Source organism: Thunnus maccoyii, chromosome 11, assembly GCF_910596095.1.
Source record: "Thunnus maccoyii chromosome 11, fThuMac1.1, whole genome shotgun sequence".
Lineage (NCBI taxonomy): Eukaryota > Metazoa > Chordata > Actinopteri > Scombriformes > Scombridae > Thunnus > Thunnus maccoyii.
The window spans coordinates 31,314,574-31,386,662 of NC_056543.1; the positions used below are offsets into that span (position 1 = coordinate 31,314,574).

At 40.6% G+C, this 72,089-nt stretch overlaps 4 protein-coding genes and 1 long non-coding RNA gene across 8 annotated transcripts in view; 3 read left to right on the forward strand and 2 right to left on the reverse strand.

Moving 5' to 3' along the window:
- The first annotated feature begins 215 nt into the window (after positions 1–215).
- On the forward strand, positions 216–2,040 carry LOC121906997. Its single transcript, XR_006098780.1, has 3 exons — positions 216–301; positions 1,424–1,571; positions 1,888–2,040. It is a non-coding gene; the product is annotated as an uncharacterized LOC121906997 (long non-coding RNA).
- A 20,740-nt stretch (positions 2,041–22,780) lies between these two features.
- On the forward strand, positions 22,781–32,889 carry creb1b (cAMP responsive element binding protein 1b). The gene is made up of 8 exons (XM_042426268.1): positions 22,781–23,072; positions 25,545–25,657; positions 25,810–25,956; positions 26,057–26,157; positions 26,493–26,647; positions 27,147–27,332; positions 27,692–27,845; positions 28,218–32,889. Exons 2-8 carry the CDS (start codon positions 25,553–25,555, stop codon positions 28,360–28,362), a joined length of 993 nt encoding a protein of 330 aa, XP_042282202.1. The 5' UTR covers positions 22,781–23,072; positions 25,545–25,552; the 3' UTR covers positions 28,363–32,889.
- A 732-nt stretch (positions 32,890–33,621) lies between these two features.
- Positions 33,622–46,342, forward strand: ccnyl1 (cyclin Y-like 1). The gene is made up of 10 exons (XM_042426266.1): positions 33,622–34,647; positions 37,447–37,521; positions 38,027–38,070; positions 38,938–39,038; positions 39,397–39,432; positions 39,530–39,581; positions 40,546–40,665; positions 41,400–41,566; positions 43,941–44,103; positions 44,620–46,342. Exons 1-10 carry the CDS (start codon positions 34,485–34,487, stop codon positions 44,734–44,736), a joined length of 1,038 nt encoding a protein of 345 aa, XP_042282200.1. The 5' UTR covers positions 33,622–34,484; the 3' UTR covers positions 44,737–46,342.
- A 5,221-nt stretch (positions 46,343–51,563) lies between these two features.
- On the reverse strand, positions 51,564–55,626 carry fzd5 (frizzled class receptor 5). Its single transcript, XM_042426253.1, has one exon. The coding sequence runs from the start codon at positions 54,959–54,961 to the stop codon at positions 53,210–53,212; it is 1,752 nt and encodes a 583-aa protein (XP_042282187.1). The 5' UTR covers positions 54,962–55,626; the 3' UTR covers positions 51,564–53,209.
- Positions 55,627–68,414: 12,788 nt separating this feature from the next.
- Positions 68,415–72,089, reverse strand: part of plekhm3 (pleckstrin homology domain containing, family M, member 3) — a 45,150-nt gene continuing 41,475 nt past the window's right edge. For all 4 annotated transcript variants that reach the window (XM_042426244.1, XM_042426246.1, XM_042426247.1 and 1 more), the window contains exon 8: positions 68,415–68,801. In XM_042426244.1, coding sequence (XP_042282178.1) covers positions 68,639–68,801 — 163 coding nt within the window. In that variant the 3' untranslated portion in view covers positions 68,415–68,638. The remainder of the gene's footprint in view (positions 68,802–72,089) is intronic.

Genomic DNA, 72,089 nt, shown 5'->3' on the forward strand with positions numbered 1-72,089 from the left:
TTCTATAGTAAAACAAATAAAGTCTGTCCTTTGTTTATTCTAATGACAGCCTGGAGTATATTTAATACCTTTGCATAACATAAGAAGGCAGATCTATTTATACCACAACCCCTTGCTGAACCTTACTGCCATGTGACTTATAAGACTTTAGTGTGTAACATAAAGCTGTTGTGATTCTTGAAGCTCCATCGTGAGGAAACATGATATTCCTGCCAATTTGAAAGAAGGAGTGGTGGGCAGAAAACTGTGCACAGACGGTTTTACTGAGCGTGACACGATCCTCTGAAGGTCACCCATCCATGTAAATAATATGGCATCCATGAACACAAACACACACTCACAAACACACACAGTGCAGGGCAATAATACATACAGAGTATCAGATAAGAGCATGAATAAATCCATAAACATGCTGTGAAATATGAGATGAATATATGACCCAAGAGAGACAGTTCATGGTCATAAACACATATTGAAATCTGGATGACGTATACACACACACACACACACACACACACACACACACACACACATGAGTGGGACGTAACAAAGCCTTACTGGTCAGCAGTGGTGGAAAGTAACTAAGTACATTTACTCAAGTATTATACTTAAGTACAATTTTGAGGTACTTGTACTTTACTTGAGTATTTCCATTTGATGCTACTTTATACTTCCACTCCACTACATTTCAGAGGGAAATATTGTACTTTCTACTCCACTACATTTATTTGACAGCTTTAATTACTTTTCAGTTGGAAGTAGCATTAGCTGCTAATGCTAGCATGCTGAAGCTCCTTTCGGTAACTTTTCTGCACACATCACCTTCATAAGGCTGAGTATCCATATAGCATTTTTTCACCAGTGTCCTCAATTGTTCCCAATGAGGAGAGAGTGTATACAGCCGCATGCAGCTGCCTAGAGAAAAAACACTGCACCCAGTGTCTTTTTTCAGACTTGTAGGGCCTCACCAGGCCAGACCACATGTTTCTCTCATTCTAGGGAACAAAGAGTCATCAAGAGACTCAATCTCCCATGATGCCTCAGTGGTTCGCACCTAAGTGTGAAACTCTGGCCTTGGACCCAATGTCCAGCTAACAACTGGTCATTGTGACCTGTGGCCCATGACATCACTTTATCAATATAAGGGTTCATCACACATTTCCTCTTTCTCTCTGTGCTGCACTCCCGCAAGGCTGACAAAGATACCCTTCTGATCAGACAAGAACAAAGGAACAAAGACACCAGGTTTTTCTTATCCTGACCACTTGTTCATGTATAGTGTAAGATTAACTTACACTAACTAACATTACTAGCTTATAACCAGTTAACTACTGTAAGCCACGCTGCTTTTTTGAGAAGTAAGAGACAATCAAATCCCTTTTATCTCCCTGATCTGTGCTTCCTGCTCCACCGCTACACATAGGATCGGACAGAGATGTGATCCAGACCCAGCTAACTGGCCATGACAACAGGATCACACACACTCTGCCGCACCACAGGACCCGCTCAATGTAATCCAGTGGAAAAGACGGCCAAACACACATCTGATCGTTTACTAAGACGATCATCAAGTAAGGCTGACTTCTGGGCCGACTTGGTTATAAGACTGTGTGTTATTTTGATGCTAAATGATGTTTGATGTTACATGCTTATGTTTGATGCTACATGATATGCTTGAATGCAACATGCTTCTGCTGTGTTGTTAGATATTTTGTGAGAGCTCCGCTTGTTAAGCTGTGTTGTTTCAGTTGATATGACTCAGCTCTACTTTCGTGGTGGTTTCACCCAGTTAGACTTTGCATGACCCAGACTTTGCATGTTTCTCTCTCTCTCTCTCTCTCTCTCTCTCTCTCTCTCTCTCTTCCTTACTAACATTCACACACACAGAGTGAGCACCCGCAGTTCCTACTCAACTCAGGCCTGTGTAGGTACCAGATTGGCTCGGCCTGCCAGATCCGCTCAGGGTTCTGTGTTTACAGAAGACGTCCCACACAACAATTGGCTGTACGTCAGAGAGTGCACATATGCCATGACTGCCATTTAAATGAGCAGAGTTTGATTGTGCGATTGTTTATGTAGAGGTCCACGACTAATAAAATGTAAAGCAAAACTCTACATGTCATTTTTTCATATCTGTTTATACAGAGGACAAATTAAAGGAAAAAACAGCATAAAGTGTCTTAGTAAGGTGTTGGGCCATCATGTGGCATTGATTCTACAGTCTCTGAACTCTTCTGGAGGGATGAACACCATTCTTCAAAAAGATATTCCCTCATCTGGTGTTTTGATGGTGGTGGAGAGCACTGTCTAACACATCAGTCCAAAATCTCCCATAGGTGTTTAATTGGGTTGAGATCTGGTGACTGTGAAGGTCATAGCAGATGATTCACATCATTTTCATACTGATCAAACCATTCAGTGACCCCTCATGTCCTGTGAATTGGGGAATTCTGGAAGAGATCACTCCCATCAGGATAGAAATGTTTCATCATAGGATAAAGGTGATGACTCAGAACTACTTTGTATTGATTTGCAGTGACCCTTCCTTCTAATTCAGACTTATACTGGTTTTCCTTTTATTTCTCACTCATTCATCTAGTCCTCAATTTCTCTATATATGTGTGCGTGTGTGTGTGTGTGTGTGTGTGTGTGTGTGTTTTGTGCATAAATGTCTTGCTGCAGTGTGGGACTAATATTTACTAGAACAAATATCAATGCCAATATTTAGATCTAAAAACACATCTTTCTATAGATATTTTAAAAATACAATTCCAGATAAATATTTTTAATGTAGATTGTTAATATGTTTAGTATATTTAATGTGGACAATGACCCATCTGTACACAAGATTTTTTGTTTTTTTAATTCTTTATTTAATTCTGTGCTGGGCGTAAATGTACTGCTGCAGTCTGGGACATGGGCTGCTCCATTATTTATTAGGAAAAGTACAACAAATTCCATGTACAACCCACAAATGGAATTCAGTAAAGCAAAAATGCTGCAAAACTGTGACAAACCAGTAGTTTGCCCTGTCTTGACAGCGGAAACCTCAGTTGTGTCTCCAGCATTCAAATCTCCCACCAACTGTCTCCTAATACAGTATCCAGTATTAAGAGTCTCTCCTAGAATCCATGTATTCACCCCAAACCGTCATGGTACGGACCTGATGGTTTGGTGCATGCAGTTTTACAAAGAGTACTCTATGACCCAAACAATTACTGTCAAAATAGTTCAATAATCCACTCACTCCAACACATCCAACAATAATTCTAGAGCATGAGTCCCACCCGCAACATTTTGGCAGCACACCACTTAGCTGTAGCATGTATGCTAGAACCTGAAAAATGAATAAATTCTCCCCAGCAAGACGAGAGCTAACTCCACACAAACAAACACAACTCATGGCATTTTGTAAAGGACAATACTCGTCACTCATGTCAGGCAGCAGTGAACACAGCGGTACTGACATTTCTTTCAGTATGAGAATGTGGAATATGTAAATATAAGTCAAGGTTCTGCATTCAAACAAAAGTAAAGGTTAAGGTATCATCAGAAAAAAATATATGGTATATCAAAAATAAAAGTTCTAAGAGGGGAGACTTCAATATTTTCAGCCTATACTTTCTGATAAAGTGAAGAAGGAAAAAAAATAAAGAAATGAGCACAGAATGGCCAAAATAGGGAGAGGGAACAAAGAGAAAGAGAAATTAAATATCTGAGTATCAGTTTGAGTTTTACACTGAAAGTGAGGACGTTTCTGAAAAGTAAATACATTTTTTTTTTTGGCTTGAGGGTTCATTCTTGTCTTTGAAAACAGCAGTTTGACAAAACATTAACTCAAGGTCAACTTGTCCAAGATTTCATTTAGAGCTTTCAGCTGCATCTCAAGTGTGTTTAGTTGTCATGGAGATGGTTCAGTTATCATGTGAAGTAAGTATAGCACTTTGTCTATGTGAGACATGTGGTCATACAGGGAGGAGAGATTGCAAAAAATTTGTCTGGTCCTCTCTTTTTCAAAGGGCTATATGCGTGTAGTTGTGAGTCCTGGACAGACAGACAAGAACAGACATCTCTTACTCTCTCTTCCTCGCTGCCACCTCCTGCTAGTGTTAATAAGTGACACCTTACAGCTCTTCCTGACCACACACTTCTGGTCAGCCACAAAAACAACATTACTGAATAGACACTCTCCACTAACATATTCTGCAGTATGACGGATTAGTTGTAAAGAAACAGGCTCACATTTCTCACCAAGTGGTGAATTACATTTCTTGTGTGCCGTAATTGTGCCGTAAAACCAAAACAATGAGCTGAGAGAGACTAAAAAGCTCTGTAGAGCTGTAGAATTCTCTGTGGCTTTGTCACTGTGAGTGACCCCTTTAACATTACACATGTGATTTATTGTTAGCATACAGTAGGATTAGTGGAGCTTTAATGTGTAAAAATCAGACAAATTCCCCTTTAGGTTTACTGGCAGGGGAGAATATTATATTAATGAGCGTCCTCATAAGTATAGAAGTACAAACCTGTGTGTTTAGGCTGTGAAAGGCATCCCAGCCGCCGTCCATGCTCCTCCTCTGGGGCCATGAATAATGCAGAACTCACATTTTCATACCACTTCCTCTTCCCTCCTTCCAACTCTCTTTCTCCTCCTTCTCCACCTCCTCCTCATCCTCCCCCTGTGCTGTAGTAAAAATAGAACCTCAGACTTGCAAGCTTTCGCTCTGGTGTTTACACCATCATGACCCTCCCCACCGCTCTCTCTCTCTCTCCTGACAGTAGGGTTATTACTCTCATTCATCTCAGCCTGTTCTCTCTGTCCTCCATGGGGGCCAGAGCACAGAAACAAGAGAAGACGATGTCGGGCCAGACTGGGAGCAGAGAGGAGGTCCTCAGGTAGCATATAGATGCTTCATCTCCATATCTTTATGTGTCTCATAAAAATAGCCACTCGCCTCCTCTTGCCTCCCACTCCTCCTCAGCGTGCACTCTGTCTCTGCTCAGGGGAAACTAGGAGCTGCTCTGCCCAGACATTAAATGTAGAAACTAGATTGCACAGACAGAAAAATGAGATTCCTGCTCCATCTCTGTGGATGCAAAGCAGTAATAAAGTTCTTTGTCAGTGACTGCATACAGTCATCAGGGATGTAAGAGAGGGAAAACCAACAGAAAATTACTTTATCTAGGTTTTTATTCCGGAAAGTGAATGGGCCCACCTTTTTAGATCAGAAATATTCATCACATTGTAAAAGCTCATACTCAAATTTAGTGAAATCAAGTGATTTTTTTCTTAAATCATTAACTTAAAATAAATGAATAAGTATGTCAGTTTGAAGTTGAGAGCTTATTATGTCTTATTTTGGGTGCTTATATCTTATTTCCAGTTTTGTCCATTGTTTCCATTATGATTACATTTTTCTCTTCCATCTAAGTATAAATAACCCGGGGGTCTAATCATGTTTTTTGACCCCGTGTTTCCAGAACTCAGTAGTAAACATAGTGAGTACATTTGTTTCCAGATTGACCACAATCCCTTTTGCAATTTTTAATCAAATTTATTTGTGTTACATTTTCTGGCTGGTTAAATTCCAAATGAAATTAAATAGCATTTTCTCTCTACAACAGCCTCCATATCTGCTCTGTAAATCCTGTGCTCTCCTTGAGAAAAAAATCAGAAACCAAAAGCAAACCCCTGACAGGGACATTTATATTTTAAAGTCTGTGTAAAGGAAAATCAGAGATTTCTTTTTAAACACATTATACATGGTAAAAATAATTGCTAAAAACATGTGAAAAGACTGTGAACTATGTAGTTCTGAATTGCGGAGTTAGAGCGTTAAACTGTTTTTCACCATTTCTGTGTTCAGGATTTTTTCAGGCATAGAGGGGTTACTAGCATATAGCTATTACTGGTGAATGGGGCCATTTTCAGTCAATGTTAGTACTCAAAGAATTATTTTGAACCCAGCTGAGGCATCTGTTGACAGGTGGAGCAGTCAGCAGCTTCAGCTTCAGCACCAGCTGTGCGGCTGGGAGGTCCCCAGCCAGAGGGAGAGCATTTGCCGGGCAGCACTTCACCAAAAAGTACGACGTGAGAGGCTTTTGCTCCAAGGGTGATGGCCACAATGAAGCTGCTAAGGACTTTTCAGCAGAGAACTGAATAACATTAAGTGCACCGAACTCCATTGAAAAAAACGACAATTTAACATAACAATAATTGGTGATGGATCGCTTGTTAACTAGTCATTTAAGTTACATTTTTACTGAAACAAGTCCACATTTACCTACAAAATAGGTGCTGAATTAAACAGCGGCTCCTAACTTTATTTTTAAAATATCATCCATGATGCTTGCCTTACACCTACAAACACGGCCTATTTTCAATTGTGTATTTTTATGAAGGAGTTTGGTATGAACATTGTTAACTGTTCAGTTGGGTCGTGCTTTCAGTGCCTTTAGTGGACACGCCCCCAGTGTTTCAGAGCAGAGATTTTGAAACCTAATTTTATATACTTTGATGTTTTTTTTTGGGGGGGTGATTTTTTTTAATCATTGAAATTTGACTGTGTGGTTAATTACACATTTTTATTATTGCTTTACACTGACTTTAATTCTTTGGTTTCATGATGTCGTCCCCTTGTTTTGCATTAATTCAATGAAGTACCGTTATGTTACCCATCTATGTAGATGGAGTCCTTATTTCAATGCAGCATATTAAATCTTGAATAAAGTGATAACATGGTGTTCTATCATAGACAGAGCAGACGGTCACACTGAGCCTGATTGCATCCTGCTACATAACACAAGAGCCACAGATTCTGAACAACAACCCACATTACCTTTCTGCTAAAGTCTCCTTCTTATCTAACTTAGAATGAGCACATGTCTTGTCCTGCAGCTTGTTGAACAAGCCACCACACTAATATTTACTGGGGAAATGTGCAGCACTAACGCAGGCTAAGTAGTTAATTAGCTGCTCAGCTGTAGCACATTAAACAGCATATAAACGTGCTTGCAAATGTCACTTCAGACCAGTTAGATGCTGGTTTGGTTGTTGCTCTTCAATACGACTTGTAGCTGCAGCAGTTTGTTTACTTGGTCTCTGTTCTGTATGGTATAACACCAGCAGCCTGCCAGTTAATGTCAATCAAAAAAGACATCCAAAGGCCCCCCCCCCACCCCCTCCGCCAGATGAGACAAAAAGTGTTTCTGATATTTCTCCAATGACAGGCTACATTGAAAATCATGTTGACATTATTTTTGACAGCAAAAAGAGATGACTAAATGTGAATTCAGTTGGAGTTCAATACCTTTTCACAGCTGAATAATTTGAAGTGAGGAGCAGTCTGGTCCTTCTATTACAATAAACATTTTTCATTTTAAACTTTGGAGAGATGAAAATTTCAGGCATATTAAAGTTTTTTATTTTATTATCATTTTGCTTTTACTTTAATAGCTGAGAGTAGAGACAGACTGTCCCAATAATGTGTATATTCATCTGAAAAATTGGAACTTCAATCAGTTGAGAACAGTTTTCATTCAAATATGAAATGTATATTATTTATTGTGTCTTTAATGCTTCATTCATTAACACATAAAACTCCTTCATGGATCATTTACTGCACATCTTTGGACTTATTTAACATTTGATATCATAAATAAGCTATTTAAACTATGAAAGGGTTATAACAGCTTCTACACAGCAGAGATCAGTCTAGTTTGTGAATACTCATATAAGGTTTTAAGTGAGACAAAGTGGAAATTATAAGATATGGATACACTCCATCGAGAAAGGTCTCTGCTGTCTTCTTTTCATGTCTCCTCCCTCACTCTTTTAAAGGTCACAGTGGGAACATGGAGAAGCTAGATGAAGCAGACATAATGAGTGTATTTGAATGTCCTCCTATGATCCATATTGAAGAGGTGTTGAAGCGAGGCTCCTGCCGCAGGATTCCCTTGACACAAACACGTCATAAAGCAGACTTGTGCCTGAGAAAGACATAATGTTGAACTGTGACTTCAGGTATGTTGGCACAACTCTAGACGAGTGTGTTTGTGTGCTGTGCTGCAGACAGAGGAGCGTAAACTGTAAAACCTCTGACAGTCTGCCACTGTTTATACCCATAAATCAGTGCAGAAAAAGAAAAGAGGGAGAGGCATGGTAGACATGAAAGAGAGAGAGGGTGAAAATAAAGTAACAAATAGGGCCAGAGACCCAAATCTCTTTCAAGGTGACAATATTTTTGAAAAAGTGTAGGCTATGTCATACAAAATATGATAATAGATTGGTGTGACAGGTGTTGCTGAGTCACAGCTTTGTCACAGCTCATGAAGTGCTCAGCTCAGTTAGATGTGTAGATGATCTTTGATATCATTTCAAGGCTACTTTCTTGGCTTTTGTTCTGTCCCAGTTTTGTATCTGTCTGATGAATAAAGAGGACCCTCGAGCTCTTCGAGTTGCCCAATATCTTTGTCCAGTAGTCTCCATTTTAGCACAGTGACAGGTAGGAACATGATGGACACAACACTACAAGGGCAAATTATGGGATGTGAATTTCGTCAGCTGTTCATGTCAGTGACTGTATGCACCTATAAGCAGGCAGTAGAGCTGTCATTTTTACAAAAACCCAGTTCAAAAGAATAAGAACTAGCATGTAATTCATTTGAATTAAGTCGTGTGCAACATAGGCTGATCCTAAGTTACTGTCAGAGTTTGATCTGTTTTTGATTTGTTGTCATGGTAACATTGCTATAGGGCAGCAACAAAGCCTTTACTTTATTAATGATTTTTCCATCTATGGTGTAGAGCCCAAAATGCAGGTTTGGTGTCCTGCTATCCATTGAGCACAAGTTCAATTTTTCATCAATGAAGAGTACAATAGTCCTTTTCACTAATATGGCAATAGGGCATTCAGCTCAGAATGACAGTACCTTTTACAAATATCTCCCAATGGAGAACATGACATGGCCTGTTTGCCAAATCGTTACAGATTGATCATTACATTTTGGGTTTTTTTGGAACAATAGCTCGACAGAAAAAAGTGATAGCCTGGCCTTATGTGTACCACTGTTTTAGTATACATGCTACTTAGCTAGAGTAGTATGTAAAAAAAAAAAACTGGCTTTTCTGCTGTTTGTGTCTGTTTTGGAGTAGTTCAAGGGTCTAATGCCATGGATGCATGGATGTGGACATTCTCACAGACATGAGCTGATAATGAAAGTCTTCCAAATTAAATGACAAAATACATTGTTTGACACTCCAGAACAACACATAGGAGCGTTTACTAATCTGGCACCCCTGACAGGAGTAATTGTAATACAACCTAATGAATAATGTAAGTTCCCTTACACATCCTCACCTGACATAACGCTGGGCAGCAGGTTCGTGCTAAAACTTCCTGCATATTTGATTTGACTTTCTGGTGTGACGTACTAATGGGTTCCGCCTCAATGGCACTCGCTCTTGAGCTGCAAATTTCAAAATTTTAAATAACTTAAAAAGACAGAGGAGATAGAAATTAGTAATTTTACAGCACAGGAGGGCCCACCATCACCTTAATCCACCCAAAAGCTGATTTTTCTCTGTTTTCCACAATACCAGCCCTTTAAAAAACAATGATGTTTTATGATGTGATAATGCTGTGGTTAAAGTCTGGTTAGGTTTAGGGAAAATTCAGGGTTTGAGTTACAATAATCACTTTGTTAAGGTTAGAGAAACACGTGGTGTGGGTTAAAGTTACTACTTCCTTAAAGTTAAGCAACCCTCGTCATCATTGCTACAATAATAACCACAATGATCACTTTGTTAAGGTTAGAGAAACACGTGGTGTGGGTTAAAGTTACTACTTCTTGAAAGTTAAGCAATCCTCATCATCATGGCTACAATAATAACCACATGGTTAAGGTTAGGGGACTTTCGTAGTCATGGTTTTTAAAAAACTGTCCTGACCCTCTGTTGGAAATGTGACACTGGTACACTGTCAGGTTATAACATGGATGTATAGTATTAAGGAGAACTGGCATCCATTCATTCCTATGAAAATTGCTCAGTGCCACATGAAGCCAGAAAAAGTCTGCCGTGTCTCTGCCACTCTTCCGCTGGCTTCCTCATGTTTCCACATTTTTGGGCCCATAGAGCATGGCACCAGAGTACTTCTCCAGCACATCCAAGCCTAACTAACTTCCAGCTAACTTCCGGTTTACTTGAATGGGGATAATATAATTTCTTCATTCAGCTCTTTTAGACTCTCTAAATGTTGTTGGACCAAATGGATCACATTCTGTCAATGAAACACCGCTCCTTTTCAAATTATTGTGTATGAGGAAAATGCTTTTTGGGCCGGTGTGCATTGCTGGTGTGACAGAAATGTAATTACACCGTTATGTTAATTTGGCTTCACAGCCTCGGCACTGTTCCTAGGGACTTGGGTTATAACCACCATTTACCCCACCTCCTCCAAATGACGAAATTTGTCAGCTTATATAGACATCATCTCATTACAGTCTTGGAAAGTGAGAGGATGCCTGAGGAGTGGAGAAGAAGTGTACCGGTACCACTTTTCAAGAATAAGGATGATGTGCAGAGCTGAAATATCAACTCATGGTTTGGGTTACAATGAGCAACAGTATGGTTTCATGCCAGGAAAGAGCACTACAGATGCAATGTTTCCTTTGAGAATGTTGATGGAGAAGTATAGAGAAGGTCAGAGGGAGTTGCATTGTGTCTTTGTGGATCTAGAGAAAACATATGACAGGGTGCCGAGAGAGGGGGCGTGGTATTGTTGGGAGTGGCAGAGAGGAATAGACGGATGACAAATCAAAGGAAAAACCGGTAGAGGCATGAATGCTTGACCCCTACAGTGAGGGGATCTGGTGGCTCTGTTTTGCTGTGGGGGATGGCATGGTTTGGGTCCACTTCTCCCCTTTGAAGGAAGGGTCATTGGAAATCAATACAAAGTTGTTCTGGGTGATCATCTTTATTCTATGATGAAACATCTCTATCCTGGTGGTCTCTTCCAGGATGACAATGCCCCCACCCATAGGGTACGAGGGGTCACTGAATGGTTTGATGAGTATGAAAATGATGTGAATCATATGCTATGGCCTTTGCAGACACCAGATCTCAACCAAATTAAACACCTATGGGAGGTTTTGGACCAATGTTTTAGACAGCGCTCTCCACCATCATCAAAACATCAAATGAGGAAATATCTTTTGAAAGAATGGTGTTCAACCCTCCAGAAGAGTTCCAGAGACTTGTAGAATTAATACCAAGGTGCATTGAAGCTGTTCTGGCAGAACATGGCGGCCCAAAATCTTACTAAGAGACTTTATGTTGGTTTTTCCTTTAATTTGTCACCGTCTATATGTAAGACTGCTGCAGGATATGTATGAGGGCAGTGTGACAGCAGTGAGGTGTGTGGTTGGAGTGACAGATGGGTTCAAGGTGGAGGTGGGTTTACATCAAGAATCAGCTCTGAGCACTTTCTTGTTTGCAATGGTGATGGACAGCTTGATGAAATCAGGCAGGAGTCTCCGTGGTCTATGATGTTCGCTGATGACATTGTGATCTCTACCGAGAGTAGGGAGCAGTTTGAAGAAAAGGAGATGTGGAGGTATGCACTGGAGAGAAGTCGAATGAAAGTCAATAGGAGCTAGATGGAATACATGTGCATGAATGGGAGGGAGGACAGCTGAATGGCGAGGATGCAAGGAGTAGAGGTGGCAAAGGTGGATGAGCTTAAATACTTGGGGTCAACTGCTCAAAGTAACAGGGAGTGCAAAAGAGAGGTGAAGAACAGAGAGTGCAAGCAGGGTGGAGTGTGTGGAGAATGTGATCTGCAACAGTGTCAGGAGTGATCTGCAACAGAAGGGTACCAGCAAGCATGAAAGCGAAGGTTTACAAGAGGGTAACATGACCCACTATGTTGTATGGTTTGGAGGCAGTGGCACTGACGAAAAGACAGGATGCAGAACTGGAGGTTTCAGAGTTGAAGATGCTTAGATTTCCATTGGGAGTGACCAGGATGGACAGGATTAGGAATGAGTATATTAGAGGGACAGCTCAGGTCGGATGGCTTGGAGACAAAGCAAGAGAGGCGAGATTGAGATGGTTTGGATATGTGTGGAGGAGAGATGCTGGTTACATTGGGAGAAAGATGCTGAAGATGGAGCTGCCAGGCAAGAGGAAAAGAGGAAGGCCAAAGAGGAGGTTTATGGATATGGTGAGGTGAGACATGCAGGTGGTCGGCACGACAGAGGAAGATGTTGAGGACAGGGAGAGATGGAAATGGATGATCTATGCTCTGGCGACCCCTAACAGGAGCAGCCAAAAGAAGAGGATATAGACATCATCTCCATGACATTACACCACTGCTCCAGGTCATAATTACAACAGCCAGTAAATGGCATCTGTCTCTCAAACATAACTACATGTTTTTTTGGGCATCTGACATTATGACTTATTGTGTAATTTTCCTTGGGGGGACAGTCTCATTTAAACAGATTTCACTTTCTGATGAATATCACTTTCCACAATGTTTTTTGTTTTATGAACACAATCTGCTGTCTGGCAATTTCCTCTCATGCAGTTGCAGAATGTATGCACATGTCAGAGAATGGCTCTTTTTTAATTAACTTACTTGTTTAAACACTGTATGTTATACTATCAAGCTTTTACAATGTTGTTAGATAATACTGTATGACTGGATGGTCGCTATCAAAACAGAATAAAAATTTGATCACAGAAGAAAAAAAAACAGACAACATGATAGAAAGTGCTTATCAGTCAGCTTTTGTTCTTGGTCAAGCCCCTTGAAATGCAATACATGTCATCTGTAATGATTTTTAAGGTTTGCCAGTAACTGATTGTGACTGGTTCAATGGTTTCAATGTTGTTCCCCTTTTCTCTGTAAAAAAAAAATGCTACTCACATCCCTTTTGCTCTGAACCATGTTATTTTTGAGAGTAGATGAGAGTGCCAGAGTGGAAGAGATTCAAATAGGCCACTCAGGTGCACTTCAACCAGTGAATAAGAAACTGTGATGCAGCAAATACATTGTGGAGACTCCAAATCCATGGCTTTATTTGAAAGGGAAACAGAACAAAACCAAATCATGTGAAAGAAAACACACATTATAACAGACTGAAACATGCTGATACAAGTGTTATTGTGTTATACTCTCAACAACAAGTGTTGTTCAGAGTATCAAAGTGCTGTTTTCGGACCCTTTGTGAATATGAAGCATATCGCAGACAGACTGTCACAGCTTCTCTTTGACCGTTCCCCGTGGCAGGTTTTTTAAATTACCCCCTGGACATTCTGCCGTCTCCAAAGCTTTTCAAAGAGCTTTAAGTTTGGCATTTGATTCCCTGATCTCCTTTTCTTTAGACGTGTCTGTGTTTCTTTCTTTTTTTTCTCTCCTCTTTCATGCAGAGCACCTTGGCTGCTGAAAGAGAGTCCACAGTTATTCAATGTGAAGGGAGATGGCATGCTGGCAGAGGAGGAGGAGAGAACAGAGGAAGAGAGGAGAGGAAAAATAAGTGGAGGAGAAAGGAAAGGAGGAGAGGAGACAAGGGGACAATTATAAAAGAAATGAGATAGAAGGAAGGGAGGAGAGGAGAGAAGAGGAAAGAAGGTGGGGTGGTAAAAGAGGAGAGGAGAGGAGAAAGTGAGGGAGGAGAGGAAAGAAGGAGAAAAAAAAAGAATAGATGAGCACATGAAAGGAGAGGAAAGTATATAAAAGCAGGGGAGAAAAAAGAAATGCATAGAAGAAGAAAGAAGAAGAAGAGAGAGGACAGGAGGAGGATGAGAAGCCAGTCGTTCTTTACCCAGGGGGGAGGCACAGCGGGGGGCGAGGGGAGGAGGGGGGCTGTTCATCCCTCTCTCCTCCAACTGAGCCTCCTTCCTCAAGGTCAATCACACACACACTCAGGCAGGCAGGTTGGCAGACATGGTACACACCAACACACACACACACACACACACACACACACACACGCACACACACAGGCAGGCAGGTTGGCAGACATGGTACACACACACACACACACACATTCAGTCGAGCTCAAGTAGAAAAGACGCCTTCTGCCTGCTTTTCTCTCTGATTCTCTGTACCAACCAGCCAAGTCTCAGTCAACCATCTGGAGATAGAAACACCATTCTTCCCACACACACACACACACACACACACACACACACACACACACACACACACACACACACACACGCACACACGCACATTGTGTATTTATGATAATAGACCAAATGCCTCTATTGATTCTTTCTCTTTCTGTGTCTGTGAGTGTGTCTGCATGTAGGATCAGTTTTATTTCTACATAGAGAACAATCTTCCCTCCCCCTCTAACATATTCCTCCTCTCCAATATTGGTCCAAATCTCACTATTTCTCCATTTTAGTGTGTAATATACGGTCTGTTATTGAGATCTAAAAATCTTACCCTCATAGCCTTCCCTACTCTGCCCTTGTTTTGAAACAAACACCTAAAAAATACCCCAAATAAAATGCTTATACCTCCAGAACCACTCTAATTATACACACAAACAAGATCTTGCCAGAAAGGTAGCTTTCACAGTTTCTTGTGAAAGTGTCAAAAACACACCGAGTGTTATTGAAACTGAGCAGCAGGGGTCTGAATCTGGTGAAAATGGGGAAAAAAAAAACTTGCCTGCCTAAAATGCAGAACACAAACACAGAGGTACTATTGTTCATGAAAAATATAAAACTTGAACATGTTGTGAAATATTAGGTTTGCAGTAGAATACTCACCTGTTTGCCCTTGTGTTAGTTCCCTGCCTAGTTTTGAAAGCAATATTCAATTTTATATATTTGCAACTTTATAACAACAAGTATGGAGATGTTGAAGGACTGCACTCTGAATACTCAACAGTCACAACAATTTTAGACACTATTTCCTCATTCACACCTGTAACTAACATGATCTGAATCTGGATATCTTACTGAGATATGTGTAGCACTCGTTGCATTGTTCTACATTTTTCTGCGGTCAATAGAGATTCAGTCGTAATTATTGTTGTGATTATTATTGTGTTGGTTGTAGTTGTCCTTGTGGTGACGACACATCTACTTGACCAATCACGATCAACGGCACTGCCAGCAAACCCCTGAAAGTACCTGGAACTTGTATTTACTATAGTCTTTGGAGCAGTGCTCAAATTAAGTTAAGTGTAGAACCCGAGACAATGGCTACTTCTTGTTACGTTCCTTCAGTAGAAAAGGGTTTTTAGAAAGTGCATCCAGAACATCCAGTGTCAGTACTCTTTGTCATACAGTAGATTCACCAAATCTCCAGACCTACACTGGAGGGATGAACTGTTTCTCCAATCATAGTGTTGATGATGTAGTGGATTACTGTCTAACATAGTTAGTCAGTTGGGTTGAGATGTGATGACTGTGAGGGCCACTGTATATTCACATTATTCTCACACTCGTCAAACCATTCAGTGAGCCCTTATGTAAGCATGTCTCATGTTTCTCCACTCATTTATTCTGTTTTTTCCATTAATTTGTCACCTGTTAGTCTATTTTTATCTGTAACTTTCTTCAGCTTTCTATGACTGCAGTATTCCTACAGCTTACGGTGATTCAGAATTTTCAAATTATAATATAGCATTTAAGCAGTGGCAGAAAAAACTGCTTCAGTGGTGTTTTATGTAATTAAGTGAATGTCGAATGGTTGATGACTATACTGTAAAAACAGGAAACAAGCAAAAATCAGCATTGTTGAAACCTCTAATGGGACATAAAGAACAGCCCCTCCACCCCCCTGTAAAATATTCCTCCTCTCCTCTTCGGGTTAAAATTGTCTCTCCCCTCAACCCCCTGTCTCTCCTGGGTTTTTTTTATATCTGGCTGCAAATTCATTGCTGTTCATTACCCAGGCAGGGTCAATTCCCCAAACAATGTGTTTGGTGTCACAATAAAAAGGGTGTTTTTTATGGCATGTAGCAGTAAAATGCTATTAAACAGATAAAACACCAGCAACGAGCATCAGGAGGATTATAAAAGGAATTGCCTTGATAAACTCCACATATCTGCGCGATGACACACTAGCAGCTCTCTTCTCTCTGTCGCTGGGGAGGGGGGGTGGGGGGTGGGGGGGGGCAGACACTAAGGACCGCATGGTCAGAGGCTTTACACAGCTCTACAGCGCCACTATGGGGGGAAGTTAAAGACAGGCTGCCTTTCTGTTCTGTGTCAAGCTCTGGGTCCATGAAAGAAATAGGAAAATATTATCAGATTATATGTGATGTTTTCCAGTCTGAGGCTTGAAAGGAGAAGCAGATGGACTTTAAAAAAAAAAAAAAAATGTTACTTCAGAGGGAAACATTTTGCATCTCAGTTGTAAAAGCTGCTACATTTTCAGGTCTTAATGAATTGATTTCTCAGTATCAGTGCAGGCTCTTTGTAGAAATCCTTTCATAATTAGCCAGTTGCTGCAGTTTTAGTTTGCGTTGCATTTTTTGGATTGCTGTTTCTTGTACTTCTGTGTACATTATGGTAAATTGTCACATTTCAATGAGAGAGTTTCGTACTATGGTCAGAAAGACCATTGGCTATTTTTGAACATATCTATCTACATGCACATTAGTATATATTTTTAAAATGTATTGATCTCATCATTAGTTTATAGTGCAATTTAAAGACCCCCCCCCCCCTAAACTCATATTTTCAATGTGCACAGAGAACAGCTTTTCAGTGTAAAACTCTGCACGTACAACATTCTGCACGTGAAGCTCAAACATCCAACTGTAGGAACAGGAAGAAAAACATATTTCTGAGTGAAGTCTTCTTATCATTGCAGTTGAGCGATGGGGAGTATTGCACTAAGGTTTCAACCTTATCATTATCACAAAGCAAAAGACAAGCATCAGTGAGTTCATCCTAAAAAGATCTTCGAGGTCCCTATAAATGAGACACTTCAGCAGCTGCATCTTTGGGTTTAATGCTTACTGTATTTGTGTTTGTTATTGATGGTATGTATTCCAGTGCACAGAATATTCTGTACACCTGCAGATCTCATTAGTCATGTGTGCATTAAATTGGTGTTATACTGCCTCCTGGTGGTTACAGTGAGACTGATATCACATGTATTTGTCCATAAAACAACTTAAACAAATGTATGTGTTCACAGACACTGTGGTGCACATGGACAGATGAATAGTGTTGAGTATAGTGATCTCCTTAAACCTCCATCTCTAGCTCTCAGAGTACAGGGCTGCTGTGTGTCCCCAGAGTTGAAAAAAGGTCAGCAGGCAGCAGAGCCTTTGCTTTTTATGGAATAATCTCCCTGCTGACATCAGACAATCTGACTCCATTGAATCATAATGAATTTATCAAGCTTTCATTTTAAAAACCTTGTCTGTCCTGCTGACCAGACTATCAATTATTGCAACTGTTATGACAACGATTGCATCTCTGAAACCTTCTGTTTGTTTGCTGTCCACAAGCACATGAGCAGCTGTGTGCCCCTCTCTCTCTTTCTCTTTTCTCCCTATTTTCTCCTCCTTGTCCTCTCTTTTATCTCAGGTGTCTGCTCACTGGACCATTGGCCGTCTGGGAGAGGGATCTCTCCTCTGTTGCCCCTAATGAGGTTTCTTCCATTTTTTCCCTGTTAAAGGTTTTTTAGGGAGTTTGTCCTCATTCAAATCGAGGGTCTAAAGACAGAGGATGTTATGTTGCCGTACAGATTGTAAAGCCCCCCTGAGGCAAATTCATGATTTGTGATATTGGGCTATACAGACAAAAACTTGATTTGACTTGACCAGAGCTGGTTAATGATCTCTCTCTGCATTTCCTGTTGGAAACTCTACTATATCTACCAAATAAAGACTATATATATATATATATATATATATAAATATATTGAAATAACTCTATATTAGTGCATGAGCCAGATGGTGTCACGGTGGTGTAGCGGTTAGCACTGTCACCTCACACACAGTAAAATGGTCCTGGGTTCTAACCTGCTGAGCATGTACTACCCGTGTCTGCATAGGTTTCCTCCAGGTGTTCCAATTTCCTCTCACAGTTCAACCACATGACTAGATTCCCCATGCATATAGGTGTGAATGAGTGTCTGGCAACCTGTCCGGGGTGTACTCCACCTCTCCCCCAACATGAGCCAGGATGTCTGCAGCCTCTAAACCATGAACATGAGCACGTAGAGCATTCCAATAAGAACTCTACACATTGAGAGTATCCCTCTGCAATCTCCCTGAATGATGGGCTGTGCTTCCTACTGAAATCAAAGCTTGTTCCTGTATGATTGAGCCTGTAAACTGTAAATCAAGAGAAGATTCTTCATTGAACACTCAAAGGGCATTCTACTTTAAATTCCTATTTATAGTGTAGTAGCCGGTACACTGTATTCAGGGTCAGAACAAAATAAATAAATACATAAGTAAATTTTGTTCAAAATATTACTTAAAAAGGTCAAAGTCAAGTATTATCAACAACATGTATATTTATATCTCTTCAAGGTGGAGATCACTTTAACTTTCTATTTACTGCAGGACTGTTTGATGTAACTCCCCTCATTGAGACCTGCTGATAGACGTAACAGCGGAGCAGATGAGAGAGACTGAGATAGCGACTATAACTGACCTGCTCGCTGGTATTTGACATGTTTTGTTTTTTTCTTCCCAAAAACAAATAATTTTAAAAATATTTTTATGAAACAAATATTCGTAAAAAAAACCCCACTGTTTGTGCTTTGCCGAATAATTTGTATTCGGGCAGACACCCCTAGCATACAGGTGCAAAAGAAATAGAAATATTTGAGTTAAGTACAAGTTAAGCTTAATTAAGCATAACACTTGTGTAACTGTACTTAGCTACATTTGACCACTGATAAGGAAGCTGGTGATTGCCATGCAACTTCTCTGACATGAACTGCTCACTGGACCAGCCAGTGAGGAGTAACTACATTCATTTACTCAAGTGAGGTGAGATTTTCATTTCTACTCCACTAAATTTGCAAATCAAAATTACAGATACAGAATATTTCAACTGATTCAATATGATGCATTATTATATAAACAGTGAAGCAGTGCCAGGTTGTTCAAATTATAATTAATCAATTTAAAAAATTATTAAAATTAACATTACATATCAATGCATCTGTAATAATAATAGTACAAGTAATAATTTAAAAAATAATATAATGAGTAAAACTATGCAGTTCTTTGACTTGTAAGGGAGTATTTTCATTTATATCTGAATATATTATATCTGATTTGAATACTTCCATCACTGGGTCTCTTTCAGTCAATTGTGTCCTCATGCGACCAACCCAAGAACTTCTCTCAAAACACCTGGCAAGGCCAATGAGAGTGTCGCAGAGTGTCACTCTATTTGCACTTCACCTCACTCAACCTGACTATTGCAAGACCCTTGCTAGTGATTTAATTGTCTAACTGGAGGTGAGCTTGCTGCCTACCCAGAGCATTGCTATCAAGATTTGTCCCTGTGCTGTGCTTGTTTAGCTTGGCAACTAGCCGAGCAGTCTTCCACCTCTCCGGGGAATAGTGAGAGAGATGAATGGGCCAGGGCCACTGTTTTGTTAACCCTGTTAAAGGGAAGGCATTTCCAAAACAACATCTTGCTCATTGGGTTGCATCCTTACACCTTTAGGGGAGCACGGACGCCCAGTGAGATGCAGGCACACTCCACAAGGGGCATGGCTGTGTCTTGGGTGCTTTTTAAAGGTGTTTGAGGGGAAGACATCTGCTCTGCTGCAAGCTGGGCTTCTCCACATACATTCATGAAGTTTTATTGCCTAGATGTGACATCCCAAGATGTTACTCAGCCTATGCTCTCAGAGGGAAGGTGATGTGAGTAGCATCGCTATATAGTGAGATGCTATGATTAGAATTTTAAATCTTCAGTCCACTCACATCACAAAACATATATTCTCACTTACACTTTTTGGTATCCATGCAGATAGTTTCTGTTGTATGTGCAGAGGCTTCGATATCTGCCTTGGTCACCACTATGTCCCAGCTGTCCAAATGTGACAGCTCCAGTGTCTCTCCCTTTGGTCCTGTGGTGTGTGTTTGTGTGTTCCAGGTCCTTGGATGGGTGGAGCTGAGGTGCCATTGAGTACTAACTGGAAACACCTGGCCAGTGTCCCAGAACTTACTTAAGCCTGCCTGTCCTAATTCCAGCTCTTTGATCTCTTCCCCATTTAACCAACCTTTTTGGTTTTGTTTTACACATGCACCTCAAATTAGACAACGCATTCATATCTATGATATCTGCCTCAGTCACCACTATGTTCCAGCTGTCCAAAGCACGAAATGGAAAGAAAATCCATAATTAATAATTTCCACTTTGGTCCCAAAAAACTGTACGGCACTGCGCCAAACACGCAACCATATTCCACAGTGAGTCAGCTTGTGAACAACTGAGCAGTGCAACATCTTAAGGTGAAGTCAGTGCTTCTCTGAATAAAAATGACCTCAAACCAAGTCAGAGACTAGAACTCCTGTATGACAAACTAGATTTAATAATCAGATCATGTTCGTTTGCCAAAACATTAAATTCCTTGCTACCACAGAGGTGGAGTGTTAATCCCTTCTTTTTTTCAAGTTAACTTTAATTCATCACATGAAATTGCCTGTACAGTTTACACAGTCACAATCTTATCAAAGAGTTGCAGGCACGCCGTTACAATGTTTAACAAACCATTTCATGTTGCAATCAGTTAGGTTTTCCATGTGGGCACCCACCCACCACCCTCCCATGCCACCCTGTGAATACCTCTTGCTACCCCATGTAAACTACTCTAGATCTGCTACAGGCATAGACTGTAAAAAATATGGACGTAGTCACCGTGACGTCACTAATTGGTTTATGAAGTGCTGTTTTAAAGCCTCGAGTGTAGCGATTTGACCATCGCCATCTTGGATTTGGCCGTCACCATGTTTGATTTTTGGAGCCAGAAGTGACCATATTTGGACGAGAGGGTGGAGCTGACCACAGTGCTAGCTGCTAGCTCTGTTGGCATGGTGCATTTACAATCTATGGTTAACAGTGATCATGCTAATGCTAATGCTAATTTTCGCTAGCGAAAAACAGGCCTAAAACCATTAAAACAAAATGTGCTCACTGGTAAAACTGATCATCCAACTCATTGATTGGTCTTTTATTAAAACCAAACACTGAACAAGACTTTTTTTAGGCGATCACAATGTGACAATTAACTTGAAATGAAATAGCAGCAGCTACTCATATACGCAATGGTTATGTTACGTCAGCAACGTTGTTGCCGTGGTAGTGACTTGTCAATCACAACGTAGCCGCGCCCTAAAGCATACGCTGCTTTATCATCTATTTTATTCTAAATGGGGCCATAATTTACTAAATGAACATCATGCTGTATTGAAGAAGACTTGAAACCAGCGATTGAGATCATAAACTCATTAGGAAGCAGTTTACAAGAGAGAAGTAAGGTCATTTTCTAATAGACTTCCATACAATCAGACATGTTTTTGCAGCCAGTGGAGTCGCCCCCTGCTGGCCATTAAATAGAATGCAGGTTTTTGGCACTTCCACATTGGCTTCATTTTTCAGCCCCGGAGGTTGCAGCTTGGCTACAGGCCTCCTAACCTTGCAAGGCAGCTGGATTCACGAGATCACAAGATCACACAAGAATCCATCTCATCAGGCTTCAAGTTACGCGCTTGTGTCAGAACCACTGGTGGTTCCAATCAGCGTCCTATAGGGATTCTCATGTGATCTCGCGAATCCAGCTGCCTCGCAAGGTAAGACGGCGATGGTTATAGACAGATGGTTCATCCAATCACCTGCCAGGTTTTTTGTTGTTTTTTTCGAAAATGCCTGACCTTTTCCAAACAGTTGTCAGAGACGACTTCTCAGATGGTTCTGGTGCGTCAGGTTACTGGCCTCCATACAGTGGAGATAAAATTGATTCTGTTTGCTCTGCTGAAGAAAAAACACAGACTTTGCAGACTGCAAATTGTTAAAGATCCCTGCCAGACATCTTTTAGGATGAATATAAAATGCTCTGCTTTGAATAATAATTAGTCTAATATGTTTTTTTCCACAAAAGTCTAGTTACCTCATTAAAATCAATAAAATGGTATCTTCCTCTCCCTCATTATAATTCCAGAATCTCTGAATATGTGTATATATAAGAATAATAATATTGTTCATGTCAAAAGTTGAGCTGCTGGCCAAAAGATGCCTGCTACTTCAATGAAAATCCATTCTCAGTGTATGTGCACTGGATGTTTTAAGTTTCCACATCACACTCGTGAAAGCTGAATACTAGACCACAATTGATGACTAGTTGTGATGTCCCAGTATCATGCTCAAAGGTACATGCCTTAAACTCTGGTCAGGTAACACATTTTTGGTGAGCACAGAGAAACTTTCCCCCTTTAGCAGAAAACAAACTGCACAGACATGATTCTGCACAGTGAAGCTCACACATCCAACTGAAGGAACAAGAAGAAAAATATATTTTTGAGTGGAGGGGGACTTTAAAGACTTTTCTGTTTCTTCAGTTGACAGTTCCAATCAAACCTCAATATACCTCCATTGTATTGGAGAGGCTTAAATGCGGATATTTCCCAATATGGGAGACTCAAACCAAAACTAAGCTATCTGCATAACCAGATTTTACTGGGGAGAAGAGATTTTTTATTTCTGGTTTAGGTGAACCTCTTTAAACATCTTTAAAGACCATCGAACAGATTATTGCTATTCATGTCACAAAAACCACTGATAAACTGTTTATTGTACAATTTTGTCATTTTGCCAAACGCTTCACAAGGCAGGATGGTGTCGTTCCGATCCGCTTCTCATCGGTATTTTCCGCCCTTCTCCGTTGGTACTTCGATCATTTCCGCCCACTGTCGCCATCTGCTTTCTCGTCCTTCTCCAATCTCCGTGTTGTTGTTCCCGGTGACGCGGCGGAGGTGTAGCCTGACGCGGGCTCTTACGTGTCGGCCAGAATAAAAGTGGAGCTCCGGAGGCCCGGGAGTGACGAAGGGAGTCTGTATCGGTAAGGACGGAGCAGTGTCCGGTGCTCAGAGAGACAGGACGCGGCCGTAGAAAGTGTCGGTCTGGTCGGGTTCGGCCCGAAGGAAACAAAGAGATCATGGCGCCGCGGTGTGTTTGTAGCAGGATGGAGGGAGGGGAGGCTGCGGCTGTTTGGGACAAACGGAGCAAGTGTGTGGCTCTGTTAGTGAGCTAGGAGAGACTGAGTGTGTTCAAACACAGCTGAAACTGTGACAGGACTGTAGTGGTGTTAATGTGCTCACCTGTCATATGATGCTATAACTGACGGAGCTTTATGCGCAGGTTTGCGCTGTTTTTTCCTTAACGGCGCAATGAATACATTAACCGCGCGATATTCTCGTGTTTTTCTGGAACTTTCACCCCGTTATTAGATGTTTTCGATCTCGTACATTATTTTTTACTCCACACATACTCATATCACCACTGAATACTCAATATATATCTTTTTCCTATTTTCCATTCAGTTGGTCTTGACAGAAATCGGCCATTGCAGGCCGCCGCGTCTGGTTGCTCGTTGAAAACATGAACTCAGGCCTGTAAATGTAACACACACACACACATTGTTTCTGCTGTCAGATCAGGCTTTTTGTTTCTTCTCTCCTGGGATGTGACCGGTGTGCGTTGAGGGGGCGTTGCCCGGCCATGTGGCTCTGCTGTCACACACGGAGCATCCAAGTGATTTTTGAAAAGCAGAGGGAGAAATGTGTAAAGCCAATCATACAGCGGAGAGAAGCTACGCACAGTGTGAGATCACTGAACAACACTCACTGTGCCGCCGGAAGTCAGGCAGGGATCACATCTCTGCAGGGAAAACTGCTCCTTTATTAGAATAGTAATAATAATGATATATGCAGGTATATTGGTTCAGAGCAGGAGTATCATGTGCTACCATAGAGTTTGCTCTGTCTTTCAGATAGTTAATTAGTTTCTTCTTTCTGGTGTTTGGTTAGTGTTGAATATAAGAGGTGACAAATGTGTAAGTTGGCAAAATAAAAAATACTGTATCATTATTACAGTTAAAATATTTTCATTTAACAGAAAAAATGTATTATTATTTTTATTTCCTTTCCATTAAATAGTCAGTTAAATTAATTCAAATCAATTTATTTTACTTTAACTATTTGTTGCCTCCTTGTAATACTCAATTTATGCAGAACATTTTAATGGGTCTCTTTATAATGATATAAAACGCATAACAGTTTGTAGAACTCATTTGCTAACATATGTTATTATCACTGTGGGAATAACTGTTGCTCATTCAGAAGAAATCCAAACACTGATGAGGGATTATTAGTATGAGTAAGCATACTTTATATAGATGATGTCATTAAAAGAGTTTTATTTTTGCAGTGTTTTTATTAAAAGAAGACTGTGTCAGTATGAGAAATATAATAATATGCTGTCAGATTCTCTCTGTCTCTGATTGATGGGCTGAAATCTGTTTTGGGGTTTTTTTAATTAAAACTTCTAGTACTAATATGTTTTTTAAGTCTTCAGATTGAGAGAAATATTAAGGCACAGATTGAATGTTAAAAATATCCACACAGGGGATTCAGCACAGCACCATGGTTCAAAAAGAATGACTAGTCAAAGTCTTCACAGTCTCTTCAAATGTTCTGTATAAACAATACATCAAATCATCGTGTGACAACTTTATCACTCGCACAATAAATGTGATTCGTTGAAAAAGAACAGCACAGACAGCTGGGGGGGGGGGTCTTTTTTTTCTGTCTCCTATCTCATCAAAATTGTTCTGTTCTCTCAAAATTGTCTCCCTGGAGCAGTTTGTTCCACCGTATAATTAATCAAGAACAGATGCAGATGTTATTACCGAGGGCACCCATTTGATTTCCCAGACATTTATTTTCAAGTTCAGCACCCATAACGTCATATCAGATTTTATGACTATGCTGCTGGGATGAACAACTTTCACATGAACTTTTCTTTTTACCGCAGAACCAGAACTTTGGAAAACAGATAAAGATTTTATCTTTTATTGTAAGAAACTTTTTAGATTGATTAGATTTTAGATTGCAGGAACATTCTGGGAACATTTTTTAAGAGAACATTCCCATATCATTATTATTATTATCATTAGTGTTACCCTGCTGTTCCCCAGGAAAGTTAAGATAACCTCTGCTTCATTTTTCCAAATAAAAAATCTTAGTCACACATAGATTCACTGACCAAACCCCCACTGTGTTACAACAAGACCCTACCCAAACCCCATTAGACTGAATATAACCCCCCAGAACTGTAATAACATTCATGGCACTCACATTAACAAGAAGTCAAAATATGTGTTGATCTTCCAGGAATGTTTTTGCAACTAATTAAGCAAATTTGGGTCTCCAAGGTGCATTTTTTTTACCCTGAGATGCTAGTTAGTTGGTTAATATTTTTGTTATTGAGGACTCCTTGGTGACCTTCCCTTCTCCTTCCTCCTCCTCCTCAGCTCAGCCAATGAAGATGGAGTCAGCAGCAGAGGCTCAGCAGGGGGCGGAGACTGCTGTGACTGAGACCGACAACCAGCAGATCACCCCGGCACAGATCGCCACCTTGGCACAGGTAACGGATGATGTCGACACCATAAACACTGCTGATAACACAGCTGTGTTCCAGTTTTTTAAATCTGGTAGAGAAATGTGTTTATGCTCAGCAAAGATGATGCTTACAATACAATTTTAGTATAGAAATGTCACATTACCTCTGAATTTCAGGTAACCATGACAACAGGTCATGCGTCAGCGACAGGTCCCACGGTAACGCTGGTACAGCTTCCCAATGGACAGACGGTTCAGGTCCATGGTGTCATCCAGGCTGCACAGCCGTCTGTCATCCAGTCCCCACAGGTCCAGGCTGTACAGGTGAAACACACACACACACACAATCACACACAATCACAACCACAACATAAAATACATGAAGCTAAATGGTTCATTTTGATCTGTTTGTCTGTTATTCAAGATCTCCACCATAGCAGAGAGTGAGGATTCACAGGAGTCAGTAGACAGTGTGACTGACTCTCAGAAACGCAGGGAGATTCTGTCACGACGCCCCTCATACAGGTAATCACACCTGTATCAACACATACATGATGCGTGTGACAATCACAGTTATGACATCCCATAACTATATAAAAACTTTCTATTACAAAACTTATAATCTCAAGAGAAGTTGAGAGGAGAGAAAGAAGTTCAAACCCTGCTTACTTCTTCACCTCTGCATTAAGTTGGTATCAATGTCAGATTGTTGGTTTCAAAAAGTTACAGAAATTGTTGCACACACCTTCCTACACTCAGGTGTGTGGGGTCAGGGGATTCCAAGGCTGTTGGACTATATGACAAGCAGTTGTGATGAAATATACTGGCACCTGAACTCCCACCGTTGTTTGTCTCAACAGGAAAATCCTCAACGACCTTTCATCCGACGCACCAGCCGTCCCTCGTATCGAGGAGGAAAAGGCTGAGGAGGATTCATCCGCTGCTGCCGCCACGCCCTCCATCACCACTGTTACTGTCCCCACACCCATTTACCAGACCAGCAGCGGCCAATACAGTAGGTGACGGTTTGCCACAAGCTAAATGTGAAGTCACAGATGATGCCTAAAATCAAAGCTCATGAAATTCAGTGCTGTTATTTTATGTGACACCTTAAAAAGGCTGCTAATTTACCAAAAAAAAGTGTTGGTTTCACCAGAAGTTTTGAAAAACATAAGAAACATTACAACTGTGTCTGTTAAAGGACATTTAAAAGCAATTTGAAATGTCTGGCTGGTGAATATAATGGAACATGTAGCAGTGATGTCTGAACAGGATGTAAGGCCTGAGAGCAGAAAGACAAACATAATGTCTTAATGAACGACTGATGAGCAGAGCTGGAGAACAGATCACTTTTTGGCTGCTCTGTCCTGCTATGGCTTCCTATCCAAAGTGCATAATTAAATATAACTGTACCAAAAGACATTTCTAGTGGTGTTTCTTGTCTTTTTTTCATTTTCTCTCATTTGTTCCTGTTTTTCCTTCTTATCATCTGTCCCCTCTCACCGAACACACAGTTGCAATCACACAGGGCGGAGCCATCCAGCTGGCTAACAACGGTACAGACGGAGTCCAGGGCCTCCAGACTCTGACCATGACCAATGCGGCAGCAGCTGCTCAGCCCGGAGCCACCATCCTCCAGTACGCACAGACCAGTGATGGACAGCAGATACTGGTTCCCAGTAACCAGGTGGTAGTTCAAGGTGAGAGAGCATGCACACAGATAGCGGAGCTGTTTTTATATTGCCTGCATCGATACTGTGGAGCAGGGCTTGTCTGACACTGTGGATCCCCCACCAGATGAAACTGAGCCAGCTGTGCTCATCTTTCTCGCTCCACGCCATCCCGGGGATGCGAGCGTCACTGTGTGTAAACCTCTGCTGTGGAGTGTAATGAGGATGAAGCTAGGGCATCCTTGCAGAAATTATTGAAATTTTCTTCTTTTTCCCTAAAAGACAAAAACATTTCATCCGTCTCAGCCAGTGAACAAGCTAATAAAACTCTGCTTTTGTCAAGAAGTAAGAATTAAATCTCTTTTTTTTTCCCCAACCACACTGCCCAGCTGCCTCAGGTGACGTCCAGGCCTATCAGATCCGAGCAGCCCCCACCAGCACCATCGCCCCTGGGGTGGTCATGGCCTCATCCCCCGCCCTCCCCACCCAGGGCGCCACTGAGGAAGTGACTCGCAAAAGGGAGGTCCGCCTCATGAAGAACAGGTAAGAACAGAGGAGGAACCACAGCAGGTGCCACCATGAAGATCCCACCTAAACTTTTATGTGGAAAAACACACCAGCAGGCAAGACAAAGATCAGACAGTGTCATTCTAATCAAAACCAATCTCCACATTTCCACTCATGCAAGATTCTTTTAAACCACATTTTATGGATTACTAAAATTGAATCCCAGCTCAGCATTAGCTTTGCTGGATGCTTTCCAGTGATGAACGTCTTGGTAAATTAATTTAAAACAAATGAAATCAAATGATTCTTGCTAATTTGATTACTACAGCCAACAGCATGCACATCCACATCCCCCTAAAACCTAAAAAGCAAAGCAAAAAGACAAATTGTCTCTTATCGTTCCTACAGAGAGGCAGCCCGTGAATGTCGCAGGAAGAAGAAGGAGTATGTTAAGTGTCTGGAGAACCGAGTGGCCGTCCTGGAGAACCAAAACAAGACTCTAATTGAAGAACTCAAAGCCCTTAAAGACCTTTACTGCCATAAATCTGAGTAATTCCTGTCCTGAACACCAAGCCGGGCCAAGTAGCATTTCAGTCCCTTCAAACACTTTGACTGTTTGACTCTGCCTGCCTGGCCTTCCAGTTTGCACACAGCTGGCTCTTTTTGATGAAGTCGCCCTGATCCAGTTCTGTTTATACTACCTTCTCTCCAATAGACTGTCAGTATGAATTTGAAATGCACAGTTCTTCATTATCAGTACACTACAAACACTAGTGTGTACTGTCTTCCAGGTCTGATGACAGACATTGGCTAAGTGCTAACTGAAACGTTGTAGTCTAAAAACACTAGCTACGGTCCTGTGCAACATCATTCAGATGGTAAAATCAGCTGCATGTTTGACAACAACATGTGGCTTCACCTACATCTGCCTGTGGGTCAGTAATTAATAATCCAGTAATTGAGAGTCTGCATCTTATTGCCATAGTTTTGGTTACTTCACACATAAATTAACATAACATTGCACTCATCACCATTATTGTAGAGATTGTGGACAGAAGTGCTTCACTGAAAACCGTGTGACAACAGAGTCTAATGAGACAGAGGAAATATTAGCCTTAAACCTTCTTTCAACAACAAAACCTTTTGTCTTCATGGCCTTGTTCAGTTGGACGTTTCACTTTTACTTAATTTTTGCAACAAATTAATAAACTTCCATAATGGTTTTATTGGGATTCTACAGTAACTTTTAATGCTACCTCTGTTTAGACCTCCAAATAAGTGTCTTTATAGTTGCTGTCTGAGGCTCATATTTCATTAGTCTCCTTGGATTCCAATGGTGCATTCATGTTCACTATGCAAGCGACAAGTTGTCCTTGAGGCATCGCCGTTGTTGCTATGGTTACCTTCAGTTTAATCTACCTTGTGCAATGATTTAGAATGATTAAAGGTGTCATGATACATGATTGTACGGACAGCCAACCAGACATTCATATTTTTCGTTGTCATGGTATAACTTTGCATTCAACGGTGGTGAGTTCAGTGTTACACAGCACACAGCCACAACTATGACAGCAAGACTCAGCTTTGCTTTTAATACGACTGAAATTGAATACATTGAAAAGGCAGCGACTGTATTTGATATTTTTGCCTGCTTTATGCTACATTTTACAGTATGTTCTGTCTATACTTTATCCTAAATCAAGTCGTACAACAGTTGAGACTCAGATATTACTGTATCAGGCAAGCTCAGTCAGTTGCAGTTAAAGACTTTGAATCACTACTTGATCCATATCCTGATGTAAACCGACTTTTCACAAATATGGCCATTTGCATAGTGGACTCTTCAACCAACTGGGCACAAAAAAAAATTTTCTAAATGTTTTTAAAGATGCTACCAACTGCCTACGGAGGGACTGTGTACAGTATGTCAGCAGACAGTGGACCAACACAGTCCAATCTGTTAAAAAATGGATGAATTGTACACGGTTTTCAATTCACTCATTTAGTTTTTCTGCTTCTACTCAACACATGGTTGTCAGATCTGCTATAAAAATAAGATTATTAGCAGGCTGAGGCACAAATCTCAAAAAACATTGTTGGTTTTATAACCTGGGCTCTCATTTTTTATAGTTTTTTCCTATTGATTATGGTAACATTTTATTCACTAACTTAACTACTGAGGTCTGTGGATGTAAAAAAAAAGAAAATCCAGGAGGGCAGCAACACAAGCAGCCATATTATCTAAATTAAATTATTTGTGCATTATATATTACACAACCTGTATGTTGTGGGTGAGGGGGGGGGGGACTTTGCAGAACTCCATCCAGGTTTAACTTGCTGCAGATATGCACACAAGTAGTTTTTTAAAGCGAAGCACAATTTTAACAGACATCCAGATGTTTTCACTTTCATGGTTTAGATAATTTGGTGAAACTGGTGGTTTGTATAAAACTAATTGCTGGTGTTGCTGGTTGTGTCCACAGATATCAGCAGTTCACCGAGTGATTAAAATGTTGTCTGTGTTATGCCTAAAAGGGTCATTGGATCTGGGTTGTACAGAAAAAATTGTTGAGTAATTCTAACACTAAAGACCGAGATGTTCTTCAAACCCAACTACAGTTAAATTTGAGGTCAAACATCATCTCATGTTGCCACAGTAAAAAAAAAAAGACAGTATGTTGTCAAAGAAATAACCACCATGATCAAAGTTGTCATTTTTCCATGAAATTTCATTTATCAGTGTTTTACAATATTGCAGTCTGTCTTAACATTGTGGACGTGTGGTAACTGGTGGTAGAATATGGAGTGGAAAAATGTGAGCTAGCGTGAGTTTAACACTAATAATCCATGTTCTTTTGAAAAGACGTGACTCTGTGGGACTGTGCTTGGTTTTGGAGAAGATACAGTACATGTATGTATTAGTCTGTTTATTTTTTATATTACTGTACATAGACTCTACAGCATGTGTAGACATCATGTATTTCTTGTTTATTTGATATGAAAAAAAAAATGTTCTTATGGCTTGTATGAAACCAAGTTTGAATATTTGTAACATACATCAATGTATAATAGAAGACAATGTATGTGTGTATTCATGTGATCCAGCAGGCCTACCACAATCATGGCAGCTAAGTGTACGACAAGAGGCCTTTGTTGGAGATGTAATACTTTGGAGTGCTGTACTCTGTTTAGAATGGAAAGTGTTTGTTTGTGGAGAAGAGTGAGTCTGTTTGAGAGCAGCTGGGGTCCACAGCATCTATCAGTTATTATTATTTAACTATTTAGTTTATTCCAAAACGGCTGAAAAATAGATTGTGCCACCGATGCAGCCAACCATCGGTGGTTTCAGAGTCAGCTACAGATGTTTTTCAGTTTTTTATCTTGTAGACCTGAGCATCAAATGAAAGCACAATATAACTTTCAACTGGAGCCCTTTTTATATTTGTTTTATTGTATTTTAACTGTTTACGGTACTTTTTTTTATTGGTTCCATGAGTAAGATACATGTCAGTGAATCCTCAACTCAATTATCTGTTCATTTCAACTGGAAAATCTAACCTGAATCCTCCCTAAACAAAATTTTTTTTGATATTTTTGTTGTAAAAGATACACTGTGATTTTGTCATGGTAACTCCAAATCCCTAAGCTTTCCTCCAGCTCAACCTGAGATATATCCAGGTTACTTCATTCTTGATGTTAGAAATAGTACTTATAGCAAAACACTCTTTACTCAAGGTCCACTTACTAGCTTTTTCCAGAGCTTTCAACCGTCATCACCTGACCAAAGTATGGAACTTAAGTTACGTGATAACAGTTGTTTGTTTGTAACGTTGTCCAAAGATGGTCTTTGGTTTGTTTGGCTGAAAGCTCTGGAAGCTAGTAAATGGACCTTGAGTTATGATTATATTGTCTGAAATTCAATTTCTGTGGTTGACAAATACATTTCAGTGGCTGAGTCAAGAGCTGAGAGGAAATGTGAGGGGTTTGGAGACACTAATGGTGGTGCTAACAATCAGAGTGGGTTTCTTAAAGTGACTGTTCATTCTAGATGTGATTTTTAGCCCTGTAAACATCTTTCCAGAAACAACTGAGATTGTTTAAAGATGTGTTCTGTTTCTTTCTTATTACTTTTAGAAGACATCAGTACATGGTAGCTCTGCTGGTTTTATGTTTTGTTTACAGATGTTTGATATTGTACAGTATACATACTGTATGTATTTGTAAAGTGTGCAGGACTAAACGGTTGATATGGTTGAACAGGCTTAAGAAATTGCACCTCATACGTTAGACAGCTTTGAATTAATGGTCTCATATTGACCCACAACACATTAACATGTACTGTACATGTCATCCCTGATTTGCTGTCCTCTTACTGTGTGCTTCAGAGACATCTGTAGAAAGGTAACAGAGGAGAGGAAACAGTAAATCTGACAGAATCACTACTTGGGAATAACTGAGTAATCAGGGGTTGAAGAATGTTTGTAGGGCTGAGTAGCACTCAAAACTTTTACATACCGGTGCCATTATGATACCCAAGTTATCAAAATGAAAACTATTTAGTATTTTTTTTGGGGGGGGGGGGGGTTTCCACCTCTTGTAACTTACACATACTGTACTGGTGCTGAAAAAAGTAATTTATGTTGATTTGATATAGTGAGCTCAACTATGTGATGTGATTACACGATATCTTACCAACAATACCAACAGTGTTTTCATCTCTGTGCCAGAATAGTTTATACCCACAGGCCTCATTCGTGCATGAACCAGATTGATATTCATGTGTGTAAAAAAATACATATAGAATTTCTAGGACAATAATAACCTTTTTCTAACTTTTCATGTGATGAGTTTCTATATTGCCACTTTTACAAGTTATCAATTTAAGATGCCATGTATTGTATCTTGTATCTAGTATCTTGTAGAGACAAGGTCACCATATGATGCGTTATATACTGTTTGTTTCAACTTTGTCATCATATAAAACAAAACCAGCTCATTAATTGGAAGTGCTGTAACTCTGACATTACATCACTCTTTTGTAAACACTTGCTATGTCAAAATAAACTGCTCTTGAAGATTTTTTATGTGGTTTTATTGTTAATTACTCATCATACATAACGATTCCACTCATGACAGACATTGACAGAGCATGAAAGTATAAGATTGGCCTTTAGAAAGCAGGTACAGTAAAGAAAGTGCTGAAGAAACGTGATCGAGGAAGTGAGGGTGACAAGTACCAAAAAGTTGTACTTGAGTAGAGTACATGAATTTGTGTATTTAGCTGTTGGTTTTTTGTTTTGTTTTGTTTGGGTTTTTTTTTTTTTTACCACTTCCCATTGGTTACAGTAACATAGTCACATTATACCCAAAATGTTCTGACAACCATCCCAGCATGAACTTTTACCTATAGACACTATTTCTACTTCTAGATTTGACTTTTTTTTCAGAAAACCTGGACACAAATATATAAAATGTTATCAGCATAGTTTTTTGAAACAATTCAATTCAGAGATGAAAACGTGAAGTATTGTCATCCTTCCATTATCCGTGTTGCTTGAATGAGGTGGGATACGTTGATTGACAGGCAGGGGAGCGGGATTCAGTTTTCACTGTCAAAAAAGGGTGTGGATCGGTGACGATACGAAAATAGCAGCGTTGTAAATACATTTCATCGGTTTAAATCTTCTTCTACAGACGGCTCCTTAAACCAATGAGCGACTGAAAAAAAGTCCCTGTTTTGATTTCTCCGCCAATGGAAGTGAATGGAATTCCCAAGTGGGCGGGGCTATCACATCTCTGTGCCAACTGGTGTTGAGTGTGAGCTCCGGTAACAGATGGCGGTTGTGGGGAACAGCACCTACAGTACAAGTCTGACGGGGTGGAGACACTAATGGGGGAGAGCGGACAGGCTATCAGAGTTGTTTGCCTGATGAGAAACCAGGAGAAGGCCTCGCCTATCTAACCTCATTAAGACTTTTTTTGCACACAGTGTTGGATTTCTCTCTCTCTCTCTCTTTTTTTTAACCGTGGTTGTCTACTGAAGGCCGCAGAAGCCTCGGGCTAGATTAGGCGAAACATCGAACCGAGTGCAAAGGACATCTGTGGGATTGTTTGGAAAGTCTCATAAAATGTATTCGCTAGAATTTGGCGGTTTGAAGTCGTAACATATTTATTTTTGTGGCCTCGGTGGTATTAAAATAACAGCAAAAGGTGGAAATGAATGTGTAACTTACTAGAAAAAAGTTAAGGAGACAGGCTAACTAGTTAGCTAGCTTGCTAAAATGCTAGTTAGCTACCTAGCAGTGAAACTCTAGCATAATGAATGAATGAACGAATTGACGACCACCTGCATTTTAACCAACAACTGCTTGTTGTTGTTGTTGCAAGGACACGTCGAATACTAAACAAGACAACGCCGTTTTTATATAACATAGTAAGCCTTTGGGGCGAACTCATGTGTGACTGTTGATATCTGCAGACCCACAAATGGACAGGAATGCGATTCCTTGGAGTTGGTGGACAGCGGCGATCTAGCACGCAAAGATAGTGTTGTGCTAACAGTGACTATAGCCTGGTAATGTTTAAGAGGCTGGGTGCAGCTAACTTCAGCTAGCTACAAATATTTGCACTACTTGGACTTAACTGCAATAGCGTTAAGCATACACCCGGTTTGGGATGGGCAACACGGTGTCATGCTGCGTCTCTCCCGAGTCGAGCCCCAAACTACCTTCGAGACAACCGGCAGAGCGGCTGGAGGAGCTCCAGACCAGCACTGAAGTGAGCGACGATAACACCGCGCCCTACCTGCAACATATAAGCGACAGAGAAGTCCCTGACGGTACGTGTCCACTTGATACCTGGCACATCTATGATTATCTGCCTCTGTGGCAGTTATTGTAATTTCATTATCCTGTCCTGTATTTGAGCCCATCATGTGGCACACCCATTTTGTTTGTTTATAGGGAGGATCATCTTAATCAAGTCACTGCCAGCTAATTTGAACACACACAGTCACTATTGCCTGTATAAGGGACCCTCCGCTAATATGGATAAATTAAACACACACAGGGTCAACCTTTAGTGTAATACACACTTTGCACAACTTTATGATATATCCTCTTTCAGAATTGCAGGAAAGATTCAGGCGTACACAGATGCCCTCTTTAAGTATTGCCAAGTTGCCAGGTTGTGTACTGCCAGCAGTGCACCCATGATGAGGACACTCTTGACAGTCTTTGATTGGGCACTGCATCATATTGATCACACTGGCGTCACATTTCCAAGTCGGAAATTAACAATGAAAACAAGATCTTTATCATCATTGTCATTTCCTTTCCCTTTCCCCATGGCCTATTAGTAAGTGAAGTGGACGAGAAGTTAAGTAGAAATAGTGAGATCATGCCTAACCCAAAACAGACATGATTTTTGAACAAGCCTGTGTATCTGCAAACAAACTACATCTTGTAATGTGTTATTCAGTCACATTAACTTAGTATTACTTTGCCCGCTGTTATGGAGTTGATTGATGGAATTGTAAATTAAAATATAGGATTGTAATTTTTCCAAGTCTGGCGTAAACAATATTCAGATGCCTGTTTGAACAGTGAAAAAGGTTTTGCTTGCTGTAATCATTAGTCATGTTTATAATAGCCATTAACAGATCCCTTTCTTATAAATCCAATCGAAGAGAAGCGGGACAAAATCCACAGTCCTTGTGCTGTGCAAAAAATGTATTCCAAAGCTTAACTGAAGCTAACAGGAGGCCTCAGTAGTCCGAGTTTATCAAACAAAGTGGGAATCTTCTAAAGTTACCGTTTGGAATGAAATTCTCTGTTTGTTTGGCTGACAGTGTTTCCTTGCTGAGCTGCAGCGAAGGGAAAGTAACACAAAGAGGGAATTTAATACAAAATAATTGACCTTTAGAAGATGTCCACTTAATTTGGCTAACTCAGACTGCTGAAGACTCATATTAACCTCAGATAAACTTTCAAATGCATTTTTTGCGCAAAGCTGTCGCTCAAACGTGGACTGTGGATTTTTTGCCTAAACACTATGATTGGAAGTGGATTAGGTAGGAATCATGTAATGATCCGTATGAACAGGAGGAATGATTTCAGCAAGCAAAACCTTGAAGGTTAGCAAAGAGTTTATTTGCTCACACTGTGATGCAGACCCCTGATCGTGAAAGCATCTCAGATATTTCTCTGTGATGCAGGCTCAAGCTCAGTGTTGTACTATCAGTCCTTGTGTCGCCACTCCTCAGACTCTCAGACGTGCACAGTGTTCATTCCACTCATGTTGTGGTGGGCAGTAGTGTGTGTGAGTGCAGTTTGGTGAGGCCAGCTGTTGGCAGGGTGAGGGTCAGAGTCAGTCCAACAGTCCTTCCTGCATTCCTCATGTCTCTTCTTGCTGTCCTCACTTCACACATGCTGCCATCGCCTAATCCCCTGTCTTTTATATAATGTGCTGTCTGCACAGATTTGTATAAAGGACACAATTCTAAGTCACACTTGTATATAAACAAGTGCTGGCTTCATTTTTGCATTCCTTGAATGTACAGTTCTGTCTGTAAGTATCTTAATGTCCACATGTAGTTTGCCTACTAGCAACCTATAAGTCTACAATGTAAACTCATCATACAGAACACTGTCTTCTGTGTCCATAAATAAAACCCTGCCAAATGATTTCAACTGAAATCATTGAAATGAACTCCACCGATTTTACACAGTGAAGTGTGTTTACAGGTAACATTGTATAAAGCCTTTTGTGTCTCCAGAGGGAGCTGTGTGTGAAATCTGATAAATTGCCTCAAGTGATGTCACTTGAGTCAGCGTGGGTTGGGGATGTGGGGGTGCAGAGTTAGAAAGAAGTGAGGTTAGCAGATCTCTGTAGCCTGCTCCTCATCTCTGCTGGAGGCTGGCAGCTCCAGCTACATCAGCCGCTACTAGCTTAGCACACAAATCATGTGAATCAAGTCAAGTTGCATTATAGGTAATGTAGGTAATGTAATTAAAAATAGTGTAAAGGTAATGTATCTCTGGTTGTATCAATTTTGATCTTTCTTTTTTTTTAAACTGTCTATCATGAGTCCAATAATGTTACAGGAGAGCAATGCTTAATCGCTAACTGGCATTCTACAACTTGACGTCTACAACTGGATTGTTTCACAATCCAGTTGTAGACGTCATCTCTCAACCCTAGTTCCATTCATGTGTCTCAAGTTGCTAATTGGACTGTAAATAGTGACTGGCGCACAGAAGAGGAAGTCTTGGCCCAGACATCCGCTGACTACACCGGAAGCCCCCATTGGCCGTTGCCCCCGGAAGCTAAATCATCATCAGATGATAGCCGATGGGCCATCTTTATTGCCAGCTTGTTGCACAGATTTTTTTTTGTCATACCGCACTGCACTGTTTCCTCATGTTGGATAATGATGATTTTCAGAATTACAGTACTGTATATACTGCTCTACTCTTATCACCGTGTTTGATTGATGTGTCAGCTAATGGCTTCCTGTTTTCTCCTTTGGCTTTTTCATTCAATAGCCAGGAGTAAGAGCTGAAGTGGCTCACTTCCAAGTCCCTCTGTTGGCCGCTGGTCATTATAACATGCTTACATGTACGTTTTGCTTTCTTAGAGCTGGCCTTGGAGTCGAACCCGTCGGACCACGCCCGAGCAAGTACCATCTTCCTCAGCAAGTCCCAGACAGACGGTGAGCAATCCTAACACGATGCATCCGCTGCACTGAATCAGTCATATTAACTGTCCTCACTAAGATCCTGTGGTCGGCAAACACACATCTGACGCACATGATTTGCAGTTGTAATAAGGAATGTTGTGATACATACATTGTTAATGTTTGAGATGGAAATATACACTTGACTATATGATTGGAGGCTAATTTGAATACTTTTCCATGTTTTTGTAGTTGCAATCCTTACAGTGGTGGTTAAAATATCATTACTTATTGTAATGTAGAGCTTTATTAAGTTTGCTGTGCTGTGAGTGCATCACACACCCACTGGAGCCACAGGCATCTCTAACGGTCAAGTGATTAAAACAGACCCTTTCAAGACTCACACTGCTGTAAATGTCTGTAGAGGCTGCAAGTAAACAATCAAAACATTTCAGCTCTAAAACCATGTACATTTTATAGTTACTGTTATTGAAAGCATGTTTCTACCACGGCTTTGTTGAACTTTTTGCTTCCTTTACAGTACGAGACAAGAGGAAAAGTAACCACATAAACCATATCAGTCATGTAAGTGTCAAAATCTACATGTTGATTTCATATCTGATAAATTACTTTATGTACTAAACTATTTGTCTGTCCTGACCTGGTGGTGAGTTTAGAATCAAACTTTACATTGTGATATTTATATATATGTGTTGTTATATAGCAGATTTTCTACACACTCCTTAGAGACACTTTATGGATAAAAATGTTTTCTAAACAGTTAAATTAAACACCTAACAAATTAAGTTACTTCATAACATTGATCCAAAAAAGTCCTATAGTATTTCCACAGATCAGTGATTTGCAACATTGCCCACAATAACCTCATAGAGCCAGAGATATCAAAGAGATACCTACACCTGTATAAACAGTAACGGCAAAGTTAGCGGACAAATTGATGTAGCTTCTCAGTGTCTATCCTCATATTGTTCAACCCTAGTTGAACTTGACTATTCTGATAGTTAATGTTTTGTTTTCCAATTTTCTCACCAGATAATCCAGAATGTCTCAACTAAGTGTTTACTCCAGAATTCTGTTACTGTGGTGTGAAAAGCCTTTAGAGCAACATTAGAACACTAAAGCTCTGTACTAAAACTGTGTGGGAGATGATACCAACAATAATCACATGATGCCGGTCTGTCCTCATATTTGACAAGAGGCTGTTTATGGCAACCAGGATCTGAGAAGAAGTTAAAGCAGAATTGAAATTGGACACAAGAAAATCTAAATAGGGCTCAACCGTACAGGATCATAGGATCCTACAGCTCTTGTCTCCACCCTCCTCTGCTGTTGGAGCAACTCATTTCTGACCCTTCACAGCTCCCATCAAGACTAAATTCCAGTCAGTTGGTCAGTGCAGGTTATTAACTGTGCGTTTTTCCATGTTTCAAGGTATCCCCTGGTCCACTGTCAAAGAAATACAGCTCCTGTTCCACCATCTTCATAGACGACAGCACCGTCAGCCAGCCCAACCTCAAAAGCACAATTAAATGGTGAGAGAGTTTCATAGTAAACACACCAGTGGCTGTTTTTTAAAACTAATTTGAGATTAGGAATACATGACTGTTGCATCGTTATGTGGTAATCCTGAAGTAATTAGTGGATGCGTGACTGAAACAGATAATCCAGTGCCTAATGTAGGACAGCCTGCTGTAATATTTTAGTAAATGTGGATAATCAGATTTCATCTGGATTATCTCGCTGCAAATCTGCAAATATTTTGTGACACCATAGGCTCAGACACACACACACACACACACACACACACACACACACACACACAGGATGCTATTCTCCCACTGAGGTAGTTTTAATAACTATAATATCCTTATTTTTTCTCTCTTTCTCCAGTGTCACTTTAGCAATATACTACCACATCAAAAACAGGTAGGTGTACATCTTTGATTTGCTCTTCATCATGCATCATCAGGCACATGGTGTTGTTTAAACCTGTATGTTGACAAATGCGTAATATGTTCTTCAGGGACTCGGACAGGTCATTGGACATCTTTGATGAGAAGTTGCACCCCTTATCAGTGAGTATGTTGATTAGATTTCCAGAAAGTCATTGATAATGTCTGGAAGTCTCATTACCTGGCACCCATCAACAAGACAAATGGACAAAAAGTCTTTTCTCCAAACCAACGGTTATTTATGATTACGTCCATCCATCCTACTGAGCAGTCACTTTGAGCAACCTTGAGATGTACCTTGGGATGGATTTATTATGGCGACATCATAACAGCTCAAGGAAAAAATCTGAAGAGCAGTGGTCAGCATGAATGATTTACCAGTGTGAAAAAAAACAAACACAGGATGAAGCAAAGAGTTGTCCTCTCTCATCCTCTCTGACAGTTTGTTATAAATGGGTTTTCATTCTGTTGTAGACTTCTAATAAGGACACATCAGTGTTGGTCTCCTCTTCCTCAATGAAGTTGTTTTACTGCTGACTCTCAAAGCTCAGTTTGGAGGGTCGCTCCAATCTGAAGACAACAATATGGGTTAAGAGTGACATTTGGGATGAAACTGATATCCATATTGACAAGCTGTCAAGAAAATTCCCTTTTTTATAAGTAGCACACAGATAAAACAAAGATTGCTACTTGGAACTAATGTGTTTATGGTGTTGTGAATGAACATTGCAATGTTTGGTCATTTGTTTCTTCCATCTAAAGATTTGTTCTCTGTAAGCTTGAAGCTATAGTGGTGGATAATGTTTAAGATTATTCATTATCAGTGGATTTTAAAAACATAATCAAACTATTCATTTTATTCCTATTCATGTACCTTTTCATAAACTTTAAGATGAAGTCACGGCATCAGACTCCCTTTGAACAACTGCATCCAGTTGATTTGTGCTCCGTCTCCTCCAAAGTTTTGAATGGTTCAATACTCAAGAAGCAGATGAGTTCAGATAAATCTCCAAAACCACTACATCAGACCTACATCTTACTTGCTTCCCTCAGACGTATGTGTGTGTTATCTGTTCATCCTCTGCAGAGAGAGCCAGTGCCAGATGACTACTCCCGCGTAGACCCAGAACACAAACTGATCTACCGCTTCGTCAGAACACTCTTCAGTGCTGCACAGCTCACTGCAGAATGTGCCATTGTCACTCTTGTAAGTCTCTCTTCTTTTTTTTTTAAATAACGCACACATGTCATTTTGGCCCTGCTGAGAATGAGGTCAACATTTGATAACACCAGGTATTAGTTCAAAATAGATCATTTTTAGCAAGTCAGGAACCTGGTCACCAGAGGGCAGTAAAGCCATGCAAACTGATCCCAAATCACACTAATGACACTGGACAGGTGAGCGTGTCCATGACGATCAGCACACAGGCTCTACATCACATATAATTAAAAGTGTTTGAGGCCAAGAGCAGATGAATATTTCAATACTTTATGTTTGCAATATCAAAAGCTTACAGGTGTCATATGATGGAATATGTCTCAAGCTGCTCTGTTATGAAAATGTGGCCATGAGTAATGTAGAGTAAAAATGATAAAAGAAAGTAATAACTACACCATCACCCTGAAACAACATGTTCTCTATAACAGGAATGGAAACATGTTTTTTCTAGATCCAATATTAAAAGTAGTGGATGTAATACAGTAGCAAACGTGCTCCCCCTGAATGCAGATATAGATGAAATTGCTGATAAATCATTTTTCATATTCACACACTCATATATGAATGAAAAGCTATGCAGGCTGTTGTATGAGAGCAGCACTGCTACACTAGCAAGCTGAGGTGAACAAAACACATCTCTAGCATTTAATAAGGATTCAACTTCTAAAATCTCAGAAGTTCAGAACTACAACTTCCAACTTTTGAATCACTCCTCCATCAAGGTGTACTTGGAGCGCCTGCTGACCTACGCTGAGCTGGATATCTGCCCCGCCAACTGGAAGCGCATCGTCCTGGGAGCCATCCTGCTGGCCTCCAAAGTCTGGGACGACCAGGCCGTCTGGAATGTCGACTACTGCCAGATCCTAAAAGACATCACTGTGGAGGACATGTGAGTTACATGCAAACACGCTGGAAAACACAATCACTGCTTTCATTCATAATTGTCATAGATCATGCAGACACAGTGTATAAAAACTAGACTTTAGATGTCCTAAAAAATGGCTGTAGACTGTTTTGACATCGTGCAGGTTGAAATATCTGCTCTGTCAGATAGTGCTGGCCTTGCTGAACCCACCACGGGTTATGAAAATGTAGACTGATACCTCTCTGGAAGGGATGGAGCAGAGGTCAGTGAAGTAGTCAAAAAGTCTGGCAGCGGCGAGGTGACGAGTGGATGAAATTCACCCTGACACACTCAAGACACCTTACATGCAGCGTGAGTGCCGGGGCTGTGTCTATGGACTTGGCTGACCGGCTGGCCTTTCAGTTTCTAAGAAGATCTTTAGAGCACCACAGCTCTGACATTAAAACAAGCTGATCGAGGTGGTGCGGGCGTCTGATCAGGATACCTCCTGGACGCCTCCGTGTGGAGATATTCTAGACACCAAGCCAGACCTAAAACATCCTGGAGAGGTTACATGTCCTGGAAAGACCTTGTGTGTGTGGTAGGCTCATTTAGCTAGTGAGAGAAAAGAAAAATGGAACTTCACTTGTGTTAAATTTCTAAATTGGGAATGTGGGTCTCTGAGCTCCAGATGCTTGAAGCAAAGAAAAAGGACAAACAAACAAATGCAACATGGATCCAGTCCAGCACTATATGCTCCCCCCTAATAAAAAAAAAAATATATATATATATATATTTAATATAAACAACAAAGATGCACCTAAAGCAGACAGAGGAGGAGAGGTGCCCAGATAGATAGAAGCTGTAGCATCTCTGCTGTCACTCCGTCTATAAGCCAGTGAAGAGGCAAAGGGCTGCACTTAGAGCACCCAGGCTTTATTTCTAACAATTGCTTTGTGTGTGTGTGTGTGTGTGTGTGTGTGTGTGTGTGTGTGTGTGTGTGTGTGTGTGTGTGTGTGTGTGTGTGTGTGTGTGCGCCTGTCAGTCATAGGCTACTTTCAGGGACAAATTTCAGACTAAAGACCAGTTTATTGGGGACAACTTGTCCAACTGGGGACAAAAGCTGTGTCCCCAATTGTCAGGGACTGCCCTAACCCTAATATGGTTAGGGTTGGGGTAAGTCTCCGGGAAATTAATGCAAGTCTATGTAATGTCCCCAAAAGTGAGCTAAGCAAGTGTGTGTGTGTGTGTGTGTGTTTGTTTGTGTGTGTACAAAAGAGGTTGAAAGTGCCTCCTTGTTTTTTGTGATTTGGAAAGGTACGTGCTCTGCCTGCATGTGTGTCCTCTCTCTTTCCTCTCATATGTCTGACCTACTCTCTCTCTGCTCTGTTTTCATTGCCGTCATTGAAGTGTCTTTGTGAGCCTGGTCGGGTCTAGATGGAGGGAGGGAGGGAGGGAGGGAGGGATGGGAAGAAGGGTAGAGAGAAACAGAGAGAAATGGAGGGGAGGGTCTCAAGTGCTCTCACTGCTTCTACATAATGGCCCTGGCTCTCGCCCACTCCATTAGTTGCCCTGGGAGACCAGATATCACACACACTCACGCTCACGCTCACTCACATCACCTTTGCTGACCAACAAAGCATCCCGGATGCGGTCTCCTTGACAACCGCCTCCCTTAGTTTTTCCTCATGGCTGTGATGATGAGGAAGGATGATGGAGGTTGTAGTCAAGAGAAGATGAGCTGTGACACTCCAAGCGGGTGCTCAGAGATACATGTCTGACTGCCTGCAGGGTGTGTGAGAGAGAGAGAGAGAGAGACAGAGACAGAGAGAGAGAGGTATGGCTCTAGATGTGCTTTCTATTTTGAATCTGAAGTCAGCACACTAACAAGTAATATACCAGTTTGCACATCACCTGTTTTGCTCAGATCAACAATTAGGAAAGCCAGTAAACAGACAAGGAGAAATGTTTTCTTCTTTGAAGCCATGTCAACATTTTATCCTGAGTATCAGCAGGTCTTCATTTTCTTTGAAAGAGACACAAACAGGTTGAGGCGGTTTGGTCGGTTAGAAATGTTTTCCTGAGATTTGCGTTGGTGGAGTTCATTGGGGAAATGCACAAACAGCTGCTTGAGGGTTTTTCAAGATGAAGGATTTAAATTTATTTTGGCAGAAATATTGCAGTGTCAAAATTAGATTGCAATCTCATGCAAATAATATAGATGCTGGTTGAATTTGCATCAGTTCTTGTGATTGCAAGATGACAAACGCGTTGGGGGGACTTTGACTTTGATGCTCTGTTGCATTCATTGTCATTCATTTAGAAAAGCAGCATCAGCTATAGTTCTCCAGCAGAGTCAAGACTCCGTCAGGAAGTTTTGCTGTGTGGAATAACCCTCAGGTGTCTTTCCAACCTCCAGGAATGAGATGGAGCGCCACTTCCTGGAGCTTCTCCAGTTCAATATCAACGTGCCAGCCAGTGTGTATGCCAAGTACTACTTTGATCTGCGGCAGCTGGCTGATGACAACAACCTCAGCTTTCCTCTGGAGCCTCTCAACAACCAGCGTGCCCAGAAACTAGAGGTGAGCCACCTTCAGGGTTCTGGTCTTGCAGTTTGTCTTGTCATGATGCAGTTATTTACGTCTGAGCTCTGCAGCGAGCCCTCTGCATAATGTTCTACTGCCTCTGACCTCTGATGAGAAGCTGTCTTAGTAAAGATGGTGGCTGCTTCACATCAGGGCTGCAACTAACCATTATTTTCATTATTGATTCATCTGTTGATTAGTTGTTTGGTCCATAAAATGTTAGAAATGTTTTCCCAAAGCACAATCAAGGACTAAAGAAACCAGAAAATATTCACATTTGAGAAGCTGGATCTTGAGAATTTGGATCTTTTCTCTTAAAAATTGTCTCTAAATGATTAATTGATTATCAAAATAGTGATTATTTAGTACTCGGCAGCTAATCAATTAATCAACTAATTGTTGCAACTCTATTTCACATTCAAAAGAATACGTGTTTATTTTAGCAACCGTTTCTATGGACTGAATATTTATTAGTGGGTTTGTGATGTTTTGTTTGTTTGTTTGTTTGTCCAGGCCATTTCAAGACTATGTGAAGACAAGTACAAAGACCTGAGTCGAGCAGCAATGAGACGATCCCTCAGCGCAGACAACCTGATAGGTATACGACACTCCAACGCTGTGCTCTCATAGGCCAGACTGCTGCCATCTGCCCTCTGACTTCCAAAGCCCAGCTAATCCACAGCCAGCCCCAGACAAGACACGACCACCACAGAGGGTCAGCAGCACAGCCACATCAGGCAGGTTTTAGGCTTGAAATGCTACTGTATGACCGGCCCCCAAACGGTAAAATTGTATTACAGCTGTTACAGCTGCAGGATTTGTCAAATGAAACTTGAAATTGAGATGTAAACTTTCAAATGTGACCATACAACTATTGTTTTTACAAAATGCCCTATTTATACCTAACCTGTCCCTTATCTCCAAGAGAAAGTGTCAAATAGGAACGGTTCTGATGTATTTGATCTTTGAAGAGGGAGTTTGGATTGTTAAAAAAAATTTTTTTAGAAGAAAAAAAAAAAGAATTACTACATTCAGCATGAAAGGATAAGGCTGATGTTTTTCTAGCTTTTCTCATTGACAACAAACCCCATGGAAAGACCAAAACCAACATCCAACATCCAACACTGTCACTCTGCCTCTCAGTATTTTCTGACTTCCTCAAGTTGTTAAAGTTCCTACTGAAGACTTGAATCTTCAGGTCACACATGTCAAATTAAAATGTCATAAAACAGATGCTCACTGTAGCAAAGATAACCCAGACTGGAGAATATGGTTGCATTTGTTAAAGACATTTTCAGTGGCAGATTAATCCATATTTGGTGCTCTAATGAGTGTTTCTGGCAGCAGGGCGGTGTGCATGTGGGATTGATTTTAAAAAACACTAATGTGTCCATATCCATGGCAACGAAAGAAGATATCAACAAGTAGCTAATACAATATATGAGTAAATCAGGGTTGGATACACAGACAATACTTGTTAGTAGGATCAATTCATTGTTGGAAGTCGGTCTTTTCATTGGATTTGTTGACAATAACAGAGATATAGAATATTACCAGACTTACCATTTCAATAGACAACATCACACCAAATGCAAAAACTGGTCCTTGTAAATTAGAGTTAATACCAAACGTTACTTTTGAGAGTGTAAATCAGACTTGTTTACTGTTAATATCTGTGGTGTTGGATTCTGTTTGAGTAAAATATCTTGATGTTTGGAATTTGGATGGAATATACAGCATGTCTCAGATGATAAGGTATTAAAACTTTTGAATATTCAACAGAAGTCGGCTGAAGAGTTGCAGAATGCCAGTCAGCCGTTGTCTGTTGCAGTTTGTCAGGGAATCAGGAGTGCCAATCTGAGATCAGTTTCACTTTTCAGATACTCTTTAGGTGGTCACAGGAGGCTGAAATAACAAGATTGTGGATCAGTATTGATATTAGAGTGAGGTGAAGATAATGTAGGTTCACATGGTTCAGCCTCAGTATTGCCCCACAAATCCTCCTGACCCCACCTAGAAGAGCCTGTGAACAGATCACTAAATCCATGCTGGTCCCAGGCCCCTGACCAGAGCTTTTGAACAAACTACATAGATATTGAGGGGAAAAAAGAGACTGATGGATACTCCTCTCCTTTTTGCTTACTATGTAGGCTACTAGCTGTGAAATTTATCTTGTTTTTAATTGAAAACCATTTGCAGATGGAGTATTTTAAATAAACACTAATCATGTAACAGAGTTTTGTCGTGGTCATTGTGTGGTATGCTGATGTGCAACTTCAAACAAAAACCGTCTTTGCTAACATCATAAATAGTGAAAACACTTTTATTTAATATAACATTCACCTTCAGATAAAAAGAACAGAAGCTGTATTTCCTCACTAAAATGCTTTATATGAAGAGTGTCGATTGTCATCCACTAAATAAACACGAGTCAGGATTTGGGCGTCTCACCAGCTTGACTAAACTATTTCCTGCCGGATACCCTGAGTTGTAAGTATTAACCCTTTAAGCTATCATTATGCTGTATGTATGCTGCTGTATTTATTCATTTGACATGGTAGTTCTTTGTGTTACTCTGCTCTGAAGCTTGTGAAGCTTCTATCAGTGGTAACTCTGCTGTAGTTGAGCTTTTACAAGCTACAGTTACATTAATGATTAAAAGCAGTATGATTTGCAGAGATAGTCTATGTAACTATACTATAATACAGCTAGTTTATGAGTCAAAACAGTTTTGACATAAATCCCAAACTACTTTGCAGTGTGTGAACAGACTGGCAGAGGATGATTGTGATTGGGTATCTCAGGTTGTATTGGATCATTGTTGGCAGTGTTGCAGATTTTTTTTTTAGTTTTACCATCAATATGAAGCACTTTGACTTGTTGAGTATATCATTTTCTGAATTGGCAACAGTATATTTATAATATTGATGTATAAACTGTTCTTCAGTGGATTCACCTGAAAATGGACCGTATCATATTTATATGGCTATCACAATATTGAAGAACCTATCCTGTGTTGGAGGATTTTATCCACATTGCCCACTCCTAGTCTGAATTTTAGAAAATATCAGAGCCAATCTGTACATCATGACACTGTCTGAAATCACTCCCTGCACCTCTAGTTTACATTGTACAATTTCATTTGAGTGTTAAATTCTCAAACAGTGTCCTCTCATATTTCCCCTGTAGAGTGATTTCAGTCTTGACAAAAGAGGATCCCTCACTCTGCTCTTCCTCAGCATCACAATTTATTGATCATGCTAATGTTTCCTTCCCTCTGGACCTGTCTCAATGAATGAAAGTGACGTGTACAATCTGTCTCATTATAGTCCACACAAGAAAAAGAAAAGAAAAACAGGAACAAGTGAGACACCACAACATATTTATGTCTGTTTAGAAGAATATTTACAGAAATTGCATATCTAATGAATGAAAACATCGGCCTTGCAGCTTTCATAAGTCATTCAAAATTGTGCAATCATATAAAACAACTTGTGTCTTGAGTGCACCATGAATACCGGTAGGTCTATTTGAGCCCAAAGCTGCCATGAAATCTGTTAAAATGTTTCCACCTCTCTCTGGCAGTCACCTTTTCAAAGCCCTGGAACCTGAATGATGAGATGTCATGTTGAAAGTCATTGAAATGTACAGTTATTGGATAATCTCTATTATTTGAGCTCTTGTGTTCACTCATTCTCTGTTTTAATGAACGTGATGTTTTACCAACATAGAATAACCCACAAGGACATTCTCCCAGTATGAGGATGAGTAAAGTAGTTACATGTGACCATATTATTACATTGAGCACATCCTCTGCATTAGTAGCGTGTGTTTGGAAGGAGTTTTAACAAGGCCTGTGTGCTCTCACTGATTTTACATTAGCATGTACAGGGCAATCTCTGAGATTACATCCTCTTCAATAGACTATTAATGCTGGTTCTTTCAAATCCATGGATACTGCTGGATCTGATGATAATATGAGCCAATGTTTTTTTTAATAATGGAGCCTAGTCTATGGCAGGTGGGAGTAAAGGTTGTACTAAATAAGATGTAGAATTTGTTTTTCTGTGGGGGATTTGTTTGTAACAATTAATGTCTTGGTTTCTGCGAGCCCTATGATGGGCTTCCTACACGGTCACATGGATAACCCCGTTCTAAAAACCTTTGTTTCATATCTACAGATTTGTCAATGAAATCCTCTGTGATATGACAAATTCATCTGAGTCTGAAAACTGACTTCTTGGTAGATGTCATTTTAGGGGTGTGGGGTGATAGCTGTTGGTAAGCAGTAAGGTGTTTCATTCTGTATCTTTTCTGTATAGAGTAGTGCATAGTGTAGCAGACTTCTTCTCAAACCACATGTCCAGGAAATAAACACTATCCAAAGCATACTCTATAGTCAACTCTAAACTGGGATCCTTTTCATTGAGAAGTCTTGTAAAACAGACAAATGATGTCATCAATGTATCAATATCATTTAAATATTTCATCAACATATGGATTCTCTGGTGGATTATGAAGTTTTCTTCAAACTGACCAACATATAGATTGGCAAAGCTACGGTGCTGCCTATTGAACAACCGTTCATCTGAAGATAAAAGTCCTCCTCAAATTTGAACTAGTTACATCTTAATACAAATTCTGCCAAGTTTAGAATAAATTCATTTGATAGACCGTGATTAGCTTGACAGTTTTTTTTCCCCAAGCAGTGTACTAATGATGATACCTTCCTGGTGGGGAATACTTGTGTAAAGACTCTACATCAAGATTTACCAAAACACAGTTTTCACTCACCTTCTTTATCTCTGAGATCTTCTTAACGGAATCTATAGAATCTCTAATGTAGGATGGTAGTGATTGCAAATATGGCCTGACAAAACAATCTACAAAGGTTGAGAGTGGTTCTAGTAGTGAACCAATCCCAGCCACCACTGGTCCACCTGGATAGTTATTCTGATGAGTTTACGTAGGATTTCTACATTTCAGCTACTCAAATTCTTTCTTAGAAATGATGTTATTCTGATGAACATTCTCAAGATACACAAAAATGTCCTCCTGAAAGCTTGGTGAAGGGTCTCCACTGAGTTTTCTGTAGAATGTCTCATTGCCAATTTGTCTCAAAATACATTTCAATGACTTAAAACATGACATCTCATCATTCAGGTTCCAGGGCCTTGAAAAGATGACTGCCAGAGAGAGGTGAAAATCCTCAATAGATGAGAAGTATACTGGATATTTAATTTGCAAACTTTATCCCCCAAAAGATTGAATGATGAGATTTCATGGCATGTTCTGCTCGAAGTATCTTTGGGATCAAATAGATCTATTCATGATGCACTCCAGACACAAGTTGTTTCACATGATTGCACAACCTTGAATGACTTATAAAAGCTGCAAGGCCGATGTTTTCATTCATTAGATATGCAATTTCTGTAAATATTCAATATTAAATATAAGATCATTTTAAGAATTGTTCAAATACTCTTGATGAAGGTCCAGAGGGACTGAATTATTAGTATAATCAATAAATTGTGATGCTGAGCAATAGCAGAGTGCATGTGTGAATATCCCTGATAGAATGATAAATGTAGTGTCTATAACATGTACAGTGTGTTTTTGTAAAAAAAAAAAAAAAACCCCAAAGTAATGCTTTGCCTTTTAATAGATGTGTAAATTAGTCATGTGACCCCTCTGTCAATGGTGGCACAGAATCATAATTCAGAAGTGTAATCTCACTTTACTGCTAACTGTAAAGTAAACAGGGACTCTGTCATGTTGTTGTACTGTATTCTGGTGTATTGTGGTGTATGAGGCTGTTGTCTTTATAGAGAATCCTGGCAGGCAGCTGCAGCTTCAAGATGGAGAACGGTGCTACAGTCAATCAACCACTGTGACATCACACAGCCAGAAAGTGGCAACACTCAGAGAAAACAGGAGCCTGCATGAAGTGAGTGAGACTGTTGATTTTAAGAACAAAGGTTTCTGGGTTCCTCCGAATACTATGATGTGAAATATCACAGCATGAGGAGAGTTTTCCTGAGGAGGAGACTGTAACTCAGTTTTATACACTTTGATTATTTGATGCATTTTGATAATTGAGCCACTGAACAGTTAAACCTTCACCACGTGGAGATTATAACTAAAGTTCTTACATTCAGTTTGTAGCTCCACAAATACAACTTTTAAATCAAGTTATTTGAAAAAAACTACAGATTCTGTAGTTCAAATATATACGACTTCAAACAACAGTCAGGTGCATGTATAGCAGCTGCCTCCTGCTAATACTGACCATTAAGAGATTCCTTTGTAATGTGATTCCAGTGTAAGTGATGGGGAACAAAATCAACAGTCCTCATTCTGTGTAACAATATATTCACAAGTTTGTATGAAGCTTCAGCTGTCTGAGTTGGTTAAATCAAGGTTAAAGTACAGAATTCCCTCTTTGTGTTTCCAGAGTGCTCCCATGCTGCTGTAGAGGGAATTTCATACTCAGTAGTCTAACTTTAGAAGATGCCCACTGGATTTGTCCAAGACAGACTTTTGTGAAACTTAACTCTTCAGTTTAGAAACCTCAGTAAAATCCAAGCAACATAAACCATACAGACACAGCCAGACGTACATGAGACGTGAACCAAAGTCGAGATCAATTTTGAAGTTTTAATTCCACAATATGAATCAAAATCTACAACATCTTCTGTATCCTTTGAGGAAATCTATCAGTATGTATGCAGATTTACACTTTAAAGGATAAACCTAAAACATCACTTGTTCCCCAACACTTCATTGACATCCATCACCAGCCGTACAGTCACATTCACTCACACAAATCAGGCTAATAAATTAGAGGTATCATCTAGTATGTGGACACAGTAGTCTAAACAACACAATTGGCCAACAACATCGAATGAAAATATCACACAACATCACAGCAGGGCAGAGAAAGCAGAAAACAAATATTAAATGTGCTTCATTTTCACCATATCAGCTGTCATTCTGTCTTGTAATGTTGTGACTGAACCCAACTGAAAGAAATCATTATTTTCAGATTGCAGTTAAGGCAGTTAATTGATGCACTCCCAGCAGAAAAACAAAATGATGGCCTCTGTAAGAAGACAAGAAGTTGATGATGTCAAGGCCCCTAAAAACAGACGCTCCACATCAGACCACAGATCCCAGTTTGTAAGATTTTTTTTGTGTACGCAAAAATGTGAACATGGTGAAACCTGTGATGAAAAGCATCACATATCACACAATCACATAGTATTTAGTTCCTACTTTAGTCTATAAAATATCAAAAAATGTCCACAAATTCCCAACTGGTGTTTTCAAAGTGCTCATTTCGTCCAACCAACACTCCAAACCCCCTAAATGTTCATTTTCCAATAATATAAAAAAGAGAAAAGCAGCAAATCCTCACATTTCTGAAGCTGGAACCAGCAAATATTTGGTGTTTTACTTGAATATGTTTAAAATTATAAGAATTATTTTCTTTTTTAAACACTAGGCTAAATATTTCAGTGCTGTTTTCAGTGAAGGGAAACAATAAATCAGGCTTTAAGTCACTTAAATGAGAATGTATAAAAAAAGACATAATAGGTAAAAAATAATACATTTGATGCAGTCCTAAAAGTCTTTATCACACAAGACATCTAGGACTGTCTGTACCGTTGTGCCACAACCCAAAGAGGCGTTCTCAGATAGCTTGTACTCAACAGTCCAAACCTCAAAGTGATTCAACCGACTGATGAAAAACTGAGAAAAGCAGCAAATCATCACATGTGAGAAGCTGGAACCAGTCAACTATTGATTCAAATCACTGAAATTCTAAATTCGATCGTCAAAATTGTTGCCGGTTCATTTCAGTCTGTGACCTGCCACATGTCTGAGTTCATGGTAAGAAATCATTGCAGAAACGGAGCAATGATTCTCAAAAATGAGGTCCACGGACCTCCAGAAGACCTTCACTTGGTGTCAGAATCCACAGCAGAATTCTCAAAATGTAGAAATCATTAAAAAAAAAAAAACCTCAAGAATGTCTAATCTACTACTATCCTGTCATTCACAACTTCTACACATTTAACCATGATGTGGTGCAAAATCTTACTAAATTGCGGGTCTGCGGTCTTCTGCAGATCTGTTGTCGTTTGAGAAACCCTGATGTGGACATAAAGTGAGCAGCTCCGCTGTCAACCAGCAGATGGGGGTAAAGGCCAACGTCAGTCTCATCCTGCAGCTTTAACCTGATCGCTGTGTGTTCGATTCACACACACAACATGAACAAAACTGACAGAAACGAAACACCGTGCGGCTCACTTTACACAAAGAGACATGTAGTGACTTCAGGTGTGACATCACAGCAGAGCTCGGAGGTCACTGTGGTGTGTAAAGACTGAAGGTGTTTTTGTTGGATTACCATATGACTTCCTAGTCTCAGATAACCTAAACAATAATCCCACACACACACACACACACACACACACACCACTCACACATTCACATCAAACAGCACATTTATGTACAAGTTTATACACTGGCGTCTCTGGCGTCTTACACTTAGCTTGTGGCAGTGGCATTGGTTGGTTACAAACTAAACATATCACACTATACACCTAATTTTCTTCTTCTTTTTTTTTTTTTTTTTTACAGTAAATGTATACAATATATACATAAATAAATATGTTTTTTCTCTCTCAGTGCTCAGGATAATCAGATAGGAAGAAGTATTTGGGATTCCATTATGGATCCGTGTAACTCTGTGGAGGTCAACTGTTTCAGTTGTACCGCTTAGAAAAGCAGAATCAATTGTTGCAGTCAGTTATCACAAAGGTCAGACTCTCTTATCTTCTTATTATCCAGCCTGTTTGTTTCATTTTCCCTTTTCACACTCGAAATCTTTTGGTCCATTGTGTCTCATATGGTCACTATTGTCTTTATGAGAGCTGACATTCAGAGGAGGATGATACACGATCACACAGTCCTGCAGGTGTTCACCTTCGACTCACACTCACATTCTGGGTGTTTGGATGCTTGGATTCATTTTAGAACATCCAGAGAGCTGACTACACTCTGAATGAGCATCACTTCTTTAATCTGTCCACTTCATTCATATATGAGACGGAGCAGCTTTGTGGTAGATCCCTGGCGTCAGTCCACTTCCAGTATGTCCAGTTAGAGCAGTACTGGCCTCGCTGTACATGGAGGGTGGAGCAGTGGCTTTCTGTGGCCAGCAGGGGCAGCAGCGAGCCACAAACCTCCTCCAGGATTCCAGGGTTTTTCCTGACCAGATCCAGACTCCTGAGGTGATGCCCACCACCAAGTACATGAAGTACTTGAGCATGAAGACGGCGTAATCTGGACCCAGTCCTGAGCGCTGGCGGTCAGACAGGCAGGAGCAGGCCAAGGCTCGCTCCCAGCCGGGCCGGTAGTGCTGCTCATACACCAGGCAGGCCACCACGATGGTGGCGGGCACGGTGTACAGCACCGTAAAGAGTCCAATGCGAATCATCAGTCGCTCCAGTTTGTCCGTCTTGGTGCCACCTTGCTTGATGATGCTTCTGATGCGGAAGAGCGAAACGAAGCCGGCGAGTAAGAAAAGTGTGCCGGTGAAGAGGTAAACCACGAGAGGAGCGAGTACGAATCCCCTCAGATTCTCCAGGCTCTGGTTCCCCACGTAGCAGATTCCAGCTACAGGGTCCCCGTCCACAGCGCTGAGAGCCAGAACCACAATGGACTTGATGCTGGGGATGAGCCAGGCAGCAAAGTGGAAATACTGGGAATATCCTGCGATGGCCTCGCTGCCCCACTTCATCCCTGCAGCCAGGAACCAGGTGAAGGACAGCACCACCCACCAGATGGAGCTGGCCATGCCAAAGAAATACACCAACAAGAAGACGAGGGTGCAGAGAGCGGGGCCAGTGGTGTCGTAAAGGATGTGCAGCTGGTCACCACCAACACTGCTGCTGCTGGCGCCACACGCTACCCGCTCATGACCTGCCACCAACCGGATGATGTAACCCAAAGAGACGAAGAGGTAGCAGGCAGCCAAGAAGATGATGGGCCTTTCTGGGTACTTGAAGCGCTCCATGTCAATAAGGAAAGTGGCGACAGTGGTCAGGGTGGAGATGAAGCACAACACTGACCAAAGCCCCACCCAGAAGCTGGTGAAGGCGCGCTCGTCGGCTGAGAAGTAGGGCTGGTGGCAGGGCTGGGCACAGTTGAGCAGAGGGCCGGTGTGGACCCGGCCGTACAGAGAGTGGGACTCCCTCTTAATGGGGACCAGGGGGTCTCGACAGCGACATTCCCTGTCACACTGAGGGGCGCTGGGGGGTCTGGTCCGGCCTTTAGGGGTGGGCTTGGGGAACGGAGGAGCCAGGGTAGTGGTCTCGCTGCTGTTCTGGTCCATGCACAGGGCCTCGTCGCCCAGCTTGGGCAGCTGCTCGCAGTTCATCCTCTCTGGCCACTCGAAGCCGTACTGGCTCATCAGAGGAGAGCAGCCGCGTTTGGCCCTCTCACACACTGAGCGGCAGGGAGGCAGAGGCTTGCGGTAATCAGGCAGGCAGATTGGGGTGTACATGCTGCACAGGAAGAAGAGCAGGTCTGGAGAGCAGCGGATCCGGACCAGGGGCCAGAACTGGTGGACCTCCAGCCCCACCTCCTCCTGGGTGTCGTGGTTGAACTGGTTGGGCATGTAGGTCAGGTTGTAGCCGATGCCTCTGCACATGGGCACAGTGATTGGCTCACAGACCAGATCCTTGGAGGCTCCTAACGTGAGACCAGGACACCAGAACAGCAGCAGCAGCAGCAGCACGAGGGGCCGCGGGAGCGCGTGCCTCACCATAGATGCCATATAGATCATTAGTATTAGAGTAGTTATAGAATTATTAACTTAGAGTCATTAAAACAGGACAAATAAAGTGTAAATGAGTTTCTTTCAATTCATGAGTTCATCTCTCAAACCTGCTTGAAAACTTTCTTCTTCTGCTAGTTAAATCCAGTTTGTCTGCTCTACCTTTAGCTGCACTCCAGACGATAAATCCAGTCTTCCCAGTAAAGTCCGCAGAGCAGCGGGCGAGTCTCTGCTGTCAATCATTCACCAGCTCTCCTTCAATCATTGTGGAGAAAGTTCATCTCCGGCAGTCAACGTCCAATAAATTTAATGACTCTGTAACATTTTTACTAGCTGTGTTTGCTCCTGACGGGTCACAACCGACATCATCAGACTCAGCCGGTGAAAAAGGGTAGAAGAAGTCCTGGAAAATGTATGAAAGCAAAAATCACAATTCAACAGTTCAAATGTTTCTCTCTGCGCGCAGAGCCCGATACATAAAATCCACTTGACGTTTCTTCTCAGGTCGGTTTATTCCTTCAGTAAGATGAAAACAAAGTTTCACAAGTATCCCGTCCTCTGCCGCTGAGAGGAAACAAAGTGAAACACGGCAATAATCCGGAGCATCCTTCAGGGTTAAAACTCGTGTCGTGTTTTCAGGTGCGGCTGCAGCCTTCACGGAGCCCCGGGACCGAGTGAAGTCCGTCTGAAGCTGCAGCACCTCCTCATCTACACAGGGCTGCTGCGTTCATGGTCTGTCGGACATGTCAGGACTCGATCAATATACACAGCCAACAGCAAGCTACCTACACCCAAGTGTTGTGGATGAAATGTATGGAAAATGTAACAAACAATAAGACATTTATTTGTCTGACATATTTAGTTCTAAATTTAATTCTAAATTATTCATTATTAGACATCGGCATATTTATTTGCAATGCACCTTTCAAACATGAAGAAAATCAAATCAGTTGAAGTAGAATTAAAGAGATTAACAAAGTGAAAAGGAAACAAAAAATAAAGCAGGTAGAAAATAATTGTCATAGAACACAGTTTCAGTCCAGTTACACTGTAACATCAGGCAACACTGCTCCCACCTGAATGAATACATTACTGATTCATTTCAAATATTCTGCTTATTATTGAAAGTAATGAAGTACTGTGTGAAAAACTGCTTTGAGGTACTTTAATTTATTTGAGTATTTAACTTTTTTTGCTACTTTATACTTCTCCCTCATTACATTTCACTAGCTGCAATATGAAAACACAGCTTGCACAGTAACACATCTGTATTAGTAATCCAGTAATCTAATCTATGACTCTGAAGGAGATCATTCTATGTAATGAGTAGTTTAGTTTTTGATAATTTTTGAATGCAAAGCTTGTACTTTTATGCTGTACTATGAAGTTAAGACTATTAGTAGTAATCATAGCCAAATACTACTCCCAACACTGTAATTCAGCTCAGTTTTTGTACTTCAGCATTATGCTAAAAACTCTCAGCTCTAATCTGGTTTTGCCATTTAAACACACACTTAATGTTGAAGACACAGATTGGATTAATTAAAAACGTGAACTCCGATTTTTTCCAGAGGAATTATGTTACCCTTGCTTTCCACTAACAGCACGTGAACGCATCAGCGAGTTGTATTTATGACTTCCTGCATTAAAAGCCAGGAGTTTAGCAGGAGGGCTTGAAGGTATTAGATGATGGATAAGGTGTCCCCGCCCACTGACTTCCCGACCACACACACACACACACAAAGCACAAAATGATTGAAAAATAGTTTTAATCTGTGTCATTTAACTCACAATATCATTAATATCAATTTCTATAGTAGTCTAGTTTGCTGTATTCTCCAATATTTCTTATTTATACATTCTACTTAACCTGTTGTTGTCACTTTAACTTGCTGTGGATTAGTCTAATTTCTTCTGTAATGTGAAGCCTTCTGACTGAACTCAGATCAGTTTTTAAAGAACAGAGTGTGTCATTAAAAGTAGATGATGCATCTGTAACACATGCAAGCTTCTGTTGAAGGCCGAGTGGCAGATACAGAGGATCTTGGCCTACAAATAATTCTTCTTCTCCTTCTTGGCTCATCTCTGCCATGTCTTACCAGGTGAAAGCCAGGAAGAGCTCATCCAAAGACCAGTTAGTAAAGTTTTGCCACGGCGAGACCACACAAAAGACAACAGAGTTATTGAACAGAAAAGATCATTAAAAACAGAAGCAGAACCCTGTAATTTCCTGTTTGAAACCTTTTATGTTAAATAGATTTGTGAATTCAGCATTTTCTTTTAAAACTTTGCAGTTAAATTTTTGTACTGGTGTTGTATAACAATCTATTTTCAACACATTTATTTATTGATAGTTTTAATTCCAAATCTGTTTCTGATTACCCAATCATATCAATCACAATGTGTGTGACTGTGTGGAGACACTGGAGAGTGAAAATACTGACATCAATATATAATTAAATCATAAAAAACATCAGAGGTGCACAATAACTGATCTTATGACTTCTCTCTGTCTGTCTGTCTCTCTCTGTCTCTAACACACACCCATATCCTACATCGGACAAAGGTCATGACACTCTGGGGGACAAAGGTCTTAAAGGGTGTGTTTTTGTGTGTGTGTGTGTGTGTGTGTGTGTGTGTGTGTGTGTGTGTGTGTGTGTGTTCAACATATCTGCTGTGACGAGTCTCTCTCTCTGTCCTCATTTACCTTCACTCTGGTTGCTTTGATAAGTGGAAGCAAACAGTGAGGAATTCATGTGTGGAGCCTGAGCGGCATCAATCTCTCATGTGTATGCACACACACACACACACACACACACACATACATATGTGATTACTTGTGGTGATTTTCCCAGGTGCCAGGACTGTTTGAATAAGACTTAAGCGAGAACACAAGGAGACGTGACCTGCATCTCTGGCTGATCAGGTAACCATGGGCTACACACACACATACACACGTACTTCTATACCTGCGAGGACCCCTGTTTACATGAGTTACCTAGTCCACTACCTGAACCTACTTATTCTAACTTTAAACCAAAAAAACAAGTCTTAACCTTTAATCAGTCCTTCAAAGATGTAAAGGCTGCAAAAAAGTGCTGTCTTTTCAAAAAATTCCTCATAATCAAGCTCTAAAACTTAAATTACTCACAAGCAGTAAAAGTACAAGAGTTCACACACACATGATGGTACTGCCACATTCACTTTATTATTTTACTAAACATCAACCTATTTTGTTAATTTAGATAAATGAACCGCTTATGATTAAAATAACTGAAGACAAAAATGCCATGACGTTACAAGTTTTCTAAGATGGATTTTTAATGTGAAGCTCACTTCTGGCTCTTGAAAGTAAAACTACAGAGCTATGTGATGGAATTAACATCAAACTTGCTGAAGCTTGGAAACTTTTAGGACTTAGTAAGACTAGGTCAAAACCTAGTAAATGGTTGGACTGTGTATGGTCAGTTTGTTACAGGTATAGTCAGTGGTAGTATATATAATGTGAACTCCTGGATGTTAAAGGGAAACTTCAGTATTTTTCAACCTGGACCCTATTTTCCCATCGTTTTTGTCTGATTGACTAATGGGGACAACAATTTTTTGAATTGGTCCAGTATTGAGTGAGAGCGCTGCAGCCAGCAGCTGTGGAACAGGCTGCAATGTAATCCTTTGGGGAAATAGCGCCCCGTCAACAACTCATGAGACTTCAACATGAGATTTCTCATTGAGCAAGACTTGGTTAGACACATTAATAAACAGACCGGATCAAGTGAAAGGTAAAGAAAAACATTTGGGGAAATGGGAAAAATACCGAAGTTTTCCCTTTAAATGTTCATCTGCAATTTTCTGTTGTGGTCCCAGTAATATTTGATGTTTAAGTGTAGTGAATTAGCATCACATGACATGGTTAAGCTATGTTTGAGTCAACAGAAAGGTATAAATGCAGTTGCAAGAACAATACTTTCCACTCATATCTTGAGATGTTTGATTTGAAAGTCTGTTTCTATCTGCGGATGTCTGTGAATATATGGTCTCATCCATATGTTTACATAGGATTAGCATGCTAGGCTAACAGTCACCTGTCCAGCACTGTGATGTTAAACAGGAAACACCGCCGTTACATCTTATTTTTATACAGTCTATGGGCTACACCCAGCACGGCACAGCTATGCTAACAATGCTAGCCATGCTAACAAGCTGTTAGCCGCTGCGCAGGCTAGTAAAATGGATCCATTGCATCTCTTTTTATCCGCAGGTTGGTGTTTCTGTCAGTGGCGGAGCCTCTGTGTGAGAAGCTTCAGTTGGTAAATGTGTGTTTTGAAAACTTATTTCAAGACTGCGCTGTGCTCAGGGCCCCTCTGTTAATGCCCCCCGAGGATGTAGTAAAAACCGTTCGCATCAATTCATTTTGAAAGAGCAACAACCAATGGAGAAACTCCAACACTGGGCCGGCTGACCAATGGTGAAACTTACCATGATGGACAGACATCAGGGGATATAGGGCTGGTTCATGGCCAGTCCGGCCAAAAAGGAGCCATAAAAAGTTGAGAAGTTCAGTTAATTGCATTCAGATTGAACTAAATTATCTCCGTTTATCACCTGAATCTGAGCATTGGAGTTGTTTTATAGGCCAGAAACAACTAACAACTGTAAAAATGTTAGCTGTAGCTGTTAGCAGTGTTTCTTTATTGTCGCTTTTTATATGTTCATGAAGTGGAGTCTCGCTGCTATGGAATAAACACATATATTTGTTATTTTTGAAGCATTTCCAACACTCCACTGCCCTGAACATGTTTAGAATTTATTCATGTTCCTTTATTTGATAGTTGACAGTGGAGACAGGTCTGTTTGTGTGCACACATGTTTTCTATGGACTTTTCATGCAGTTGCTCTGCCTTTAAAATTAGCTGTTTGTTCAGTCTGAACACCTTTAGGCTGTTAACTCATAAATAATGTAAATTTAGAATTACTACCGAACATTTTTCCAAAGTTTACTGTTGCATTTCATGACACTTTGATGTCAGCGCTGCATGAAAATCAACATGCAGAGACCTGAAACCTGCTTCAGTGAGGTGATCCGTCAAAGTGAACAAACACCAGGTCTGCTTTTGTTGTCAAAGGTACGTTGCTGTTGTGCAGTGACCCACTGTAGACCTCAGTCTTCATCTAGTACACATACATTCAGTTGCAACACAGAAAAAATGAAGTTTGTTTGATTTTGTGCTCCATTGCCTTCCTCATGTGAGCTGTAGGAACAACCTCCACCATTTCTACCAAGATAGAAAGCAAGCGTGTAGACAGCGTGTTTGACTGTCCACAGCTTAGAACTGAGTTCACATCCCATCACAGATCTCTAGTTAATGTTGCTCTTTTTTTTTTAACCACTACAACTTTTTTCCAAACAACCATACCTTCAATAATCCTCCTTTTGTCAACATATGCTACTTTGAGTGGAGCTAAAAGGAGGTGAAAGCAGCAGAAGTGGAGTGTTTAGCTCTGCTGTGGAGAAATGATCAGAACATACTGAGCATGACAATGGGCAATGGTGAAGTGGGATTATGCAACAGGAGTGATTTAGAGGATGTTTTGATCAGTTTGTTGTCTTCATTAGAATTTATTATGATCCGAGCGGACTGCAGCTGCTGTTCTCCATGAGGTAGCAAATATAAACTTCAAGAGTCTCTTTTTTCTCCAGTGTTTGATACAGTATTTTTGGTGTAGATCACTCACCTGGTGCGGTCCACATTGAAAATCATTGTTTTTGGGAATCATCCAACTCTGCAGTCCATGTATGAGCAGAGTCTTACTAGACAGACCCTGAAGATCATCTCATCCAGCTCATGTTCTCCACTGTGAATTCCAACTTTTAGCCTCTGGCAGAAGATACGAAGTTCCCTGATGTAGATTAAAAAATAGATTCACAGTCTTTCAAATGTGTCTTAAAACAACAGTCAGGTGTCCATGTGAACAGTGAAAGAGGTTTTCCTCGCTGTAATCATTCCTCCTGTTCATACTGACTGTTAAAAGATCCTTCAAATGTGCTTTCAAAGGAAGTGATGGAGGCCAAAATCTACAGTGTGTCCACACAGTCATTTAAAAGTTGATGTGAAGCTTATATGAGGCTTCAGCAGTCTGAGTTAGTGGATCAAGTGGATATCTGACACATTTACAGTCTTTTTAACATCAAATTCCCTCTTTGTGTTTCCTCAGACAGTGTTTCCCTGTTGAGCTGCGGTGGAAGTGTAGCAACAAAAAGAGGAACTTTGGCACTAAAAAGACTGTAACATTGAAAGATTTCTGTTTGATTTGACTCATTTTGAAGCTTCTTATTAGCTTCAGATAAACTTTTAAATACATTTTAGCACAGAAGGAGGACTGTGGATTTTACATTGTAAGTACATTATGAAGGGATCTTCTAAGGGTCAGTATGAACAGGAGGAATGATTACAACAAGAGAAACATGTTTCAATGTTCATTTGGGCTCCTGACTGTTGTGTTAAGACTTGAAAAACTGTGAAGTTGTCCTTTTAAATGACTATAAGTGCTCATTTGTATCTACATGTGTTGTTCTGAACTTTTGAGAGTAACCCGAGCGGTTGATGTAGTACTGACAATCTTTTTTTATGTCAGTGAATTGTATATTGTGAATGTTATACTTTGAACAGAACTGCAGTGCAGCATCCAAGACAAATATCCCCGCTGATCCTCACTCTAGTTGTCATGAGTGAGTTCTGTATGGATTCAATTATTTAAAAAGCTGTAGCTCTGAACATTCAAAAATACCATCACTGTACATAATTCTGGGTTTCGCAGAGTTGTCCAATATCAACATCCTCTCTGGTGAGTGGGATGCTAAAATTAGTGCGCTAGTGAGATATAAATGCTAATGTTTTAACTGTAGGATTTCAATGTGAAACACTGAATTGAATCGGCACAAAAACAAAACTGACAGCTTCAATCCAGAAATATCAGAGCTGTTTGAAACAACATCTGTTCCTCTGTGGTTTCATTTTGCCTCATACAGGTGTCTGCACAATGCCTCCGTCCTGCTGTTCTCTCTCTCACACACACACACACACACACACACACACACACACACACACACACACACACAGAGTGGACTGATAACACAGTGACAAATGTCTAATTGCACCTGGTTTATGTCTCATTAATCATTCACTGGTCACAGTTCCATTTATTGTTTTGAGCTTTATTTTTCCAACAAAAGTGAAGCTACATTGACATCAGTGATAAGTGAACTTACTGCTTTTTAAATACGGCCGGGTTGTCGATCAAAACAAATTGGCACCATGCTGTGTGTTCATTTAAAGGGCCAGTCTGTAAGTTTTGTGTCCATATACAGTAGCAGTCAAAAGCTTGGAAACACTTATTTTCACGTAATATATAACCAAAGGAACTGCTGTTTCACCCACATTACTGATGTAAACAAAATATCCCTCACTGTGATGTAGTTTTTAGTCATATATTCAATGCTTGAAAAAGCAAGATCCATCTTGTTATAAAAGAAGCAGAGCTGCAACAATTAGTTGATTAATCATTTAGTCAATTTCGCCAATTGACATAAACACTTAAATCACCAAAACTCTTGCTGATTAACTGTTGTTGCTTTTCTCTTTTTATATGATATTAAAATAAATATCTTTGGGTTTTGAACTGTTGGTCTGACAAACCAAGTCATTTGAATTGAATTTTCTGACCCATTATGGACTAAATGACTAATTAGTTGCTATACCAAGAGTCCAAAACCCAAAGATATTCAGTTGACAATGATATAACATGAGAAAAGCAGCAAATCCTCATTTAACATTTAATCAGCTGGAAGCAGAAAATCTTTAATATTTCTGTTTGTACGATTATCAAAATGCTTTGTGATGAATCTTCTGTTGATGGACTAACCCTGAATCAACTGCTTTCTATCAGCTAAGCAAGTTAACATGTCAGATTATCCTGTGAGCTTCAAAAAAACAGAATCCATTAGATGAATGAAGACCACAAGAAGCAGCTGAAAGCTCTGGAAGCTAGTTAGCAGACCTGTGAACAGTGCATGAGATTCCCTGTTTTGAGCTGCGTTTACACCTGCTGTGAAGTTGTTTTACACTTAAATACAAATGATCTAAAAACACATGAAGAAGGATTTGAGTAGAGAAACGGTGAATTTGCCCTTTAACACCGACAACAACACACTGACAATCTGCTCGGCTCAAAGCTGCTGAAAGCTTCAACGTGGCCAAACGAGCCTCTGAACAAGCAGGTCAGTGGGAACACTGGGGCCCTGCCAGCTTTTGTGTAGTAGCTCGCTAAATGTCGGGGGGGGGGGGGGGGGGGGCTCGGTGTGTGTGTGTGTGTGTGTGTGTGTGTGTGTGTGTGTGTGTGTGTCAAAGCCATACACCCTCCTCTCATGTTGGGAGAGCAGAGGCCCGGTCCTTCCCTCCTCTGTGACCGTTGTCCACCTCTCCCCCCCTCCTCTCTTTCTCTTCCCCTCGTCCTCTTTTCCTCCTTAAACTGTCTTTTGTTTTCATTTTCGTTGGCATTTCTGCTCTGTCGTTGTTCGGGCCCTAAATGAGTCTTGACTGGCCTGCGGGCCACTGGAGAAGCACAAAGGACTTCGTTCTACTCGCTACAGTTGATCCATTGTGGGCATCCCACAATGCACTAATTGGCGATGACAATTAAGCGCGGTCGACACTCAGCTTCAATTTGCCTGCTGCTCGACATACATCACAGGCAAATGAGAGGCTCTGAGCTCGCTGCTCTCCCACACAATCTGTATATTCACCCAGCAGGTTTACATGCACTTTTATTCACATGGATCCGCTCTGAGCTCATAAACCTGACGACCAGCCGCTAACCCACACGTCATCTTCTGTCACGTCAGCAAACTGTGAACCCCCTTTGTTCATTCTTCACCTTGTGAGCATTAGTAGAGAAAACAATCTCAGCACAAGGACCATTTAGTAGCCGCTCCGGAGCTTTCGGTTATATCATAGGATCCTCCTCAGCGGTTGGAGTTGTCGTGGAATTGTAGTTGTTCGTTCTCTTTAAAAATCTAATGTGTTCACAGCTTGAACAGGCTGAAAAAGACAAAGCTTCAAACGATCGAACTTTAAAGCTGCACATATTTCGTCATAACTTGCTACAGATGTTTGGAAGCTCAGATTGACAGTTAGCTGGGAGGAAAATAACAAACGTGTTAATCAGCAGCAGTGAAACACTAGTAGCTGGATTAAAGACCTCATAAGATGAACACTATAACATCCTGGAAAACATCTTCAACCAAACCATAAAGTCAACTCAAACTAAACTACTGCTGTGTTGTCACATGTTCTCTGACCATGTTTGAAGGTTTAAGTGTTTATAGCTGTTCAAGCTATAACACACTTGAAGGCGGAGTAAAAAAATGGTTGTCATAGAGAAGGACGAGATGCAATAATTGGTCACATGAGGAAGTAGCGCAGACTTTCAGATATTCATAGTGATGCATTCAGTTGTTCACACACAGGTGGAATGTCAGATTTTCGGTTTTAGAAAGTTACAGAAATTGTCGATCAAACATGTCGACACCTTCCAAACTGGCCCTCAATGCTGCCCTCCAATTCTGTTTCAACCAGAAGTACATCATGGTTTATTTATTGACTCAAGAACATGATGAGATGATACAAAGTTATAATACCATTATTATATAGTCGACAAAACAATCTCAGCACAAGGTCCATTAGTAGCTGTACTGGAGCTTTTGAGCGAATCACAAGATCTTCCTCAGCAGATTAAACTGTAGATGTTCAACAATACAAGCAAACATAGTTGTGTGTGTTTAGCTTCATGAACCATCAGAAGTTCCATACATACAGTATCTGAAGGAAGTCAAACACCCAAATGAGAATATTTCTTCAAAGGATTCAAACACTTTCACTATTAAGAAGTTTGTCTTTATTGGCATCAGTGGCTAGCGGACAAAATTGAAAAAACAAAACCAGACAGAAGGAAAGAGGCTGATCAAATCACAGAAATCAACTCCCTGTACTTGCATAAGAGTTTGGCTGTGATGGAACGTAACAATGATAAAAAATATAACTTAAAAAGTGCAAAATAGAAAGGAGTTTCAGTCCAGTTACTCTGTTTTAAATACTGTACAATATATTCTTCTCCAAACACATCAAGTAAAACATAGTGCGATGATCATCATGTGCCTGCAACATAAACATTTCCAGTCATGTACTCGCACACAGTCCTGCTCTCATGTGTGTAAACACTTCAGTGCGCTGCAGTGATTCTCGCTCATGAAACGGCTGCGAGATTTCATCTCAGACGTTACGGTTCTGTCAGAACTTGCTGTTGTCACCTCAGTGAGAAGGACACGGAACAGATGTATGTTTGTTTTTTTATACTACCTTCATATTTACGCTTCCACATCCAGATGGAGATGAAAATGGCAACACTGTAGGAAGAGTGATGAAACAATAAAGAGCACAAACATGCACTCCCAACATGTGTGAATGAACAGAGGAACAGACTGCATGTAACAGGTTTTAAAGTCTACACGTCATCTACTGCAGCTACATAGAGGCAAACTACAGAGACCAGCAGGCATTGGGCTGGTTTTTTTTTTGTTTTAGTGCACACAAATGAGTGATTCATGCTCTCAAATAAGCATCAGTGTACTGTAGCAGTAGGAACCTGCAGTGTATTTGTCCCAAACACTTCAAGTACAAGATGTTCAGTTCAGTACACAAGTTTTTTTTCACTTTGTTACTTTCTTTTTCTCTCTGAGTCAGTTATCAGCACCCATGAGTCATCTGTTCTACACACAACGCCAATCTGCTGCATTTGTGAATAGTCTCACACATGGCTAACTTTTTGGTAAGCAAAGCTACAGTTTTGGGTTCCGGGTTGGTTTCGGGCGTGTGCAGAAATGTATTTTTTTTTGTGTGCACAAATAACAACAACTCAACAAAAAAAACCCAACTCCTGACACCTGCCAGGTTCTGTAGCCAACAGCATGATATAAAAAAACAAATTCACACATTGAAAATACAAAATCAAAAATACTTCAAATGTTTCGCAACATTGTCATTAGACCTTTATGCAGCAGACACAATCAGTCAACAATAACTTAAACACTTCTTTTTTTTTTAAAAAATGACTTCAAAATAAACAAAGACTTCAGTGCACTTTTCCCGCCATATATTTAACTACACTGGCGTGTTATGTGTCAGACTACAGTGTCCTACATGCTGTATTAACATGAATAACTGAAAGTCTGCTTTTCACAAAAATACATAGATTCAAATAAACCTGTTATAATTCAGGTTTGTCAGTCGGGTGCTGATTACAGCAGCTTGTTCACACAAATTCCCTTCAAAGTAAACATGCTTTTATGGCTCAAATAAGCTAAAAAAGGGGGGACTGAGCTTCAGAACAGAAGATAAAATCCATCCGGCCACATCAAACCTCCAGTCTCCTAGGAAAGAAAACAAGTAGCAGAAAGCAGCAGCTGTATTTCCATCCAAATTTTAGCGAATCCAACTTTAAAGCTGCACTCTGGCTTCTTGTTAATGCTGGGAAACTGTTTGTGGACAGTGAAACAAAAGCTTTACTCACAGCTTTAAATAATGAATGATTTATGTAAAATCCCAAAAAAGATTTTCATCCGAGAAGCAATGTTTTGTCTGTTGGAACTATGAAAACAAAGTTGTGTCTCATCAGATTTATATTCCCTCATACAGTGTTCATGTTAAGACAGCGTAAACAAATAACTAATTATCAAAAAATATTCTAATCAATACATTCCTGACTAGCGTTCATTATTCCAATATTTCAGTAAAATGTGCCTTTAGAACTGGATGGAAACACAGCTGGTGCCACATGTAAGAACACAAAGAGAAGCCTTTACAGATGAAGGCAGTGGGTTATAAAGGCCGTCATAAAGGTTGCATAGAGATACTAAAAGCTAAAGCTGCGATCGTGTTTGGATTCTGCATGAATAAAGCACAGCGGGAGGAAGAATCGCAGAGGAAGAGGAGGGGCAAGGCAACAATGAAAGGATCAGTTACAGTAGATTATTGCCTTGTTATTTTACAGAAGGTGTGCTTACAGACTGACGGAGAGTCCCTTTAAATTAACGTCCGTTGACATTTGAACACTGATAAAATGAGTGTGATCAGTGAGGTAAAAACATCTTTCTGTCAACTTATAGTTGTTAAAGACTTTTAATCAGAGCAGTCATTTAAACTATTTTATTATTATTATTATTATTATTATGATGTGAAACATCCCTACCTATCTAAAGGCTTTAAACACTTGTATTCTTCTCAGAGAATAGCAGCTGTTGTCAGTTATAATGGATTTTTATATTTTCACAAAAAGAAAAAAAATATCAAAAATGTCTACAGAAACATGTCTTTCACCCGTGCAGCCGCTTTGTTCCAAACATTTGTATTTGCTAAACACCTCTGTGTGTCAGAAATATTCATCTCATAGAGCATCGCTGCAGTTTGTAGTCTGACAGCGTAACGTCGTACAAAACAGGATGATGTCACACTCCAACTCATGATTATTATTATTATTGATTTGATGATTATTTTCTGTGTTAATAGATTCATTGTCTGCTATAAAAATGTCAAAAAATTATTGCCTGACCGTCAGTCCAAAACCCAAAGATTCTTTCATGTAAGGATGAGGAAAAACACATTCTCATGTTTCTCTGGACATTGTGATACTTGTTTCCTAGCAGGAACACTGGTCCATTATAACTGACACCAGTAACACTGGTCCATTATAACTGACACCAGTAACACTGGTCCATTATAACTGACACCAGTCCAGACTGAACACAGCTGCTACAGAAACTTGTTACAGCCACCTTTCAAGCCAACAGGATGTAACAGTTTCATACTCAAATGATTTTGAGCAATGTGTCACTTTAACATGATTATGAGAATCAGTTAATTATTTAGTCTATAAAATACCAAAAAACTGAGACAAAAAGCCCAGAGGCCGAGGAGACATGTGAAATTTGCTTGTTTTGTTTGACCAACAGTCCAAAACTGAAAGAAATCTTCACATTTCAAAGGTGGAACCAGAAACTGTTTGGTCTTTTTGATAAATGACTTCATTAATCTTTGTGGTTTAATGTTGTGTTTCAGCTCTGAATTTAATGACAGATGGAAGACGTTGGTTAGAGTTCACCACCAAAATGTTCCAACTATCAGTTTGGATGTTTCTCGTTTATCTGCTGTGATTTTTACACATCTAATGACTCCTGGAATAAGAGATGAGTGATGGTGGTGATGGATGACCTGGACGTGTATGTGAAAATGTTGGACTACAAAATACACGTGTGTCAGTCTGTAAAGCTTGGTGCAGCAGTTCTTCAGTTGGGTTTCTCCCTGCTCAAAGCAGGCTCAGCTCAGGTGCGTGTGTGTGTGTGTGTGTGTGTGTGTGTGTGTTTGCAGGTAAACACAAATAAATATACACCTGATGGTGCATCAGATGCTGTGAGCTCGTCCTCCGGTTGAAACTGTAACAGAGTCGGTTGTGGACACACACACACACAAGTCAGAAAAACAGGCACTTTGTCCAGCGTCACGGCCTGGCAGCACCCTAATTGTTACTGCTGTTGTGTGTGTGTGTGTGTGTGTGTGTGTGTGTGTGTTTGTGTTTGTCTCAGGTGTCTTGGTAGGGCAGGTGAAAGCACCCGGGGCTGTCGTCATCAGGCGACCAGAATGAAGATGGCCTCTTGTGGTGGAGTTCTCTGCGGACGCAGCGGGGACACGGCTGGGCTTTCTGTCGACACTCAGTGTGGAACACAGCGCCGCAGCCGTCACACCTGCAGACACACACACACACACACACACACACACACACACACACACACACACACACACACACACACACACACACACACACTACATCAGTCTCTCTGCCATTCTCCAGTCCTTCTTTAGATTTGATTCATTCTGATTACATTCATAATGAATGAATCTCCAGTGTTTCACACCTCAGGTCTGAATAAAGCCTCCCTTCAACATCTCCACTGTTAAATAACACAAATAAAACAAAAACCACCATAAGGCTTTTATTATCGAGCAGTTGCAGCTTCCTGTAGCCTTAATCACTGATGTTAGAAAGTCCAAACAGTTTTTTTTTGTGGTGTGTTTTTTTTCCACAGAAGAACTGCAGCTGTTGTGGAAAAGTTTTTGTGAGGTTTCAAACACACTTGCAAGCAGATGCTCTGAGAGGTGTTCCATCAAGCTGGATAAAGGAAAAGCCTGGCTTATTTAGATAAGCCTCGCTAATTTAAGTGAGAGTTCCGTTCCATTCCTGCAGCTTATATGATTCCCCGCTCAGTAACCATGGTAACTTATACCGCAGAACTAGCCTGCTCCACAGCAGGCTAACTGTCAAGCCTAATTTAGCTGTGTGTCAAAGAATGTCGACGGGCAGAAACAAACTCCTAAAAGACGGTTCCATCGAGTGTCTTTTTGCACTGGCATCACTTTTGTCATGTCTGTGTTCAGAAACATAGAATGGAAGATCAGTGAGGGACCTTTACAACAACACCTATTTCACTTAATCCCCATTTGATTCATGGTCACTTTTGTTTTGGAGTGAACCCTTTAATTTAAAAGCTTAGCATTTATAATTGAAGAAATAAAAGTGTGCCAACATTGTTTTGAAGTTAATTATTTATTCATTCACTCACTTTGTTCACCGTGCAAAGACAAAAAGAAAATGAAATCCAAGTTCAAAGTCCAAACCATGACCTTCAGCTGTGTTTAAATTTATACAGTGAAAACTGCTTACAATGATATTTGACACAGACGTTTGTGATCACTAAGTGGTTTCCACTGTACTTATATCCTTCTCCAGTATTTTCATCTCCAACCGCAGCTTCTTCATTTTTAACTTTCATTGACGCTTGTAAATTGAACGGACATCCTGTGAAAGAGAAAATGTGCCAAAGAGTAGATGATTATGTAGTTGGTAATGGTAAGTTGGTAAGTTAGTTCTCTTAAATTTGCTAAGCCATAATATTAAACATACATCTGATATTATCTAACCTGCTGATTATATAGCCACAGTCAGTGATCTGAATGTATAAAACAGTAAGTAGGGACTTCACTGTCCCAGCCAGATTCATCCTGCCGGTGCGGGGGATTGAACCGACGGCCTTCTGGTCATAAGCTCGCTTCTCTAACCTTTAGACACCCACTGCCCACCTACATAGGCTTCTATAATTTACACATTTAATCTGTCAGCAGTGTTTTGCCAAGCCACCTCCCTCACCTTGTTAGTTGCAGCAGTATTGCCTTTTTTGGTGATGACTTTATATTCTTCATATCAGCAGGTTTGTCCTGCTGCTGAGAAGAACACCGCTCTAGGTTTCCCTTCTTTCTGCGACGTAGCATCGTCTTTTCGACAACTGGCTGTTCTGGGCTGCTTATGTTCTCCGTGCACACACATGCTGCGAGTTTATTCAAGCCTGGCTAGAGTTAATATTGACTAGACACAGCTGAATTGTGTTAATGGAACAGCTTAAGCCTTAAGTGAAAGTTGAGGTTAATTCAAGCCAGGCTTTTTCAAGTAAGTGCAAATTTCTTTAACTGCATTGATGGAGTACCCCTCTGCTCTGTCATGATGTAAACATATACATATGAACCTATCTGGGTTAGAGGGTAAGGAGGGATGCACGGTATTATCGGCACATCATTGGTATCGGCCGATAAAAGCTCTAAAATGAAATATCGGCATCGGCCATTTCTGCCGATTTGTTGCCATCTCCTCCGCCGCCTGACTCTGCTTTCCTCCTCGGACTGTTTCACCCTGACGGTCCCGGTGTTTCCTCCACAGCCTTCACTTCACTCAAGCTGCCCGTCAGACCCGCTGCTTCTTCCCACTTTAACTTGAATAACTAACCGGGGCTCGGGGCTCTGGTTGGATCCACATGCAGAACCGGGGCTAACATTAGCCAGGAGGCTAGCAGAGGCTAGCTGGCTGTGCTTCCCTCCGGTCATGCTGCGGCTAACACTCTTGTGCAAACCCAAAAAACCCAAAATGTATAGAACTGTAGCATTAAGACAGAGGAATTACCAATCATAAATAAAGAAAAATACACAAAACCTGGAAGGAGTCGGAAGGCAGAGATGTTCATTTTGCACTGTGTACTTCTGTTGTACTTAGAAACTGAGTGCTCCAACACTCTACACTAGTTGTTAAACTCCACACTGTATGAAATTTAAGCCTCACACTTTGTGAACAGCAGTGTCTCTGTCTAGCTAACATGACTTCACAAAGTGCTGTCACTGCCACTCCTCATGCAGTGTTTGGAGCCACAGTTGATAGCCATCTTTCTTATCAACGTCCTGGTTCTTATGAATTTGAAAGCAATACCCAACCATCCAGAACTCCCAAAGATCAGCTCTGATGATAATTTAGCATCCATTTCAGCTTATTTACTCTGCTTTATAGACGTTCACTAGCTACATGAAGGAATTTGCAGTATAGATGGACTAATCCTAAGTGTAGCCTAGCCTAGCCTAGCCTCTAAGCTAGTTTGGAGACCTTTGGGATGAAACTTCTTTCTAGTGACATCACAGTGTTCCCTCCTCCCCAACCGACTCTTAATAAAGGGAAACGCTCTATGACATATTCTATTAAATCCGGGCAGTGCTCATTTCCTGTACAATCAGTGTCTGAGTAAGTAGTTCTACTCAGTTCCAGTCCATTACAGTAGAACAGCCGTTATCAGTCAACATTTCACACTTCCTTCACGGAGTCATAAAACACAACTCAGCGAGCAAGGTGTGTGTGTGTGTGTGTGATAGTACAGACTGTGTTTCAGTGTGTGATTCTGATTAGCTCTTATCTCTATCACTCTGACCCGCAGTGACGAGGACCTGGACTATGTTAACTGTCCGTGTCGAGAATACCCCCTCAGCCAACACAAACACACACACACACACACACACGCACACCTCTCATGCTAGCCAGTGTCACTAACAGGCAGCAGGCTCGCTTCTGCTGCACTTGCTCACGTACACATATTTGATGCTTTTATACTTGTAGGGATCCTTATTTACATAATGCATTCCCTCTCTGCTGAACCTAACCTGAA

What these genes read in the sequence shown, in the direction of transcription:
- fzd5 (XM_042426253.1), bottom strand. Translation starts at nt 54,961, where the DNA reads ATGATCTATATGGCATCTATGGTGAGGCACGCGCTCCCGCGGCCCCTC.
- creb1b (XM_042426268.1), top strand. Translation starts at nt 25,553, where the DNA reads ATGAAGATGGAGTCAGCAGCAGAGGCTCAGCAGGGGGCGGAGACTGCT. An exon ending in CACAGGTCCAGGCTGTACAG is followed by an intron (nt 25,957 to 26,056) that starts GTGAAACACACA and finishes CTGTTATTCAAG; the next exon opens with ATCTCCACCATAGCAGAGAG. An exon ending in GACCAGCAGCGGCCAATACA is followed by an intron (nt 26,648 to 27,146) that starts GTAGGTGACGGT and finishes CCGAACACACAG; the next exon opens with TTGCAATCACACAGGGCGGA.
- ccnyl1 (XM_042426266.1), top strand. Translation starts at nt 34,485, where the DNA reads ATGGGCAACACGGTGTCATGCTGCGTCTCTCCCGAGTCGAGCCCCAAA. An exon ending in CAGCAAGTCCCAGACAGACG is followed by an intron (nt 37,522 to 38,026) that starts GTGAGCAATCCT and finishes CTTCCTTTACAG; the next exon opens with TACGAGACAAGAGGAAAAGT. An exon ending in TACTACCACATCAAAAACAG is followed by an intron (nt 39,433 to 39,529) that starts GTAGGTGTACAT and finishes TATGTTCTTCAG; the next exon opens with GGACTCGGACAGGTCATTGG.